This window comes from Sorex fumeus, unplaced genomic scaffold (genome assembly GCF_029834395.1).
Source record: "Sorex fumeus unplaced genomic scaffold, SorFum_2.1 ptg000171l, whole genome shotgun sequence".
NCBI lineage: Eukaryota > Metazoa > Chordata > Mammalia > Eulipotyphla > Soricidae > Sorex > Sorex fumeus.
Genome location: NW_026606228.1, coordinates 1,571,516 through 1,643,604, shown reverse-complemented (window position 1 = coordinate 1,643,604; position 72,089 = coordinate 1,571,516).

Here is a 72,089-nt window from a genome sequence, read left to right as displayed (position 1 = left end):
GTTATTGGGTTCTCTAAGTAGAGTATCATATCGTCTGCGAATAGTGAGAGCTTGATTTCTTCCTTTCCTACCTGAATGCCCTTAATATCTTTTTCCTGCCTAATCGCTATTGCAAGTACTTCCAGTACTATATTGAACAGCAGTGGAGAGAGTGGGCATCCCTGTCTCGTCCCTGATCTTAGAGGGAAGGCTCTCAGTTTTTCCCCATTGAGGATGATGCTTGCTGTAGGCTTGTGGTAGATGGCTTTAATTATGTTGAGGAAGGTCCCCTCTATACCCATTTTGGCTAGGGTTTTCATCATAAAGGGGTGCTGGATCTTATCAAATGCTTTCTCTGCATCTATTGATATGATCATATGCTTTTTATCTTTTCTTTTGTTGATATGGTGGATTATGTTGATTGATTTCCGAATGTTAAACCATCCTTGCATCCCTGGGATGAATCCTACTTGGTCATGGTGTATGATCTTTTTGATGAGTAGTTGGATTCTATTTGCTAGTAGTTTGTTGAGGATCTTTGCATCTGTGTTCATCAGGGATATCGGCCTGTAATTCTCTTTCTTTGTGGTATCTCTGTCTGCTTTTGGTATCCTTGTGATATTTGCTTCGTAGAAACTGTTCGGAAGTGTTTTTGATATTTCAATTTCGTGGAAAAGCTTAAAGAGCATCGGGAGTAAGTCCTCTTTAAAGATTTGGAAGAATTCACTAGTGAATCCATCCGGGCCAGGACTTTTGTGCTTGGGGAGACTTTTTATTACCATTTCAATTTCCTTGATGGTGATAGGTCTGTTCAGGTATTCCAGGTCTTCTTGGTTCAGCCTTGGGAGTCTGTAGGAGTCTAGGAATTTATCCATTTCCTCGAGGTTTTGATGTTCCGTGGCATAAAGCTTCTCAAAGTACTCCCTGAGGATCCTCTGAATTTCTGTGGTTTCTGTTGTAATGACCCCCTTTTCATTTCTGATTCGGTTTATTAGGGTTTTCTCTCTCCCTTTCTTTGTGAGTTTTGCTAGAGGCTTATCGATCTTGTTAATTTTCTCGAAGAACCAGCTCTTGGTTTCATTGATCTTTCGGATTGTTTTTTGGGTTTCCATCTCGTTAATCTCTGCTCTGAGTTTTATTATTTCCTTTCTCCTGTTCGAGTTGTGCTCCTTTTTTTGGTCCTTCTCCAAGCTCTTAAGCTGTGAGGTTAGGTTACTTATGTGTGCTCGCTCCTCCTTCCTGAGGAATGCTTGTAGAGCTATAAACTTTCCTCTTAACACAGCCTTTGCTGTGTCCCATAAGTTTTGGTAACTCGTGTTCTCATTTTCATTCGTTTCTAGGAATCTTTTGATTTCCTCTTTGATTTCCTGTCTAATCCACTCGTTGTTCAATAGTGCACTGTTTAATTTCCAGGTGTTTGATTTAGTTTTCTGTTTTTGTGTGTGATTTACTTCTAATTTCAGCGCATTATGGTCTGAGAAGATTGTTGATACAATCTCTACCTTCTTAATTTTATGGAGGCATGTTTTGTGGCTCAGCATGTGGTCTATCTTGGAGAATGTTCCATGTACGCTTGAGAAGAATGTGTATTCAGCTTTTTGTGGATGAAGTGTCCTGTATATATCTACTAAGTCCCTTTCTTCCATTGCTTCCCTCAGATGAAGTATGTCCTTGCTAAGCTTGAGTCTGGTTGATCTATCAAGAGGGGACAAAGCAGTGTTGAAGTCTCCCACTAGTGTTCTGTTGCTATTGATGTCTTTTTCCAAATCTATGATTAGTTGTTTTAAGTACTTTGCTGGTCTCTCATTAGGTGCATATACATTTATTATTGTAAGTTCTTCCTGTTGTACAGATCCTCTGATCAATAAGAAATGGCCTTCACTGTCTCTTATGACCTTCCTCACTCTGAAATCGATGTGGTCCGATATAAGGATGGCTACCCCAGCTTTTTTATGGGAGCTGTTTGCCTGTAGGATTGTTTTCCAGCCTTTGACTCTGAGTCTGTGTTTGCTTTGACTATTGAGATGCGTTTCTTGCAGGCAGCAGAATGTTGGGTTCAATTTTCTAATCCATCCTGCCACTCTATGTCTTTTAATTGGTGCGTTTAGCCCATTGACATTGAGAGAGATTATTGTTATGGGATTTTGTCCCATTGTTCTGTTAAAATTTGGTGTATTTGAGGGGCCTTTCTTGCCTTAAAGTAGCCCATTTAGTTGTTCTTGTAACCATGGTTTTGAGTCTATGAAGTTCCTGAGCTGTTGTTTGTCTGTGAAACTGTGTGTTGTTCCTTCTATTATGAATGAGAGTCTTGCTGGGAAAAGTATTTTTGGGGAGGCATTTATTTCATTGAGTTTTTTTACTATGTCCCACCACTGTTTTCGGGCCATGAGGGTTTCATCAGAAAAATCAGCTGTGAATTTTAAGGATGCTCCTTTGTAAGAGATTTCTTTCTTCGATCTTGCTGCTTTCAGAATTTTGTCTCTGTCTAAGGTTTTGGTCATTTTGATCAGAATGTGTCTTGGGGTATTTTTATTCGGATTTCTTCAAGCTGGTACCCTTCGGGCCTCCTGAATGTGGTCACAAGTTTTCTTCAGCTCTGGAAATGTTGTAGTAATGATGTCTTTGACAGTTTCTTCTTCATCGAGGTTTTCTTCCTGTCCCTCTGGGACTCCAATAATTCTTATGTTACCCCTCTTGGCTTCATCACGATCTTCTCTTGCCATCTGTTCCCGAATTGTGAGTCTCTTTTCCATTTTCTGCTCTTTTCTGGAGAGTCTCTGAACTTCATCTTCGAGCTCACTGATTCTGTTCTCAGCCGCTCTTACTCTGCTGCTGAGGCCTTCCACTGAGCTTTTCAATTTGCCTACGAGATTTTTCAGGTCTGACATTTCTGATTGCATTTTCCTCATTTCTGTCTTCAGATCCTCTTGTCTTCTATTGGCATTGCTTTCCATTGTTTCTTTTAATTCCCTAAGCATCCTAAGTAGCTCCCTTCTGAATTCCTTGTCAGAGAGGTTGTCTAACACTACAGTACTGTTGGTGTCATCTGGGCTAGACTCTTCAATGTGAATGTTTGGTGGGCTTTTGCGTTGCTTTACCATTGTGAGAGGTGTGGTTTAGTCCTTCACGTTCAGTGTTACTATTCTGCTTGATATGCAGTGTGAGTTAAGATAGGCTTATGAGTTATTGGCAACTGTGTTTCTAGTGGCTGAGCTAAAATAGAGAAGTTTCCATCTAAGAAGTTAGCTTATGGTTCCTATGGCATATGTAGTGGGAAAATATTTCGCGGCCGCATTAGCGGCCGCGGCTCCGGAAAGAGTCCCTGGCACTGGGCAAGGAGTTGGGAATGTCTCCTGTTTGGATTTGGAGCCGTTCAGCTTTGTTGCCCAGAGCTGGGCCTCTGTGCCCGTCCCACGCAGATCAGGGGTTGAAAACCGGCTGTCTAGGGGCTGTTTCTAGCTGCGCGTGCCCAGAGAGGAACCCAGGCCCTTGGGGGCGGGCTGTACCTGTTGGAATTGGAGCCGTTCAGCTTTGTTGCCCAGAGCTGGGCCTCTGTGCCCGTCCCACGCAGATCAGGGGTTGAAAACCGGCTGTCTAGGGGCTGTTTCTAGCTGCGCGTGCCCAGAGAGGAACCCAGGCCCTTGGGGGCGGGCTGTACCTGTTGGAATTGGAGCCGTTCAGCTTTGTTGCCCAGAGCTGGGCCTCTGTGCCCGTCCCACGCAGATCAGGGGTTGAAAACCGGCTGTCTAGGGGCTGTTTCTAGCTGTGCATGCCCAGAGAGGAACCCAGGCCCTTGGGGGCGGGCTGTACCGGATTTTCTCTCTTTCTTTGTGAGTCTTGCTAGTGGTTTGTCAATCTTGTTTATTTTCTCAAATAAGCTCTTGGCTTCTTTGATCCTTCGGATTGTTTTCTGGGTTTCATGTCATTAATTTCTGCTCTAAGTGTTTTTATTTCTGTCCTTCTTCCTGGTTTCAACTCCTTTTATTGGTACTTGTCTAAGTCTTGAGTTGTTAAGTCATGTTATTTATGTAGGCCATCTCTCCATTCCTGAGAAACGTTTGCAGCAGTATAAATTTTCCCCTTGATACGGCTTTAGCTGTGTCCCATAGGTTCTGGTAACTCGAGTCTTCATTCTCATTTGTTTACAGGTATCTTGCAATTACTTCATTGATTTCTTTCCTGACGCTCTCATTGTCCAACACTTCACAAACAAAAAAAATCAAAAATCATCCTGTTAATCGTCGATTGCCTCGAGCAGGCCCCAGTAACGTCTCCTTCATCCTAGCCCTGAGATTATATTCAAGGCTCTTTAGGAGAATGAGACCCATCATTGTTACTGGTATTTGGCATATTGGGTACGCCACAGGGAGCTTGCCAGACTCTGCCGTGTCCAACACTTATTTGTTTAATTTTAAGATGTTTGATTTGGTTCTCTGCATCTGTGTGTGATTGACTTCTATCTTCAGTGCATCAAGGTCTGAAAAGATAGTTTACCAAAGTCAGATCAAAATGGATTAAAGGTTTCAACATCAGACCACAATCCATTAGGCACATCGAAGAAAAGGTCGGCAAAACCCTCTACGACACTGAAGCCAAAGGTATCTTCAAAGATGACACCCACTGACCAAACAAGTAGAAATAGAGATAAACAAATGGGATTATCTTAAGCTAAGAAGCTTCTGCATCTCAAAATATATGGTGACCAGAATACAGAGACAATCGAAGAGTGGGAAAGGATATTCACCCAATACCCATCTGATATCAGGGATAATATCCCCATTTACTAGATGAGAAGACTGAGGCCTAAATAAGTTATTTTCCCAGATAGGTTTCTATCTTAGAGCCTTTGTAGTTAGTTGGTTTCTGTTCCTGACTTGGCTGCTCATTTTATCAGAACATTTTACACACATGATTTGCCTTTTAGTGAAACATTTCTTGGCCATGTCTTGTAGCATATCTTGGCCATGTACTTTACCTCCACGACTCTCCTTACTCTGCTTAATTTCTCTTCATGCTCTTACCACCATCAAACATAGTTTACCCAAGTTACTACTTTCCCTACACTATAATGTATTTTTCTTTGGGGATGGGAAGGGGGCACACCTGGCAATGCTCAGGGCATACTCCCAGTATCATGCTAATGGACCATGTGGTGCCAGGGATCAAAACAAGCTCCCTTGTTCCCTTCAATCTCTGGCTTATAATATTGGTCAGTTTTTTCCCCCTGTGCTAACTACAGAACCTGGAATAGCACACAGTAGGTAGGTTGTTTGTCTTGCATGCAGCTGACCTGGGTTTGATTCCTCCGCTCCTCTCAAAGAGTATCCCAACAAGCTACTGAGAGTATCCTGGTGGCACTGCAAAGCCTGGCAGGCTACCTGTGACATATTCGATATGCCAAAACAGTAACATCAAGTCTCACAATGGAGATGTTATTGGTGCCTGCTTGAGCAAATCGATGAACAACAGGAAGACAGTGCTACAGTGCTACCCATCTAATAAGGGGTTGTTATCAAGTTACTGGTTGAACTCTACAGGAAGAAAACACCCAACCCCATAATAAAATGAGGAGAAGAAATGAACAGAAACTTTCTTAAAGAAGAAATCTGAATGGGCAAAAGGCACATGAGGAACACATCCCCTTGTGATGCAAATACTGGACTATTTTAAAATGGAGAATGATACATATATGAAAATACCACCAAGAGCACAAGGTTTTTACCCTGTTAGTACACCTAGATTAAATTTTGTATATGCAGATAACTTTAGGTCAAGACAGTTCAAAGAAATTATATATAACTGTCTCCCAAATCCATTCTAGTTTTTTTCCACTCTTGAGAAGCCTGTATAATTTTTTGAACACCATGCCCTCATGCACCTCTCTCTCTCTCTCTCTCTCTCTTTCTCTCTCTCTCCCCGTGCATTTCTCTCAGTAAATTTCTTTAAACAAAACTTTTCATTTAAATATTCAATTTTACCACCTTTAAGTTCCATTTCCCACAAAACACTAGAACACAACTTAGCAAGTGCTGTTTTCCCACTTCATAAGAGAAATGAAATTATTCCCACTTTATAGCATGTATTCCTCATTTCTTCTTAAGATCTTACCAGATAAACCTTTATGTAACATTTTAACCAAAATACTGTTCTTCATAGTATGTGTGATACTATATATATATGATTATTAAAGCATTCTCTAAAGCTAGCTTTTCTTTCTGAATCCTCACTAGTGTAGACTTTATTTCATTTTGTTGTTTTTTTGCAGGGGCATCTCCTGAGAAGTGTTCCAGGAGGCCAGGGGCTCATCCTATTGATTCTTGGTTAATTGGGCAAGCAGTTCAATTTTCCTGGCTGCTCATAGAATTTAAGAAAATAAAAATAAATTGTAGAAGAAATTTTCAAGCAGAAAAGTAACCTAAACTTGAAGAATTGAAAATTTTCAGATAAATCATGTCATTGCTAAAGAGAGAAAGTAAGCTATCAAGAGAACAAGAGACTAGCTGGGCAACCATTTACTGAAGTGATAACTTAAGGATCAAATCAACCATCTCAGGAGAAACCAAGACTAAAAACGGTATTTGGGATAGAATTATTACTGACTTGTTCAGAAAGGGACAAATAAATGAAGGAAGGGTATCATATTTCTGGGCTTGTACAGGATCAATTAATAAACCTGTAACACAGATGTGGACATTACTTACGTTTTAGGGAAAAAGGAATATTGACTCCAAAAGTAGATTAGAGGTCAGTACGGTTACTATTGCTACCATTGTGCTCAGAGATCACAAAGCCCAGAGAACGGAACCTTCCTCTCCTTGGTACCAAAAGAGTAAGGCAATTGCATAGGGTCAAGGAAACAGAACCACCGCCTCCCATAGGTAAGAGGATAGAGCTTCCATCCTGGTAGAATAAGAGAGTCAATTTTATGATAAAGAAGATAGCGTTTGAGTCTGAAAATCCAATAGCAATTTCCTGTTGCTTCACAATTGTTTGGGACCAATGATTCATTTCTTATTTTCAATATCTTCCTTTTGAAATGAGACTGCCTATCTTAAACATTTTTCACCATTGTATTTTTGAAATAAATATCTTAATCTGGTTTCACAGATTTACAATTGGAGAGTAAATATTTGGTTTCATTTTGGGGTCTACTCAGTGTTACTCATGGGCCATTCCTGGTTCAGTGTTTGGGAGTTACTCTCAGTGGAGCTCAGGGGACCTTGCAAAGTCAACGAGTACTCCCAGAATCATATATGCAAAGAATGTGTTTCAGTACACTGAGCTCTCTTCCTGGCAGTGGAGAAGAAATTTTATCTTAGAATCAATAGTCAGATCCATACACAACTTAGATGAAATTTAGATGAAACTGAATTTATAATTGATGTCAGGGTAGGTTAAGACTTTTATGGATGTTGCAATGGGATAAACTCACTTTTTTTGTGGCAAGCACATGAACTTGTGGTGACAGAAGGTAAAATATTATGTGCTGGATTATTTTTTCCACAATTTCAGACATTTGAAGTCCTTAATTGTGAATGCTGCCCTATAGTGACTAATTGCTATGTGGATAAGGTGTTTAAAGTGGTGATTATTCAAAAGTGAGATTATAAAGAAAGGCTATAATTCAGTATGATGCATACCCATACACATACATATTCTCAAACACACACACACACACACACACACACATATATATGTGAAAAATGTACTAGGCATTAAGTCAGGTTCATGGGACAAATTGTTGCAGCTATGGCAAACATCTTACTTCCTTTACTTCTTTTCCAAACTGAGTATGGTACAAAAGGGTGCCCTGTGAATTGCACTGTGTTGAAAATTAAACAAAATTTAAAATCTTTCAAAGGATTTGGTAAGCAATACTGTAGAAGTACCTAGCAGCAACCAGAAAACAGCTCTGGGAGATTTTATGCACAAGGAGTTTCCGACAGTGAAGAATTTGAATAGCTGAGTCACAAAATATGAAGAGTGAAAACAATGGACCAAATGAGAGCAGTGGCAGAAATGGCAATCTGTAATTTATCCCTAGCCATATGAATCTCCATGAAAATGAGGCCTGAAAGGAGGCTTGTCCAGGGATTGTGCCAGGGAGGCATTGCTGATTTGAAGTGCAAAGTCCTATGCAACCCAGATGCATCAGCAAATGTCCTGGATAAAATTGGTGAACATGAACCTTAGATTGACTACCCAAGCCTGCACAAAATCAGATTTTTCCCCCAGCCTTCACTGCATACTAGACACGATGAAGAAAAGAAACAGCACACCAAAATTTTGGGTGAAGGCAAATTTTGGGTCAAGGAAAAGTACCCAGGCACCCCACCCACCAGTTATAATCTCTCAGATGACAACTTCAATGTGATTGTAGTAAGAATACACCAAGTTTTTCTATTTTTTATAATTTATTTATTTATTTTTCTTCTTATATTTATTTATTGAATCACTGTGGAAAAAGTTACAAAGTTTTCAGGTTTAAGCCTCGGTCATACAATGATCAAACAACTTTCCCTTCACCAGCACTCATTTTTCAACATCAAGAACCTCAATAGACCCCCTTCCCACCCCTCCCAATGCCTCTGAGGCAGATGATTTCTACTTAACTTTTCTCTGCATTGATTACATTCATTATTTTGAGAAAAGATGCCCCATTATTGTTTAGAATTTCCCCTCCAACAATCAGAATTGCTGAAAAGGCATTGTGAAATACTTTGTTTTCTATAGCTGGTTATGAGAATCATATAATGATTTTGGATTTCTGCAAAGAGTCAGATAATTACAAAATTGGTTTCTTCGTGTCAGGTGTTATGGCTGTGCCGTAGAACCACTTGTGGGGGACAAATTGTGACCTCTGTAGGGCATGAATCACGAGACTGTACTGTCCCCCTTCCTGTGAGACTGCAATTGTCCCTTCACTGCCACCTCATACCTGACTTTCCTACAAGCTCTGAGGCAGCGGCCACCCTGCTGCCACGGGGGGAAAATGCGGAAGGAAACAACACCCTTTCCCTCCCAGGGAGGCATGGCACCATAGTTTAATGCATGGTCCATTCACTTTTCTGCCGCAAGCTGTCAGGCTCTGGATTAAGTCCTTTTGCCTCTGGAGCCATGGTTGTGCTAGAGAGCCGCTTGTGAGGGGCAACTCGTGACCTCGGTAGGGAGTGAAGGATGAGCCGGTACCACCCCCTTCCCATGAGACTGCAGTTGCCCCGTCACCGCCAGCTCATACCTGGCTTTCCTATAAGCTCTGAGGAAGTGGCCACCTTGTATGCGTTCCAGATGCATTTTTGCCAAAAGCTGCTGGGTTTCGAGATTTGTTTCTGAGTCTCTGGGATCATGGCCATTAATCAGCTTGATTAAGAGCCAGAGAAGCTCTTTGTAGGCGGTGACTCAGGGTCTCGTTGGGATGGGGAGGAAGGGCCAGTTACACCATCTGGTGAGTCCCCGCGTGTCTCATCACTGCACCCAAACCTGACTGTCCAGTGACCTCTGGAGGATGGCGGTCACCAGGCCGCCAGGGGTAACAGGCCAAGGCACGAAACCTATTCCCACCTGGAGTGGCCCAGCGCCAGTAACCTGCTGCAGGAACAGGACACATTTCTGCCAAAAGCCTTTGGGTTCTGAGATTTGTTTCTGAGTCTCTGGGATCATGACCATTAACCAGTTTGATCAGGAACCAGAGAGGCCATGCGTCCAATTATATAGCTGAGCTGGAGGTGGTTTGTGGCTATGTCTCCCACATACCTAACTTTTGGCCCTTTACTTTCTTGATAAACTTTGCCCCAAGTTTTTGGGGTCTGGCCAACGGCACAGCAGCAATTTTGGGGTATCTGAAAGTCTGAAGATGCCATCAGGCTGCTGATGCACTTGCCTCACAGGTACAGATTAATCTGCTGGCGGCATCATACCCCTGAAGAGTACACCAAATTTTGGTGTACTCTTTCTTTTCTTCACAGTTCAATGAACTAATGCAATGATGTAGCAAATTTCTAATAAAAAAGTGAAGTATGAGAGAATGTGAGAAATATCATTCAGAGATCACTGAACTTATTAGTAGGTGAAAAAGTGGCATTGGAAAAACACAATGACAGAAGCTGAAGATAAAATTAGTTTGCTGGAAAATAATATAGAGGAAACAACAATAAAATCAGAAGAAAAGTATTGAAGAGAAATAAAGACAGCATGGAGAAATCATATAATCATTTCAAGAAGAACAGCATCTGAATTAAAGAATTTTCTAAGGGAGGGCAGAATGGGAAAGAACTATTGGTAAAAGAAATTATAGCTGAAAACTTTTCAGTTTTGGAATTGAATAATACCCAGTTTCAAGAAGTTTAAAGAGTTCCAAACAAAAAAAATCCCAAGTAGAACAGTGCTAAGATATTTTTAATTTAAACAACAAAAGGAACAAAGAAATCACCACCATGCTGATACCACTCTCCGCACACATGAAGGTACTGGTAGAGGGACAAATCCACACGGGTTCCGGGGCCGAGACCTCCAAGCCTACTCGGATTGGAGTCGAGCATCCTCCACCCAGATCCTCCAAATTCCAGTAGGCGGGGGTCACACCCACCACCTGGCCCCCTGGCGCCGTGTAATCCCATCAACGGCCAAGACTCAGAGACTATAAAATCCAGTTCCTGGAACCGGATGCGGCCGTGCGACATCATGTCAGGACATCTTTTTATGACTTCTTATTATCTCATTCCTACTTTGGACAAACTTGCAGGCTATCGAATGTAGCCTGCCCACAGGGCAGAGTCTGGCAAACTCCCCGTGGCATACCAAATATGCCAAATACCAGTAACAATGATGGGTCTCATTCTCCTAAAGAGCCTTGAATATAATCTCAGGGCTAGGATGAAAGAGACGTTACTGGGGCCTGCTCGAGGCAATCGACGAATAACAGGATGATGAAATGAAAAAAATGAAATGAAACAACAAAAAGCCTAAAATAGAAAAAATCCTGAGGGCAGGCAAAAAGAATTTTATATATAAGTAAATATCTGTAAGACTCAGAGCATAGCTATCAAATGAAACTATACAGACCAGAGAGAGTGATAGGACAGAACAAAAAATTTCTATGAAGCAACACAGCAAAAAGAATTCTCTGGCTAGCTTATCAATTGACTTCAAAGGAATGTCACAAAGCTTTTCAAAAGGCTGAAGAAGTTCATGGCCATTAAGCCAGCTTTGCTAGAAGCGATAAATGATATCTTTTAAAGATCAAGACAAACTTCACAAGCACTCATAATCTATACAAAATAATCACAATGCATTCTTTCATCTCAAATATCACGCTTAATGTCAATGACCCAAACTCACAAATCAAATGGCATCATGAATGAATCAGAAAACTGATCCCAAAATTTTAATGCTTACAAAAGACATACCATAAAACTTATGATAAAGTTTAAAATAAGGAATTGAAAACAACCATACAAACAGTTGCCTATAAAAGGACAGGTCAGTGGTGGAGGGAAGTTGACACTGGTGGTGGGATTGATGCTAGAACATTATATGTTTAATACTCAACTACGAATAACTTTGTAAATTACAGTTCTTTAACACAAAACGTTTAGTGGCTAGATAAGGAGCTCTTATTATCTGTTTGTAGGACTGTCATCTGTTTCAATGTCTACAGAAAACAGTATGGATACATCTCCAAAAACTTAAGAACTGAGCTTTCATATGACCCACTAATTCCACTTCTTAGAATCTATCTCTAGAACCCCCAAGCTATTTTCCTAAAGGATATTTCCACTCCTATGTTCATGGCAGCACTATTAACAATAGCCATATTTTGGAATCCACCTAAGTGCCCAAGAACAGATGAGCGGATCCATTGTGGAATATATTAAAATGGAATTTTTATTCTGCTATAAGATAAAATCATGCAGTTTTCTGCCACATGGATATAACTAAAGGGTATAATGTTAAATGAAGTAAGTCAGATGGAGAGGAAAAATATAGAATGATCTCTCTCACATGTGAACATTAAGAAATATGAGAGGCAGAATTTCCTCACCACACACCAGGCTGTCTTCACCGGGGCACCTAATAGGAGAGTGGGTTGAGTTTCTCTCCCCACCTCAAGCAGAACCCTGGAAGCCTAAAACCTCCAAAGTCCAACCACCACTATGCTCAAGGTCACCATCCACAAGCTCAGATGAGCCTCATCCAAGTGGGATTCGGTAGAAAAAAACAGTTATGCAGGCCCCGTGACGAAGACCTCCAAGTCCACTCAGATCGGAACTGGGCCTCTTCTCCCCAGCTCCCCAGTTTTCCAGTAGCTTGGCAGTCACACCCACAAACTGCTCTAGGCACCATGTAATGTCATTAATGGCCAAGACCCAGTGACTATAAACCAAAGCTCCCGGAATAGAGCGCTGCAGATATTCCTGGAGCATGCAGCTGCATTTGCCGCCATGCAACATTTTATACTCTAGCCCGCTTATGTACCAAAAGTAGCACACATTTGATTGATTTTAACATACTTGCTTGTATTCTCTCAGATATGGGCTTAAATGACTCCAGAATGAAATACAACAACATACAACAACCTTCACACACTTCCTTCTAATTGTAGTGGGAAGATGCTCAGTGGTGGGATTGGTGTGTGAATATTATCTGCAATAAATCATTGTGAATCATTTTATAAAAATAAAATGTTAATAAATTGCAAAAATAAAAGATTCCCCCACTAAATTATTCTAAATACACATATATAACATATAAGTTATTTTTAAAAAGATATATATAAGAAAATAACAAAATGGAACCTGATTTGCAAGCAGCTGAACAATGTTTGGTTTTCCATGCACCATATGGTCCTCTCATCCCAACAAGAGCCCAAAGTTAGCCCTGAGTGCTACTTGGTGTGGCCCAAAAACAAATAAAAAATTCTACATCTAGGTTCAGCAGATATTCTGGAGATGCATCATAATTATATTGTAACCAAATGTAAAGGAGATATATCAAGCATTTCCCTTTGTTTTAACTTACCAGGTCTTCATATATGTAATCCTTATTGATACATTTCTATATTTTAAGTTTGTATTGGAAGGTGCAAGGCTAAAGATACAAAAATGCCATTCAAACTAATTTCTACCTTCCTACTTTATCTATCTGGGCTGGAGTGATAGCACAGCGGTAGGGCATTTGCCTTGCAAGCGACCAGCCTGGCCAAGCCGAGTTTGATTCCTCTGCCCCTCTCGGAGAGCCAGGCAAGCTACCGAGAGTTTCTTGCCCGCACGGCAAAGCCTAGCAAGCTACTAATGATGTATTCGATATATCAAATACAGTAACAACAAGTCTCACAATGGAGACGTTACTGGTTCCGCTCAAGCAAATCGATGAACAACGGGAGGATAGTGACAGTGGACAGTGATACTTTATCTATCTATCTATCTATCTATCTATCTATCTATCTATCTATCTATTTTTGGTGAAGCAAGTTTTATTGAAAACTATTTAGAAAGATGTGAAGGGGGAAAAAGAGAAAACTATGTGTTTGAGAGAGAAGACAGGCTTCTCCAGACTGTAAATAACCAAGTAAAGAAACATGAGACAAAACAGCTAGATACATTTTCAAGGAAGAAAAATGGCTTGAAGAGCAAGCTTAATGCCTAAATTCGTCCTTCATTAATCCAAACAGGCTCATTGAATTCTGATTCACATTTTAAAAATATGTGAAGAGTATAATGAATTTAAAAGAAGAAATGGTGGAGCTGAAGTTATAGCACAGTGGGTAGGGCATTTGCCTTGCATGCGGCCAACCTGGGTTCTATTCCCAGCATCCCATATGGTACTCCGAGTACCGCCAGGAGTAATTCCTGAGTGCATGAGCCAGGAATAACTCCTTTGCACCACTGAGTGTGACCCAAAAAGAAAACAAAAGAAATGGAAAATTTATTTCTTCATGAGACTGAGTATACTCTATATTCATTAAAATATTTATATGCAAAAATGGTCACATATAGTAAAGGCAGCATATTTAAGTTGATATAAGAAACTCCCAAAGTCGATGTTTCTCAAAGTGTGATTTCCTCGATCAGCTATATTAGAGTCATCTGTGGTGTTTGTTTAAAATGCAGGTTGAGGGACTTGAGCGATAGCACAGAGGGTAGAGCGTTTGCCTTGCACGTGGCAGACCTGGGTTCGATTCCCAGCATCCCATATGGTCCCACAAGCACTGCCAGGAATGATTCCTGAGTGAAGAGCCAGGAGTAACCCCTGAGCATAGCTTGTTGTGACCCCCCCCCCCAATAGAATAGAAACAACAAAAAATGCAGGTTGAGGGGTGAGAGACATAGTACAGCTGGTAGGGCTTTTGCCCTGCATATAGCCTACTGGGTTCAATCCCTGGCACCCCATATGATGTCCAAGCACTACCAGGTGTGATCCCAAAGAGCAGAGGTAGAAGTAAGGCCTGAGCACAGTTGCATGTGGTCCTGATACCAAACAAACACAGGTTGAGTTCTGAGCACACCTTTTAAATTAACTCAATGGAAATACCACATTATGCGAATTTTGGACAAGCATTTTAAATTATATCAAGGCACATGAACATTAACAACCAATTCACTGAAGGTAATATTTACTCTCTGACAGTAAGATACAGTTTATATTCCTAACATAGAACCAAAATAAAGGGTGTCACTTGAAGACTCAAATGAAGAACTCAATTATCTCTGTAGAATAAAGGTAAGAAGTCCTCTCGGTATGGCTGAGCTCTGAAAGCACTACCTTGAGTCTGGGACCCTGCGGGCCTCTTCTTCGATGATCCCACCATCACCTAGTTCAAGCAGCCACACCACTTGAAATCCACACTAATTCTTCAAATCCATAACCAAGAGGAATGCTTCTTCTTCTTCTTCTTCTTCTTCTTCTTCTTCTTCTTCTTCTTCTTCTTCTTCTTCTTCTTCTTCTTCTTCTTCTTCTTCTTCTTCTTCTTCTTCTTCCTCTTCCTCTTCCTCTTCCTCTTCTTCTTCTTCTTCTTCTTCTTCTTCTTCTTCTTCTTCTTCTTCTTCTTCTTCTTCTTCTTCTTCTTCTTCTTCTCCTTCTCCTCCTCCTCCCCCTCCCCCTCCTCCTCCTTCTCCTTTTCCTCCTCCTTCTCCTCCTCCTCCTTCTTCTTCCTAAAATAGAATTAAATGGTAAAGGAAATTATCTAAACAACAGAGGTATCAGAACCCCTCTGGTATAAACTGTCAGTTCTTAACTGTAAATCAAAACTTCCACCATTAACCCACATAAAACTCAAAGAATAATGGGGAAACAAAGAAACCCAACTGCTGTGTTAGACAGAACTAGAAAATAAGGCAAATCCTAAAACTCATTTAAACTCTGAAGCCTGGTTGGTCAGAACCTGAAATCAACTCCAGTGAAATTAAGCAATCACTGGATGAAAAATTCAGTTAATTCAAATAAAAACTGAATTAGAGGATGGTATATTCCATATAAAATAAACAGAAGGCCATTCATATTCCTTCTTTGAGGAAGTTTCTGTTCATTTCTTCTCCCCAATTTTTGATGTAATCAGTTTTTTTCTTCTAAAGTTCCACCAGTGTCTTATATATCGTTTATTTTAGCCTCTTACTAGATGGGTATTGAGTAAATAAATTTTCCCATTATATGGAATGTCTTTGTGTCTTTGTTACTATTTCCTTTGAGGAGCAGGAGCGTCTTAGTTTAATGTAGTCCCATGTATTTATTTATTTTATTTTATTTTATTTTTGTTTGGTTTGGTTTGGTTTTTGTGTCACAAGGGACTGGAGTGATATAACAGCGGGTAGGGTGTTCGCCTTGCACGCAGCCGACCCGGGTTTGATTCTTCTATCCCACTCGGAAAGCCCTGCAAGCTACCGAGAGTATCCCGCCCTCACGGCAGAGCCTGGCAAGCTCCCCGTGGTGTATTCAATATGCCAAAAACAGTAACAACAAGTCTCACAATGGAGACGTTACTGATGACTGCTTGAGCAAATCGATGAACAATGAAAAGACAGTGCTATTTTGGGTCACAACCGGCAATGTACAGGGGTTGATCCTGATTTTGCACTCAAGAATTACTCCTGTCAGTGCTCAGGATACCATATGGGATGCTGGGAATCGAACTTGTTTCAGCCGCTTGCAAGGCAAATGCCCTGCCCACTTCAGCCCGCCCATTTATTTATATTTGCTTCCAATGCTTAATATTTCATCTTTGAAGATGCCTTTAGCTTCAATGTCATGGAGTGCTTTGCCTGTGTTTTCTTCCAGGTACTTTATGGATTCAGGTTTGATATTGAGGTATTTAGTCACATTGGTATGACTTTTGTGGCTGGCACTATAAACAAATTTGATAATGACCAAAGAGGTCATCTTGTCCAAAGCAATGGCCAAAATGGTTTTAGATAGAGTCTGAGAAATGGCCAAACGCACATAAAAAGTGTTCTGTAACCATCAGGAAGATGCAAATAACAACAACAATGAGATATCATCTCACACCATAGAGATTGGCCTACATCAAAAAGTACAAGAACAGCCAGTTATATAACAAGAACATCAACAGCCATACCTATATCAGACCAAACAGCATTCAATACAAAGAAAGTAATTAGAAATGGGGATTGATGTTACTTAATGGTTAAGGGAACAAGAAATCAAGAATCACTAACTTTAATTAGCCTATATGACCCAAATATAGGATCAGCAAAGTTTATCAGAAATTTTCTCACAAGGCTAACAAAATTGGATGGAAACACAATAGTATTTGGGGACTTCAACACCACTGTCATTACTAGATAGATAAACAAGATAGAATATCAGTAAATATATCAATGCTCTAAATGAAGAACTGGAAAAACTGGGACTAGTGAAGATATACAGGGACTTACATTCTCAAAAATATGTATGCATATTTTTCTCTAGTGTACGTGGAACGTTCTCCAGGATAGATTATAGCATAAGAGAAACCTACATAAATTCAGAAATGCAAAACTTATGCCAAGAATACTATCACACTACAATGTCACAGAGATATAAATTAATCATTAAAAGAAGATGTGTAGTAACTCTAACAGCTGGAGACTGAACAACATGCTACTAAATAATAGCTAGGTCAAAGAGGGAATCCAGGAAGAATAAAAAGTTTTCTTGAGACTAAAGATAATGAAGAAAACAGTTACCAAAATCCATGAGACACAGCAATAACTATTTAGAGGAAAACAGAATCAAGTAATTATAATGGATGCCAAGGTGTAAATATATCTCAGAATCAATTAAATCCCAAATATTATGAGCATCACACTAATGGTCTTTCTGTGTTTAAGTGAAGAACCTTGTTGTATAGTAAAATATTAAAAGGTTATAGGGGAAGGAGAAAAACAAATATTTCACTCCAGATACAAAGTTCAGAGTCACCATAAGGTTTGACTTTTTAAGCAACCTAGCCCGACTTGGAGAATATAGTAGCTAAGAGCATGAGAAGTAAAGCACACAGGAAAGGTTTAAAATAAACTTGGGGGATTAGGATTGCTCATAAGAGCACTGTAAATTTCTCTGGAGGGAGCAAAAGGGCCAATTCACTGATGAAGAGCCTAAAACACTTAGGCTTAATATCCAACAGATAACTAGACCACCCCTGGCCCCAAAGTATAGGCAGGAGAAGGAAAGACAGTGAGTGGAGGTGGGGAGAGAGAAGAGACAGAGTAGAAGCAACAGGAGGTAAGAGACGAGGTACATTGTTAGCAATAAAGAATGATACGGCTAAAATCCAAACTACAATGTCGACAACACTGAACTCATGAGATCCAAGCTTCAATAAACAAACCAATAATCAAATTTAAAATGGTGCCTGTTAAGATAGCGTATGGGGAGGTGGGGGATACAGGAGAGGAAAACTTGGAACACTGGTGGAAGGAAGATTATACTGGTGATGGAATCAGTGATGGAACATTGTATGTATAAATCCCAATTCTGAATAATTTTGTAAATAAAGATGCTTAAATAAAATAAAATTAGAAAACAGAGAATAAGTCTGAAGAGAAAACTTTCTATAACTTTTATGATATTTAGACTTTTTGCTTAATTCTTAGAATTCCCCAAGGAGATTTTAAATACAAAATATCTATACCAAATTAATTTAATCATAATTTTTGATACAGGATTTAAAAATCTATCTTTTAAATACAATAAAACTTTGAGAGTAATCATGGTCAGAACACACTGGTAAACCTACAGAATCACTGTATCACTGTATCACTGTCATCCTTTTGTTCAACAATTGCCTCGAGCAGGCCCCAGTAACATCTTCGTCCTAGCCCTAAGATTTTAAAAAGTGTCACATTCGAGGCGGTTTCAGGGTCAGGAGAATGAGACCCATCATTGTTACTGTTTTTTGGCATATTGAATACGCTACAGGGAGTTTGCCAGACTCTGCCATGTGGGCAGGATACTTTTGGTAGCCTGCCAGGTTCTCCAGAGTAAGAACTAGATACTAAGATGTCACGCAGCCACAAGTGTGGCCATGCTTCCGGGAGCAGGGTTTTATAGTCTCTGGGTCTTGGCCATTGATGGGATTACACGCTCTGAGAGCAGTTGGTGGGTGTAAACGCCTACATACTGGAAGATGGGGGATCTGGGTGGAGGAGTCCTCAGTCCCTATCTGAGCAGGCTTGGAGATCTATGCTCCTGCACACCTGAGTTCCTCTGCCAGTTCCTTCATGCGTGAGGCTCGTCCAAACATGTGGAGAGTGGTCTTAAGCATGGCTGTGGCTGGAACCGGAGGTCTTCAGCTGCCGGGGCTCTGCTCTGGGTGGGGAGGGAAACTCAACCCATCCTCTTCTAGGGGGCCCCAGTGAGGACAGCCAGGCACGGAGGCAGGAGACTCTGAGCTGTTCTCTTTTGGAAGCAGTTTTTTTTTCAAATTTTTATTAGTGAAACACCATGTGGTACAGTTGTAGACTTACAAATTTTTGTGCTTGGGTTTCAGTTATACAATGATCGAGTACCCATCCCTCCACGAGTGCCCATTCTCCACCACCACTGATGCCAGTATCCCTCCCACCTTCCACCCCACCCCCCATCCCACCCTGCCTCTGTGGCAGAGCATTCCCTGTTGTTCTTTCTCTCCTTTTGAATGCTGTGGTTTGCAAAAGAGATATTGAGTGACAATCATGTTCGGTCTACAGTCTACTCTCATCACACATCTCCCATCCTGGGAGGAACCTCCCAATACTGTTTATTTGGTGCTCCCTTCTCCATCTGAGCTGCCTTTTTCCCTAGCTTGTGCGGCTAGCCTCAAAGCCATGGAGTAATCCTCCTGGTACTTACCTCGGCTATTCTTGAGTGTTAGTCACCTATTTTGTTACGTTATGTTCCCCAAATGAATGCAATCTTTCTATGTCTTTCCCTCTCTTTCTAACTCATTTCACGTAGCATGATACTTTTCATGTAGTACCACTTGTATGTAAATTTCATGACTTAATCTTTTCTAACAGCTGCATAGTACTCCATTGTGTAGATGTACCATAGTTTCTTTAACCAGTCATGTGTTCTCAGATACTCAGTTTTTTTCCAGATTCTAGCTATTGTAAAGAGTGCTGCAATGAACAAACAAGTGCAGATGTCACTTCGACTATACTTTTTTGCCTCTCTGGGATGTATTTCCAGGAGTGGTATTGCTGGGTCAAATGGGAGCTAAATTTCTAATTTTTTGAGAATCGTTCATACTGTTTACCAAAAAGGGCTGAACCAGTCAGCATTCCCACCGGAAGTGAAGGAAAGTCCCTTTCTCGCCACATGTGCACCAACACCGATTGCTGTTGGTCTTTTGTACGTGGGCCAGTCTCTGTGGTGTGAAATGATATCTCATTGTTGTTTTGATCTGCATCTCCCTGATAATTAATGATGTAGAGCATTTTCTGATGTGCCCAACGCTGCTCTGCCGGTCTTCTCCGGAAACAGGGTTTTATAGTCTCTGGGTCTTGGCCATTGATTGGATTACACGGCGTCGGGAGCAGTTGGTACAGAATAGGCCAAGATTTTAGTTCTGAGTAAAACTTCTTCTTTTTCTAGAAATTCAGCTTTATATGCCCCTGAGTTGATCCTAGAATAAACTGCATATTTGGTGTTTTTCATTATTTGTGTTTTTAAAAAGAAATTTATCAAAATACAAGTCACTATGAAATTTTGTAGAAACTCTATCATCAGTGAGAAATATATCATTAACTTTACTGACGCTGAATTTTGCTTACTACATTGTAAAAACTGTAACACATTGGTTTTACAAAATTTTATCTGCTAATATGAGTGAACTGCTGTGAGTAGATTTTATTTGCTTAAAGGCCAACGGAATGAAAAATTAAAGCTAATTTGACTAAAATTATTTTCACTGAAGTGAAATGTTTGGAATAGAGGCTCATAAATGCAATTAAAATGTGTGATTATTTTTTTACTGAGTAATGAAATTATATAAAACCTGCTATTTTCCTCAAATTCAGGAAAATTACAAACGACTATACATGTAACCTTTTAATAAACAGGCCTAATCACTATCTTGTTCTTTATAAGTTATAAAATGTTACAAAAGTGTTTCACATGCATTGCTTTAATTTGTTTAACTCTCAGAGGAATCATATGAGACATGACTGTTTAATATTAGCTTTCCCACTTATAAATGTGCAAGTTAAAACCTAAATATTAAGTAATTTATTTGCAAAGTGAACTTCAGCTGGTATAGTCATAGACCAGACTAGAAACAAAGTCAACTACACAGTAATTTTTTCGTTTTGTTTTCTCTAATGCATGATGCTAGTGCTTCATTAAAACCCATTCATGGTGGAAAAAACTGCAGAGATTGATTTTCCTCTGGGGGAAAGAAAAAGTAAAGGAAAAATTACTTTAATTGGAGATTTCTTCCCCACCCAAATTCAACCCTCACTAAATGCAGCCTTATTAGAGCAACTCAGTTTTAGAACAGTTTAGAACAGTTTAGATCAGTCCAACCACATTTTACATAAATAAATCATCTAAATGACAAAAATGTGCAGTAGTTCTACACTACTGCATAATATTAAAATATCTTTATTGATAAACAGAATCTCACACCACTGGTACATTATAGAAATAAACAAAAAGAGAATGCTTTGAAAAACTTCACATATTCCCATTAATAGGAGGATAATGAAAAGAAATTAAGCATACAAATGTAAGAAGAAGAAAATGAGTCATCATATTGAATAAAAAATATTATAAAGGTGTAATTGAACAGGAAATTGAAAAGTTAGATCATGCTAGATTTATCGTTATAATAAGTTTCCTGACATCGTGAAAACAAAAATAAAACCCAAACAAATGAAAGCATTTTGAAAAATATTCTATGTCAAAACAGTAATCTGTAATTAAAATTATCATTTTTACCCTAGAGTAAGATAAAATTTTGTCTTTAGACTCTGTCCAATATGTGGCATTTTTCAGTGACAGTAATATATATATATATATATATATATATATATATATATATATATACACACACACACAGAGGGGGGAATATGTGAACTACTTCATTGGTAGGAATTAGAAGACTTTATTACATTCAAATCAAAGACATATACTAGACCTTAATACTAGACCTTTAAAAAGCCATTTTAGTAACTGAAGAACAAGCCCTTTATCTCATTCTGTAGCTGTCATCCCTTAGCTCATGATTGTACAGTGGAGATTTTCAAATAGAGGAGCCATTTTTTAAGAAAGAAGAGTAAGCATTTTAAACCTTATCCACACACTTTTTCTTGATCGAAATTGATTTTATCCAAACCAGATTTCTGTACAGTATTTATGCGTGACTAGGGGGTAATAAGAACTTTAAATCTGATGAATAAAATAAAATATATTCTTCCATTTTCTCTCCTGTGCCTATGCCTCTCCCTGGAAAGTGAATGTGGTGGTTAAGGAGGTGGGTAGATATGTTTAGGTTACTTATTGCTTAACTACTGAAGAGATTAGTACCTGAGTGGATTCCCTAAGCCTCTAATTTACTTCTACTAAGAGATTTACTGGGAATGTTAACCTCCAAATTATATGAAAAGGCTGATCAAGAGCTAAAAGTACAAGAAAGTATTATTCTAAATATGAAAGATAGTGAATTTTTCCAAATAGTTAAAGAGGACCTGCTGCCAGTCCTTCTCAAGCTCTTTCAGGAAATTGAAAAAACGGAAACTCTCCCAAACAGTTTCTATGAAGCCCATATCTCTCTAATACCAAAAGGAAACAAAGATACCACGAGAAAAGAAAACTACAGGCCGATATCCCTGATGAACACGGATGCGAAGATTCTCAACAAAATACTAGCAAATAGAATTCAACTACTCATCAAAAAGATCATACACCATGACCAAGTAGGATTCATCCCAGGGATGCAAGGCTTGTTTAACACTAGGAAATCAATCAACATAATCCACCACATCAACAAAAGAAAAGATAAAAATCATATGATCATATCAATAGATGCAGAGAAAGCATTTGACAAGATCCAGCACCCATTTATGATGAAAACCCTAGCCAAAATGGGGATAGAGGGGACTTTTCTCAATATAGTTAAAGCCATCTACCACAAGCCTACAGCAAGCATCATCCTCAATGGCGAAAAATTGAGAGCCTTCCCTCTAAGATCAGGGACGAGACAAGGATGCCCACTCTCTCCACTGCTGTTCAATATAGTATTGGAAGTACTTGCAATAGCAATCAGGCAAGAAAAGGATATTAGGGGCATCCAGGTAGGAAAGGAAGAAATCAAGCTCTCACTATTCGCAGATGATATGATACTATACTTAGAAAACCCTAAAACCTCTATCAAGAAACTTCTAGAAACAATAGGCTTGTATAGTAAAGTGGCAGGTTATAAAATCAATGCCCAAAAGTCCATGGCTTTCCTATATGCAAATAGTGAAAGAGAAGAAAAAGACATGAAGAAAACAATCCCATTCACAATTGTGCCCCAGAAAATCAAGTACCTAGGAATCACCTTAACTAAGGAAGTAAAGGACCTGTACAAAGAAAACTACAAAACTCTACTTCAGGAAATAAAAGAGGATACGAGGAAATGGAAAAATATCCCCTGTTCATGGATCGGGAGAATTAACATTGTCAAAATGGCAATACTTCCCAAAGCACTGTATAAATTCAACGCAATCCCTATTAGGATACCCATGACATTCTTCAAAGAATTTGAGCAAACACTCCTGAAATTCATATGGAATAAGCCCCCACGAATAGCTAAAGCAATTCTTGGGAAAAAGAAAATGGGAGGAATCAACCTCCCTAACTTCAAACTCTACTAAAAGGCAGTAATAATTAAAACAGCATGGTACTGGAACAAAGGCAGAGCTGTAGACCAATGGAACAGGGTTGAATATACTGACGTCCCCTCCCCCCCCCCAAATATACGAGCATCTAATATTCGATAAGGGGGCAAGAAAAGTGAAGTGGAGCAGGGAAAGCCTCTTTAACAAATTATGCTGGCAAAACTGGACGGCTATATGCAAAAAAAATGGGCCCAGATCTCTGCCAAACTCCATGTACAAAAGTAAGATCTAAGTGGATTAAAGACCTCAACATCAGACCGGAATCTATAAGATACATTGAGGAAAATGTTGGCAAAACCCTTCATGACATAGAAGCTAATAGTGTCTTCAAAGATGTCACACCGCTGGCCAAGCAAGTGAAAACAGAGATAGATAAATGGCTTCTGCACCTCAAAAGAAACAGTGACCAAAATACAAAGACAGTCAACTGAATGGAAAAGGATATTCGCCAACTACACATCTGATAAGGGGTTAATTTCAAGGATATACAAAATACTGGTTCAACTCCACAAAAAGAAAACATTCAACCCCATCAAAAAATGGGGAGATGAAATGAATAGAAACTTTGACAAAGAAGAAATTCGAATGGCTAAAAGACACATGAGAAAATGTTCCACATCATTAATCATCAGGGAGATGCAGATCAAAACCACAATGAGGTATCACCTCACACCACAGAGACTGGCCCATATCCACAAGAACAAAAGCAACTGGTGCTGGTGCGGATGTGGTGAGAAAGGGACACTCCTTCACTGTTGGTGGGAATGCCAACTGGTTCAGCCCTTCTGGAAAACAGTATGGATGATTCTCAAAAAACTAGAAATTGAGCTCCCATTTGACCCAGCAATACCACTCCTGGGAATATATCCCAGAGAGGCAAAAAAGTATAACCAAAGTGACATCTGCAATTGTCTGTTTATTGCAGCACTCTTTACAATAGCCAGAATCTGGAAAAAACCTGAGTGCCCGAGAACAGATGACTGGTTGAAGAAACTCTGGCACATTTACACAATGGAGTACTATGTAGCTCTTAGAAAAGACGAAGTCATGAAATTTACATACAAGTGGTACTACATGGAAAGTATCATGTTAAGCGAAATGACTCAGAAAGAAAAGGATAGACATAGAAAGATTGCATTCATCTGGGGAACATAAAGTAACAAAATAGGAAACTAACACCCAAGTATGGCAGAGATTAGTACCAGGAATTTTACTCAATGACCCTGAGGACAACCACACATTTTAGGGGAAGGGGGAGCTCAGAAAGAGAAGGGAACACCAAATAAAGGGTGTTGGGAGGATCCTCCCATGATGGGAGAGCATGCGGAGGGTAGAATGTCGACCAAGCATGATTGCCACTCAATGCCTCTTTTGCCGACCATGGCACTCAAAAGGAGAGAGAGGGAAATGCCCTGCCACAGAGGCTGGGTGGGATAGGGGCTGGGGGTCAGGGGATGCTGGGATCCGTGGTGGTGGGAAATGCGCACTGGTGGAGGGATGGGTGTTTGATCATTGTATAATCGAAACCCAAGCACAAAACTGTGTATGTCTACAACTATACCTCATGGTGCCTCACTATTAAAAAATAAATAAATATAAATAAATAAATAAATAAATATGAAAGATATTCGGTCAGCTTGATGTTTAGTCTACCTCGGAAAAAGTGTTCATGAAACTACAATGGATTGTTTACCACAGGGAAAAAAGGAACAAAATTTCCTAGAATAAGTGAATTTTTTTTTTATTTTTTACATGATAAGAATTTCCCAGGTAGAGGGAGTTCTCCAGGACATATAATATAATTATATAAGAATCACTGTCACTGTCACTGTCCTCCCGTTGTTCATCGATTTGCTTGAGCTAGCCTAGTAACGTTGTGAGACTTGTTACTGTGTTTGGCATATCGAATACGTCATGGGTAGCTTGCCAGGCCTCGCCGTTTGCCGTGTGGGTGAGATACTCTCGGTAGCTTGCTGGGCTCTCCGAGAGGGGCGGAGTAATCGAAGGTGGAGGATTTGAACTTGGGTCAGCCGGCTTGGCCATCTGCAAGGCAAACACCCTACTTGCTGTGCTAAATCAAATATAATAAAATGCTAAACACTGAAATAGAATTGTTTTAAGTAGAGTGATGAAGTTATATTTTAAGTGACTTTTGTTGTTTTTTCTTATTTTTTCCATACTAAGTGTTTCACCGTCACTGTCACCATCACTGTCCTCCCGTTGTTCATCGATTTGCTCCAGCGGGCCCAGTAACATCTCCATTGGAGACTTTTGTTGTTACTGTGTTTGGCATATCGAATACATCACGGGTAGCTTGCCAGGCTCTGCCATGCAGGCAAGATACTCTCGGTATCTTGCCGGGCTCTCCGAGAGGGGCGAAGGAATCGAACTTGGGTCGGCCATGTTGGCTGCGTGCAAGGCAAACGCCCTACCGCTGTGCTATCACTCCAGCCCACTGAGTTTCATGCATGTTATTTAGAAAAACCAAGAGAAAGAAAAATAATAACTCTTCAAATCCTACCTAGAAATAACTAATTTTCAAATTTAGTGCCCTTACATTAGTTTTCAGTAAAAATAAAAATATTTTATGCTAAAATGCATGTTTTAATAATTAGTAATTCACGACTAAATCACATCATCTGCCTCAGTAAATCAAAGAATTTTACATTTTATCCCTTAACTACATACAATGTTCTTTTGATATGTATGAAATCTATTTATACATGTGTTCAAATAGATATTAAATTATCTTTGCCTCCTTGTCATTCCACATCTGGATTTTGTATTTTATCTAGCACTCAATGATTTCAAATTATGGGAATCAAGGTATGAAAGATTTCTGAGAAATATCATAGCAATAATGTATGCTATAATGTATACAATAGCAATAATGAAATGCAATAATGTATGCAATGAAATTTTCACAAGAGTAAGTTCCATATTTATCCTAAATTAGAGTTTAGTCTTAATTTAGAATATCCAAGGAGATGACTAAAAGGAATGGAAGGCATCCAGAAGTTTTGTGGTCAAGAGGCCCCTATGCACCACTGGGTGTGATCATTCACTCAAAGCAGAGAATTAAAATTTTTGTTAATGACATTTCTGCTGGTAGTATTCTTATTTCTGCTCTCATATTTTCCTGTGTTTTATTGGATGTTCGTTCTACTGTTTCTTTGAGCTCATTAAACATCCTCACCATCTGATCTCTGAATTCATCAGAGGTTATGTAGGTGGACATTCCTTGTTGGGGCTTCAGGACTCCTATCTTCATTCACTCTCTGTGGTGGGGTTCTTCACTGCCTCCCCATGGGGCCTGTGGTAGTCTCAAGGTGATTCTTTCCAATACACAATCAGTGTGCTCCCACTGACTACTAAGGAACATTCTAGTGGAACTTCATCAGTGGTGATCTCTTCTTTCCCAATCAAGAATATTCCCTTCCAGTTTACTGTCCCTGTGCAATTGTGTGGAGCCTCTTGCACTGATTGAAGAAATGCAAACTTATTGTTACTTCTTGACTAGGGTTGTATTTTTATCTGTGAATTTATTGTTACTTCTTGATTAGGATTGTGTTTTTATTTATACCCATGGATACTTTTGTGATTTTTGGAGGGATGTTGATTGGATTATTGGCAAATGGTTTATTGCCCTAATGTGGTTCAGGGTAGCCAGGTTGCCCTGGTGAGATTTCAGTATAAGAAGCCAAGTTTTGGATCTCATGGGATATAGTACGGGTGATTAACTGGTGGCCACCTGCGTGGAAACCACACCCATTGCTGATCTGACCTGTGGGAGGACCCAAGTTTAATGGCTTTCAGTGATGGTCACAGAGTGTCTGTTTGAAATCTGTCACTGGCTTGCTCCCCAGCAGGAAAGCAGTTCCTGCAAAGTCAGGTCTTTCTCATGGAGAGCACATTCCTGCTCTTAGCTTCTGAGAAAACCACATGTAGGGCTGATCTGATCTTCATGTGATTGACATTAGTTAATCTTCTCTGCACAGCTTATTTTCTTCCGAGTACCACCGGGAGTGATCCCCTGAGCTTAGAGTCAGGAATGAGCTGTGACCACAGTCAGTTGTGGACTTCTGACCCTGCAATCTGCTGATGAGCAGGTCCAGTGAGGGCGTCCGTGAGAGAGCCAGAAAACCTTCTTTTTATATGATAAAGTTCCCATGTGCAGACACTATAAAGCTTAACAACTGCTACATTCAATGAATCCCAAACGTCTGTATTCACAAATAGCTGTATACTTATACAAGGTCAGGTAACTGTTGTAAGGTTACCTTACAAACATCAGTTACCTCATTCTGTGATTAAGTGGCATTTTTAAGGCCCACACACAATTCTCAGAAACCTGATATTTGAATGTCTGCACTTACCAAGTTGCAGATACTGGATGCCAAAGGGAGAAAACAGCAAGACCTAAAACTGGTTAGCACCGTAGCACTGTCCTCCCATTGGTCATCGATTTGCTCGAGTGGACACCAGTAACATCTCCAATGTGAGACTTGTTACTGTTTTTAGCATATCGAATATGCCCTAGGGAGATTGCCAGGCTCTGCTGTGCAGGCGGGATGCTCTTGGTAGCTTGCCGGGCTCTCCAAGAAGGAGGGAGGAATCGAACCTGGGTTGGCCGCATGCAGGGCAAACGCCCTTCCCGCTGTGTTGTCCCTCCAACCCAAAACTGGGTAAAAGTATATAAATTCAAGAGAGACCCAAGTGATCCATAGATAACACCATTCAATTATGCACTAATTATAATCCATTTACATGAATTACAAAACTCAAAATTTATTCCCACCTACATAGTGATAATTAATTATCATGGAAAACCCTGAAAGCAACCAAATATGGATAGAATGTGAGTGGCATTTTGAGAAATCACCACCCACCCCACCAACTTTCCTTTTCTATAAAATTCGCGTACATCTTGCTCCTTATTAAGTTATCCTGTGTACATAATTATATAGCTTAGAAATTTTTGAACAATGCTACTTTCAACTGTTTCACTTTTAATTCTTTCTTTTATTATAAACTTTAAAAGCTTTTTATTTACAAGAGTGTAAATGTTTATGTTTTAAGGTTGAAATGTTAATCACCAAGCCCTGCACCAAAGTTCAATAATCTTGAAAAATTGACATATCTTCTTTACATTTCCGCAATGCTTAGATAACCTTGGTTCTCTTGTCAAAAAGTATAGTTTTGCTTTCACTGGACATTGCCTATACCCTTGCCTTGATTCTTTGGGTCTACTAATGAGTGGGTTCATCCTATGATATTCTTCCTCTGACTTAATTCACTTAAAATGACACCCTCCAGTTCAATATATATTGTTGCAGAAGACAAAATTTAATATTTTTATGGGGCTGAAAAGATAGTATAGGGGGTAAGGTACTTATTTTGCACAGGGCTGATCATAGTTAAATCTCTGCAGTACATATGTTTCTCCAAAACCCACCAGCAATAATACCTGAACATAGAGAAAAGAGTAAGCAGTGAGCACCACAGTGTGAGCCCCCCAAAAAGTACTATTTTTTACTTACAGTTGAATAATATAAATATATACTACATGTTCTTTGTTCACTCATTTGTTTTGAGACATTTGAGTTGTTTCTGATCGTGGCTATTACAAAATGTGATGCAATGAAATAAGTCACACACTAGTTCTTGAGTGTGTACTTTTGCTTTATTAAACTGTGGTATTTTATTTCCCTGACTTACTCTTGAATTTTTTCCCATGGCAAAGTTAAGAAACTGGCTCCTGGGGCAGGGCTAACAATTTTGGCCCTGCTTATTTTTCCTGCAACAGTAGTCTCTGCTCTAATCAACTGATAAACACCAGTCAATAAAACAAAGATCTCTGCCCTTGAAGATTATTGCAGTGTGTATTCAACAAATGTAAAACATGAGAAGATTTTAAAAGCAACATATACTCTTGGGCAACATAGGAAGCTAAGTGATTATAAGCTGCAGAGTAAAGAACTTCCATTTAAAGCCTCGCCCCTACAAAGATTATTATCTTATATAACCAAAAATATTTTCTTGTATACTGTTTCATACTTTCAAATAAGGAATACAGTTTGAAACTTATTTTGTCCTAAATCCTAGACCAGATATAATAGACTTAAATTGTGCTTATTTTGCGCTACTAATTTATTATAACTAATGTAATATGATGTTGACATTTATGGTTTTAGTGTACATGGTTACTTCATCTCACCACCATCAATGTGTCCAAGACCCCCACAACTATATTCATGCGACACATTCTGTCCACTTACCCCCTCTGCTAATGAAAAGTTCAGAGTTTGTATTCCAGTACCAAAAGTTTGTTATCAATTGATATTATTCTCTTTTTTTGTTTCCCTATGCACCACAGATGAGTGAGGTCTAACTTTTTTTTGACTAATCATATTACTTATACTGAATGTCTAAAGAGATCAACTATTTCAACATAAAAACCTAGTGGTAAAACTTCCCAAAATGAATTATTTTCTTACCCCTTTACTAGAATAATGCATTATTCCATAATGATACAAACTTAGAACACATAAAGTAGAGTCTTTCTCTTCTTATTTGGGTTTTATGCCCTACTGGCACTCTGCCTAGAACAAGTGGTAAACAAAGCAATATCGTTTTTTCTTTCCAATTAATAAGAAGGTAGCAATTTAATTTTAGGAGCACAGAAAATAGAATGCACATATTTATTTAAGTTGTGAATAATATCAAGGGAAAAAGCATTAGCTGGAAATGTCTAAGACATTTAGATGGTGATATATATTAAGCCATGCAGATGAAATTTCAGTCATGTATATTAGCTATTCAACATGTATTTTCTGTGTTCCTAAAAGAAATTCTTGTCTGAGAAGAGGATTTGATAAAATACTATTATAATTTTAATTATAATATTATATAACTTAATAACCTTACTTTCTATAGCTTAGTCTGTTGTAGCTGGTTTGCCTAATGTAGAGTACAGAATTCCCAATTGTTCCTTTTCATAGGTTTTTGGTAATTGGAGAGTTAATCTCTTTTCCCTTACCACAGTCTATACCCCTTGTCACCCATTGAGTAAATGTGTATTTATAGTGAAATATAGAGGGCTCAAAACACTTATATTTGAGAGAAACAGTACTTTATCTTGCTGTAGTTTTATTTTGTTTGGGGGGAATCACATCAGGCAATGCCCAGGGCACACTCTTGGCTCTGCACTTAGGAATCACTCATGGAGATGCTCAGGGGACTATATGTGATGCATGGATTCAAACTCGGGTCAGCAGTCCTCAAGGCAAGAGCCCTACTTGCTGTACTATCTCACCAACCCCAGAGAACACTTCTAACAAATAAATATTTATTCATTAGAAAAACAAATAAGTAAGAATAAAATTAAAATGGATAAAATTAAATATATAAATATGTACCTATTAATTTAAAACACTTCTAATAAATACAGTTCATCTATCCTCTTCATATGCAAAATATAGCATGGATCACCTTTGAACTATGCTCATGATTTTGAGATTATCATGAAACTTTACTCTTTCTGTTCTTCCCATCTAGCCCTATTCTACATACAATATAGATTCATTTAGATCTATGTTCCCAATTCCTGATATCAGAGGAGGTGTTAATCTTTTCTCTAAGGATCAGATGTGTTCTGGTAAATCATAAAACTGTTGTTCTGGGAAAAATTGCTGTAATTGCTGCTCTAACACAGTTATTTGTGTCTGTGTCCATGGAGGGAAGGAAATTTTCCCCTTTACTAATTGTCTTTCCTTTTCCTTAGAGTGCCAGTTTATTTAGTATGACTATTTTAAAATGATTCTTTACAAAATGATTTTTGTCATTCCTTATAATATCTAGTTCTTATGGGACTCATTATACATGTTCTGCAGTGCTACTTCCTACCCGTGTGACACACAAAAATATTTTTTCTCTTCTCCGTTTTCACATCCCTAATATGCCCCTGCTCTTTACTACAAAATGTATCTACTTTTGCTTTAACCTCTGGCCCTTTATCTGTAGTTACCTTTAGGTATATTAAAGAATAACTTAAAAAATAAAAACTTACTTTCTAAAGTTCTCAGAGGTAGAAAAATGTTATTGAGCTTCAATTTTATTGGGCTTCAATGTGATCTTGAGGCATCTAAGGAGAGACAGCGGTGAGCACCTCCAAGTCAGTGCTTCAGATGAACCCACCAGTAAGATCAAATATCTTTGTGATGTCTCTCCAGCTGCTCATGCTAATGGAGCTATTTTCTCTGCCTGCCATAACAAAATAACTGCATGATAACATGATATTGAACACACACATACTATATATATATATAAATGTTCAATATGAGATTGAATATCTATATCTATCTATCTATCTATCTATCTATCTATCTATCTATCTATTTAGCTATCTATATCTATGTATCTATCCTGAAAGCTGCAAGTTCAGGATTAAAATACAAGTAGTGTATATTCCTACTGAGCTCTCTTTTCCTATTGAAAAGGGGTCTTTGTGTCTTTCAGATGGCACCTTATCACTATATTCTCATATGGCCTTTCCTCTACACATTGAAAAAGCTCTTTTCCTCCTCCTCCTCCTCATCTACCTCATTTTTTTCCTCATTCTCTTCTCCTCCTCCCCTCTCCTCCTCTTCTTATCCTCCTGCTTCCCCTTCCCCTTCTTGTTCTCCTTCTCCTCCTTCTTGTTCTCCTTCTCCTTCTTCTCCTCCTCCCCCTTTTCCTAATCCTCCTCCTCCTCCTCATTTGCCTCATACCTACAAGACAGGTACTTTGTGTGTGATTCTCATTCACAGTCTTATTTCTCTTCTTAAAAGGTTTTGCAATTTAAAATCAAAGCCACATCACCTAATTTATTTTTAATTACCCCCTGTAAAAGTATATCTCCAACTATTACCCATATGCTTAGGACTTCAACATATAAATTGGGGAGAAGTAAAATTCAGTCCATAACATTAAAATTCTACTCATCTTTTAATTTCTATTATGAGGATGCAGTTATCATCCCTTCCTCTCTCTCTAGTATAACTTATGCCTGAAAGTCTCTGAAGTGACTAATTTCAGTTGACTTTTCACTCTATTGTTTCTGTATTCACAGATTTTGATTCCTTTGCTTCTACGTTTCAGATGTCACTTCTGAGAATACAATATGTAATAAGACTATAAAATTAATTGTCTCTTCAGAATTTTCCTAAGTAACAGGAGTCCTATATGATAAAATAAATTTTGTTTGATAACAAACTCTAGTTGTATTCTCTGGAGATCTGTGGACCATACCAACCACCTGTCTTCTGTACACCCATATACTCCCACACAGACACATGATTAGCTTCTCCCTGTCTGAGCTACAATCAAGTGCTGTGATGCTAAAATTTATTCTGTTGGCCTTTCCTGTTCTCATTTTAACTTCAAAACTTTCATCTAAGCAACAAACTAAACACACACTCTATAGCTTTGTTCATTTGCTTAAAAATAAAAACCAAAGTACCGCTGTCATTCAGTGGTAACCCACAAAAATTTGAATTTCATGTTTTGCAAAGATAAAATTCTTTTTAAAATTAAACCTGAACCTGAAAATCTGGAGTCAATTAATGGGAGAACTATCAGAGATGTGTCTTAATTATTTTCATGTCTTGTATTAAATATTAATCTCCCATTTTACTACCCCCAATTTGTATTTAAGTGGATATGTATAGGTATAATATATGTAAATATGGTATGCATGTCTACACGCTCAGATTCGTGTAACTCTCAAAATGTTCCTCTCAGATTAAGTGGGTTTATAATATAGATTTTTGCATATCTGTTTTTGAGCACTTTGTTTTTATGAAAATTCCCGATACATGGCTTAGAGTTTTGTTTGTTTGGTTCTGGTCCATAGCAAGTCTTGATCAGGGCTTAGTCCTGTCTCTGTACTTAAGGATCACTTCTGGTGAGGCTTGGTTGATTATTTGTGGTGCTGGGATCTCACCAGGTCCACTGCATGCAATCTAAGCACTTTAACCTCTGTACTATCTCTCCAGCACCCAAAGATTAGATTTTTAAGATCCACCAGGTGGGATTGATAATTAAGAAAAGTAAAGTAAAGGCCCTCCTGTTGATCATCGATTTGCTCTAGCAGGCCCAGTAACGTCTCCATTAGAGACTTGGTTGTTACTGTGTCTGGCATATCGAGTATGTCACGGGGAGCTTGCCAGGCTCTGCCGTGCGGGCGAGATACTCTCTGTAGCTTGCCAGGCTCTCCGAGAGGGGCGGAGGAATCGAACTAAGGTCGGCCATGTTGGCTGCGTGCAAGGCAAACGCCCTACCGCTGTGCTATCGCTCCAGAAAAAGTATTTCTAAAAAGAAAAAGAATTTTCCAAAGAACTTTGTGCACCAATGAATCCCAAAGCTAGAATTCAAATTGATGTCTCTGGGGCAACAGCGCTTATATAGCCATAGGCAAAATTCTACCAACATATCTGAACACATTTAGCTGATGAGAGACTATGTTTCTGGAGATTCTCTATATTCCCAAATGTGCTTAACTTTGATTTCTATATCCTTTGTGCTTTCAGTGGAAATGTTCCAGGATGAATTGCAGTAATATAAAAATAGATGCCACACTTTTCGTTACATATTTTGTTGGCAACTGGGTGCAAATTGTTTGAAAAGTACAAACTGCTAAATATTCTAAAATTGCTTTTAAAACAAAAAGTGTATGAGTTTTGTATGTCTCTTGTTAGTGTACATATCTGAAGATTCAATATTTATGTCTCTGGTATAAAATGACAAAAAAATAAGTGTTTAATGCTTTAGTTTCTGAATGATTACTGAATGCAAAAGTATGAAATATAATTTGTTCAATTTAAAGCACTCCAAATAAATCTTGATTATAAGAAAGTTGTTTTGGAAAGAGTGGTCAGTTTTTAAACTTTTTTTTTTGCTAATTTTCAGTTTGGAGTTGTTCCCTATGATGCTCAGGGATTATTTCTGTCTCAGAGATCATAACTCACTCCTGACAGACTGAGAGGACCATATAAGGTGGTGGGGACTGAAATGGGGTTTGCAACATTGAAAGTAAGTGACCTATCCTCTGTATTATCTCTGAGGCCCTAAAATTCTTTTATTATAGTTTAGGTTAATAGAATTACAATAGTATTCAACTGTTTGGCTATTGATATACAATGTTACTGCACACTCGAGTACTACAGTGCCCATGACCTTCCCCGCATCCCAATGGCACCAACATTCCACCCATGTCTTCATTACTTCATAATTGACAGTTATCCTTTCAGTGCTTATTGTCACTTACATTGGGACAACCCATATGCTTGGGACCTTCCTGTGTTACTTTTAGGCAATCTATTTGTTCCCTTCACATCTCTCTAACCTGACAGTCTCACGTCTGTATTCTAGTTTCCAAGGTTTATTCTCAATTAATACTTTCCATACCCTTTGTTTGTTTCTCTATATATTATAGCTGAGTTCATCTTGTATTTGACCTTTCATCTGTGTCTTATTTTGCTCAGCATGATACCCTCCAATTCCAACCAAGTTGCTGCAAACTGCATAACTATGTTTTGCAGAGGGTGCATAATATTCTAACGTGTGTACATATACCACAACTTCTACATCCATCCATATGTTACTAGACATCTGTGTTGCTTCCATATCCTACATATTGCTCTAATAATTACAATAAACGTAGGTGTTCGTGCACTTTTTTGAATTAATATTAGAGTGTTTTGGAGTTGGACAGAAGTAGGATAGGGTTAAATGGGAGCACCATTCTTACTCTTCTGAGAAATCTTCATATTGTTTTTCATACAGACAGTACCAGGTGACATTATCAGTAGTGAATGAAGACTTTCTTTTTTTATCCAAATCTCAGCTTGTGTTTTTTGTTTACATATTTTTAAATATATACCATTATCACTAGTCCTAGGGGATTCCTTATCGTTAGTATTTCCCTAATACTATTATAATCAGCACTTCCCAAATGATTTATTGACCATCCCTATATCTTTTATTCATATTTATATAATAAACGTTTATATTCATCTCTCTTCCACATTTGGGAGGATGGGATTATTTTGCTGTTGCTGCTCATCTTTGTGAGTGTAAATCTTTACAAATTTTGTACATTAGTTTTTATCTAAATTTTGAGAATATCCTCTCCAAGTCAGATAGCCACCTTTTTATTTTAGCCCAAGTTTCCTTTGCAATGCACACAAAGCTCAATTTCATAACGTTCTGCTTGCATATCTTTACTTTCATTATCTTTGCCTGCGGAATAATGTCATTGAAGATGACAGATCCTTGCAAGCTCTGTCTGTTTTTCTCAGTGCATGTTATGGTTTCTGGTCTAAGCTCTAGGCCTTTAATTCACTTTCAATTAATTTCTTTGTAGTGTGATATATGGACACAGTTTCATTTTTTTAAATAATGTATTATCCAGTTTTCTCAACAGCATTTATTAAGAGGATTTCTTTGCTCTGTTCACATATCCAGCTACATTGTCAGAGATCACCTGTCCATATATCTGAGGATTTATCATCAAGGCCTCAATTCTATTTTATGGGTCTATAAGCGTATTCTTATTCCAGTACAGTGCTGTTTTGATTACTCTAGCTCTATAGTATAGTTTAAAGTCAGGAAATGTTATACCTCCCCAATTCTTTTTTCAGGATGTATTTGGCTATTGAAGTTTTATGCATCCAAACAAATTTTAGTTGTGTTTATTCTAATTTCTTAAATTTGTCATCAGGATTTTTATCAGAATTTTATTAAACCAATCCAGTGCTTTTTTCTCTAAATCTCAGCTTTTCTCAGAATAGACAACTTAGCAATATTAATTCTTTCAACCCATGGACATGGAACATTTTTCTATTTCCTGGTGATCTCTTTTGTTTATTTCATTAGTAATTTATAGTTTTCATGATATGGGTCTCTAATATCTCTTAAGTTGATTCCTGGGTACATAGAAATGCAAGTGATTTTTCATGGGCCCAGAGAAATAGTATAAATTTTAAGGCATTGCCTTGCATATGGACAACCTGGGTTCGATCACTGGCACTCCATATGTTCCCTCTAGCCCACCAGGAATTATTCCTGAAGCAGAGCCAGGAGTAAACCCTGAGCATTGCTGAGTAGATCCAAAAACCAAAAGGAAAATTTTTTTTAAAAAAAGAAAAAAATCAAAAAATTTTTCTTTATTTTGGAGCTAAACATATTACTTTTTATAATAATTTTATGTAGTCTTTAGGTGTTACTATATATATTTATACACACATACACACAAATGCATACAGTCATATCAGCTACAAATAGAAGTAGATTATATTCTTCTCTGATTTGGATTCCTTTAATTTATTTTAGTTGTCTTAGTACTGTAGCTAAGATTTTCTGTTCTTTGTTAAATAATACTGATTAAAGTACATATAATTCCCTTATACCTGATCTTAGAGGAAAAATTTTCTATTTTTTCTATTGACTATGATACTAGTTGGGTTTCTAGTATTTGGCCCTTACTATCAAGATATGTTTCTTATAATGGATGTTCAGTCTTATCAAAAACTTTCTGTACATATATTGACATAGTCATATGATTTAATATTTCCTCTGTTGATGTGTGGTATATTTCATTAATTGGTTTGTGTATGGTTTTGGTTTTGAGGCCACAGCTTGGCTGTGTTCAGGGCTTAGTTCTTGCTCTGTGTTTAGTGCCGATAGGACCATATGCAGCCTAGGAATTGAACTGGGATTGTCTGCAAAGCAAGTGCCTTGACTCATGTACTATTTCTGTAGACCCCTGAATTCATGTCAATCCCATCCTTCCATCAATGGTATAAATCACACTTGACCTTGATATATGATCCTTTTCCTGTGTTGTTTCATTTGGTTACTGAAACTTTCTTAAAGTACTTTGCTTGTATGTTCACCAGAGATTCTGGTGTGTGATATTCATTGTTGTTTTTGCTACTAGGATAATACTGGCCTTAGAAAAAAATTGGATGAATTTGTATTTCTTCAATATTGGACAGAAATGCAAAATGGATAGGTAAAAAATTGGTCATCTTAGAAGATTTGGTAAAATTCATTAGTAAAGCAATGAGAACTTAGGCTTATCTTTGCATCTCCTTGCACATAATTGATCTATGTTGAAAGTTCCTCAGAAATTAGGATCACTTGATCGCTCGATCACATGATATCCCGTTATTCATTCATTTGCTCGAGCGGGCACCAGTAACATCTCCATTCATTCTTGTTGCATGCTAGTGTAGCCCAGTGGCATCTGCTTGCTCCAGGAACACGAAGAACATCAGACCGATCGTTCAGCGTCTTTATGAAGAAGTTTGACCATCTCATAGGTGGGCAGCCACGGGATTTTTTGACATCCTGTGGAATCCAGTCGGTAATGGCTCTAGTCCAGTGGTCGTCTCCAAATCTCATTATGTGTCCAGCCCATCTGATTGTCGACACCTTGGCAAACGAGACAGCATCCCTGATTCTTGATTGTTGACAAAGGTCGAAACTCCAGATTCTTTCTCTCACCAGAGTGAAGCGTTATACTCCAAACATAGCTATTTTGATTCCTCTTTGGGAGACCTGAATAGTGTTCTCATTCTGTTTTCATAGGGCCTAAGTCTCTGAGGAGTATGTTAATGCAGGAAGAATGGTGGAATGGAAGAGATGTGCCTGAAGCTGGAGTTTCTTCATCCTCTTAGCTATTTCTTCGACACTCTTGAAGGCATTCCAAGCCACTCTCTTCCTCCTGTTCAATTCAGTTGCCAGGTCATTGGTCATGTTAACTTCTTTACCTAGGTACACATAACTGTTGCATTCAGAGATGTTCATTCCATTGAGAGCGAATGGAACGTCAGGAACGAGACTGTTTCTCATAAACATTGTCTTCATGAGATTAGGTTATAGTCCTACCTTTCCACACTCACAGTTGAAGTTGGCCAGCATTTGTGCCGCTCGGCTAATGTTTGTTGTTATTAAAATGATGTCATCAGCAAATCAGAGGTGGTGTAGTTGCCAACCATCTATCTTCACTCCCATTTCTTCGCATTCCATTCATCACATGACGTTCTGGAGGGTGGCACTGAAGAGTTTTGGTGAAATGGTATCAGCCTACTGAACCCCTCTCATGACATGAATGATCACTTCCTTCTAGAATGGTGAGATCCTGGTAGTGAATCCGTAATACAGCTCAGGGAGAATCCTGATGTATTTATTTTGAATACCCTGTTTAGCTAGGCTTCAATGACTGCTTCAGCCTCAACAGAATCAAAGGCCTTCTTTAAATCAATGAACATTAGACAGAGGGGCATCTTGAACTCCAGAGAAACCTCAATGAGCTTGTTTAACGTGTGGATATGGTCGATCGTGCTGAATACTTTTCGGAACTTGGCTTGCTCACATGGTTGTCCGTTATCTAGTGTTCTGCTAATCCTATTCAGGATGACTTGAGTAACAGCTTGTAGATGAGAGACAACAGGCAGATTGGGCAATAGTTGCCAATGTTGTGGATGTCTCCCTGTACAGTAGTACAGTCCTGTTGGTTTTCCATGAGACAAAACCTTGCTTTCATATAGGTAGCATGTGAAGAGGCTAGCCAGTGTGTTGATGAGCACTGACAGCAGGTTCTTTAGGTGTTCCAGTCTGACCTAGTCTAGACCGGGTGCTGTTTGCTTCTTTAATGACGAAACGGCATGTCAATTTGGCAAGGGAGAACATTGGGAATGACATATCCATCCTGCTAAATTTGATATGTGAGCAGTTCGATGTGGCTAAAGAAGAGATCCGAGTAGAAGTCATGGGAACAAGTAGAAGATGCGATAGATCCATCATGATGTCAGAGGGCAGTCATCTTGGTTTTGCAGTTGGCAAAGGACAGGCAGGCGTTGCAAATGCTTTTCCTGGCTTCGGCTGCATCTGCCAGCACTGCTGCTCTTCTCTCTTTGATGTCTTCCTTGATTGCTTCTCTGCTTTGCTTTGAGAGCTCGGACATTCACTTGTGGTTGCCTGGGGCTCAAGCCATGACATGTTGGCAAATGAGCTCTAGAGTTTTCAAAGACAGGCGTCTTTTTGTGGCTATCACTCTCTAGGCATTCCTCACACAATCATGGAGGTGCTGAACCAGTTGATCATATTCTTCGTCAATGTTGACAATGACAGCATCTTTCCATGTTACCACAATAGTGCCAAAGAGCTCCCAGTTGGTGGTCGTTCTGGGAGTTCTCTTCTTAAATTTTGCAGCCCTTTCTCCCCACTCCGTGAAGTAGAATTTTGCATGACAGAGATGGTGGTCTGATATCATTTGGAATTTTGGGACAACAGCGACATCAGTCAGGCAAAAGTGCCGATTGAATATGATGTAGTCAATTTTGTTGTGGAACCGTCCACCAGGAGACTCCCATGCCCATTGTATAGATTTGGCCTTCTGGAACTGTGAGTTACCATGGATGGTCTTGGTGGACATGATGAACTCAGAAGTCTCTCTCCCCATCCGTTCTATTCTAGGCCATGGGTCCTGATGTAGAGTTCTTTAGCTGATGGCATTAAACTCACTGACAATGATTTTGTAGAAGGTTTGTCTTCTTTATAGAACTTCTCCATCTCCATGTAAAACTTCTCAATTTCTTCTTCACCATAATTGGATGTTGGTGCATAGACAACAAAGATAGAAACTCTCAGCAGTGAGCCACATCTATTCAAGTGCAATCGTCTGATTCGAGTTGTTAGGTATTCGAATGAATCAATGCTCATGGCCAAATTCATGTTGTCAAGAAAACTGACACCTCATTTGTTGCATGTTGCGAGAAACAGCTCTTCTCCAGTGTCGAAAATGACGTGATGTGTTTGGTGCCTTCTTATCTCAGTCAGACAAATGATGTCATTCTTGGTCTTCGTGCTTGCACTGTCAGGTCTTCGATGAATGCACCCAATGCCAGTGTACGTGCATTGAAAGTACAGACAGTCATTTTTGTCCTTCTTCATTTTGGCATCCTAGTTCGGCCTTGAGCTTTTATCAGCCTCTCCTTCCTCATCCTTCTTAATGCTGCCATATTGGTGGCTCTTTCAGGGTCAGGGGAATGAGACCAATTGTGTTTACTGGTTTTGGCATATCGAATATGCCCGGATAGCTTGCTAGGCTCTGCCATGCAGGCAGGATACTCTCGGTAGCTTGCCAGGCTCTCCAAGAGGAATAGAGGCTTTTAGGGCGGGCTCTAATTGCCCTTACAGATGTTCCCATGGTTCAAACCATATTTGAAACCCATCAAATATGGTGCGGTAATCTTGGAAGATGGGTATTAAGTGTCTTATGATGTGTCCAGAAAGTGGCCTGGAGCCTTGCGGTGGCTGGGTAGTGGAGGTAGTTGAGGTCTGCCAATGAGGTATTTATCTGGTACCAGTAGGGTGGGGCTTCTGGGTTTAAACCTGGGTTGCTGGAGATTGGTGGGAGCAGGCACAGGATCTCTGATCCTGTTCAGCTAGAGTCCAAGGTCACAGAGTTCCGCTTACCTGGTTCTATGGGCCTTCACTAGTGCATGAGTCTCGGCCTGAGTGTCTAGAATGCGTCCTGGAGCCTTGCGGCAGCTGGGTAATGGAGGTAGTGGAGAAAATTAGGATATTCAAACCTAATTGGAATCTCTATGATTCTAAAAGTTCATCCATTTCTTCTAGGTTTTCTAAGTTAATGGCAAAAAGATGTTAAAATAATCCCTTACAATAATATTTATATGGTGTCTGTTGCAATTTCTTCTCTTTTCTTTCTGATTTTAGTAATAATATTTTTTAGTGGACCTATCTAAATGGTTGACCATTTTCTTTATTTTTACAAATTAGCTGTTTTTGGTCTCATTGATATTTTTTGTCTTTTAAGACCTATTTTGATTTGTTCTCATAGTTTCTATGGTATCCTTCATTCTATGAATTTGAAATTAATTTCCTATTACTCCATTTCCTTGAGAAATAAGGTTATATTGTGTATTAAGGCTTTTACTTTTTTCTGATATAAGCTTGTGTTGTTGTTCTCTTTGTAATGTTTTCACTGGGTCCCACATGTTAAGTCATACCTTCATTTTCATTTTTCCCATTATGTAAAAAAATGTACTCTTTGATTTCCTCACTGACCCAATAATTATTCAAAATATTAGTGCTCAGGCTCAAAATGTTGTGCTTCTTCCAGTTTTCTTTGAAATATTTATTTATATCTTTGTAAATCACTGTACCTAAATGCAACAGAATACAATAAATATTGATATCTAGTATTATTACATCTTGTTCTGAAAAGATTCTCGATTTCATTTCAATATTCATAATTTATTGACTTTTTGTGTCACATCATGTTGCCAATTCTAGAGAATAACTCACATGAACTATAGAAGAATACATATTCCAGATTTTATGGGGTAGAATGCCATGTATATGGCTATGAAGCCCAGCGCTTCCAGTTCCTCATGATTGAGGTTGTTTCCCTGTTGATTTTATATTTGGTTGTTATATCCAATCATGATACCAGGTTATTAAAGACTTCTGTTTCTATTGTATCTCTGCTGATGCTTGTCTTTAAGCCTGTTAGGGATACTCTGTATACATTTAATGCATTTTCATTTAGTGCAGATATAATAATGAATATTAAGTCTTATGCATTGATTATTTAATTATTATATAATGTCCAACCTTATTTTGTTATTACTTTTACTTTGAGATATATTTTATCTGGTATTAATCTTGCTCTCACTGCCATTCTTTCCTTTTTTTTGAATTGTCATTTGCCTGTGTGGTTATTGTTCAGCCTTTAACTCTGAGCCTCTCTTTTCAAGTGAATCCTCTGTAAGCAGCAGAACATTGAGCTTTGTTTTGTATCAAGGCCTGGCAGTTAGTGCATTTTGATTGGTATATTTAAGCCACTACTTTTCAATAAAGCTATTGATGTAAAAGAATGTATTGTTATTTTTCTATTTGGATTCCAGGTGTTTCTGCAGTTTGTCTTTGCTTCTCTATTATCTTATTTTATCTCTTTGTATTTTCATATTTACATTTTACGGGCTAATTAGGTTCTGTTTCCCTCATGTCTTTTATTTCTTTTAAGCATTTTTGAGGTTGGCATGAAATTTTCATCCAGAGTCCTAAGGTTTTATCCCATTTCATGTTTAAAAGAAGAAAAACTAGAGTTCATTTTAAAAGACTCCAGTATTACTATTTCTGAGTGGGGTTCTATTCCTTTTATTGAAAATACTTTAGTATTTCTTGCAGAGCCAACTTAGTCAAAAAACCCTTTAATTGTTTTTCATCTAAAAGTTTGTGGTTTGGGTTTGAGGGGCGTAGCATACCCAGCTGTGCTCCTGGCTATGTATTTAGAATTTATACCTGGCTGTGTTTGGGGGACCATATGTGGTGCAGGGGATTTAACCCAAGTCAGGTACATGCAAGGCAAATGCTATACCCACTGCACTGTCTCTATGGACCCTACAATTTTTAATCACTTCTTAAATTCTGGGTTATAACCTAGCTTGATAGAGTATTCTTGGTTGTGGGTATTTCTCATTCATCACTTGTGAACCACATATAGATAGATATTTGGAGCAAATAGGTGTTTTAGCTTGCAAATTCTGTTGTCCACCCATGTTTTATTTATTTTTTATGGTTTTTTTAGCCACACCCAGCAATGTTTGGGGTTTTCTCCTCGCCCTGTGTTTGGAGATCACTCCTGGCAGTGCTCCTAGGACGTCTAAGAAAATAACACAATGTTTTGTAAATAACATTGAATTTGGAATCAGTTATACAATATTCAAATCCGATCTTTTCACAGACAAATTACTGACCTCTTCAAATCATTTCTTTTATGTTATCCCTTTTACTCATTTGCAAAATGAAGCAGTTAAGGTATTTCTTGGTTCTTACTCAGAAAGACAATCAAAATTTCTAGGTGGAGCTATTACAAAATACCTAACAAGCCTGGGACACAGATTCTAATTCATAAGATCTATCACATATTCTGATTCAATGCATTTATCATGATGTCAAAATGAGGAACATCTGATTTAGTATGAAGATATCTAAAGATGGGAACAGTAATATCCTGGAGAGGGGGACATGAGAAAAACTTCCTCTTGGAGTGGGAAAAGAGTGGAACCCTAAATCCTACATATTTCATACAACAGACACTGCTGTAAAAACAAACTACAAATAATTTGGGCAATATGGAAAGTTAATACAATCAGTGTTCTTGTGGGAATAAAATTCACTATATAGGGATGGAAAGCTAAGAATGTAACCCAGTAGTATACCTCTTTCCTTACATGCTTGAATTACTGGGTTTGATCTGAGCACCAAATGAAAACTTTTATACTTGTAAAAACCCAAATAGCCAGAGTAATTATGGAATAAGAGATGAAAATAATTACATTATGCTCCCTGATTTCAAGGTATATTACTAAACAATTGAAATTAAAACAGTGTGGTATTATGGGGAGATAGTATAGTAGGTAATACACTTACCTTTCATATGACCTGGGTTCAATCCCCAGCTTTACATATGGTCATCACCAGAGGTAATTTCTGAGCACAGAAGAGTGTGGCCTCAAAACAAACAAAACAAAACAAAAATCCAGTGTGGTGACAAGAACCATATAGTAAAGAAGGTAGAGAGAGTGCTTGCCTTTCTGGAAGCTGAGCCAGGTTTGATCCCCTGCATCCAATATGGTCCCTTAGCATTTCCAGGAATGGTCCCTGAGTGCAGATACAGGAGTAAGCACTGAGGACTGCTTAGTTTGTCCAAAAATCAAAAAAGTTAGTTGTTTGAACAAAAACAACAACAATCAATGAAACATAACTAAAGAGTCCAGAAATAAATCTGCACTTATCTAGCCTTCCAATGTACAACAAAGGATCCAAGGCAACATGCTGGAGAAGGAAACTTTAAATAAATGGCATTGGGAAAACTGGGAACTCACTTACAAAATTAAAATTAACTTTATCTATTAACTATCTAATATCACACAAAAATTAACTCAAAATAAATTGAAGACATGGATGGTAGATATAAATCTATAAAATAAATTGAAGAAAATTATATACTGATATAATCCAGAGCCCAAATATCAGAGTTGTAGTGTAGACCCAATTCCATTGGCAATGAAAACAAAAGGAAGAATAAACAAATAGGGCTATAGAATTAAAAATCTGTACATGACAATTGGAAGAAGATAGTCGCTTGTATCTATATACAGTTGACCCCTAAATACATAAAAATGTTCAATATCCATTCTAAGGAAATGAAAATAAAATCTTCAATAACTATAAACACACCCCAAAGACAATGGCTTTTGTCTAAAGAAATAAAAAAAGAATGTTATTAAGGATGTGGAAGAACAGGAACTCTGATACACTCTTGATGGCAATGCAAATTGATGCAGCCTCTATGGAAAACAGTAGACATTCATAGAAAATATAAAGGTGATCTATTACTATGTGATATACCATATGATCTAGCACTAGGACTCCTAGGAATTTATTCGAAAAAATATGAAAACACAAATTTTAGAGAATATTTGTACCCTAATTATCATATCAGCATTATTCACAATCATCAAAATGCAGAAGCAACTTAAAAATTCCTCAGTGGATGACTGAATAAAGACATCTTAGATGTGTATATAAAGATGTGTGTGTATATATATATATATACATATATATGTATCCTAATCTGCTATCATGCATTTTGGAAAAATAAATATATATTAATTAAATCGTTATGTTAACTAAAATAAATGAGGAGACAATTATTATATGATTACCTGAAGCAAGCAAACTGACAAAAAAAAACAAAACTATTCTAAACTATGTGAAAACTATAGTGATTAGTGGTGGGAAAGGTGAGGATAAGGGAAGAATATGTAGCTTTCTGACAGTAGGATGGAACGGGGATTTTGGTGACAGTAGCACTATATAGGATTTACACACATATAAAAGAACCATAGAACTAAAGTCTAAAATCTTGGAATGCATGCAAGATTAGTAATTTATTCACTGATTGATGTAATTCAGGCACTTTACTTCCTTAGCCCTTAATTTTCACACATAAAAGAAACAGTGACCAAAATACAAAGACAGTCTACAGAATGGAAAAGGATATTCGCCTAATACACATCTGACAAGGGGTTGATATCAAGGATATACAAAGTACAGGTTGAACTCCACAAGAAAACATCCAACCCCACCAAAAAATGGGGAGATGAAATGAATAGAAACTTTCTCAAAGAAGAAATCCGAATGGCTAAGAGGCACATGAGAAAATGCTCCACATCATTAATCATCAGGGAGATGCAGATCAAAGCCACGGTGAAATATCATTTCATACCACAGAGACTGGCCCACATCCAAAAGAACAAAAGCAACCGGTGCTGGCATGGATGTGGCAAGAAAGGGACCCTCCTTCACTGCTGATGGGAATACCGACTGGTTCAGCCCTTTTGGAGAACAGTATGGACGATTCTCAAAAAATTAGAAATTGAGCTCCCATTTGACCCAGCAATACCACTCCTGGAAATATATGCCAGAGAGGCAAAAAAGTACAGTTGAAGTGACATCTGCACTTGTTTGTTCATTGCAGCACTCTTTACAATAGTCAGAATCTGGAAAAAACCTGAGTGCCTGAGAACAGATGACTGGTTAAAGAAACTTTGGTACATTTACACAATGGAGTACTATGTAGCTGTTAGAAAAGATGAAGTCATGAAATTTACATACAAGTGGTACTACATGGAAAGTATGTTAAGCAAAATGAGTCAGAAAGAAAGGGATAGACATAGAAAGATTGCATTCATCTGGGGAACATAAAGTAACAAAATAGGAGACTAACGCCCAAGAATGGCCGAGATTAGTACCAGGAATTTTGCTCCATGGCTTGGTGGCCAGCCACACATGCTAGGGGAAAAGGGAGCTCGGATAGAGAAGAGAGCACCAAATAAAGGGTACTGGGAGGATCCTCCCAGGATGGGAGAAGCATGCTGAAAGTAGACTATAGACCAAACATTATTGCCACCCGTTGCCTCTTTTGCAAACCACAATACCCAATAGGAGAGAGAGAACAAAAGGGAATGCTCTGCCACAGAGGCAGGGTGGGGTGGGGGGATGGGGGGTGGGAGGGATACTGGGATTCTTGGTGGTGGAAAATGGGCACTGGTGGAGGGATGGGTATTTGATCATTGTATAATTGAAACCCAAGCACAAAAATTTGTAAGTCTACAACTGTACCTCATGGTGTCTCATTAATAAAAAATTTTAAAAATTCTTATAATCTGACTTGACCCAACACCTTGGAATTATCTATGAAATATATTGTATAATTTTTGTTACATTGCAAAATTTTAAGTGTCATTAGAACTACAAAATAAATAATTGATCATTTAATTTTGTCTTTGAGCGTATCTGGCTATTCTCAGGGCTTACTTCTAGCTATATCTATGATCAGGGATCACTCCTGGCAGTATTCAGGCACAAGATACTGTGCCAGGAATCCAACCCAGGTGATATGCATGCAAGACAAACTCCCTACCCAACGCACTATATATTTTACAGCCCCAAAATTCATTGAGAATTTTTATTTCTCCTTTTCATATGTTTTGGGCTAGAGCGATAGCACAGATGGTAGGGCGTTTGCCTTGCACGCAGCCGACCAGGGTTCGATTCCTCCATCCTGCTCAAAAACAGTAACAAATCTCATAATGGAGATATTACTGGTTCCCGCTGGAGCAAACCTATGAACAATGGGAGGACAGTGCTTCAGTGCCACAATGCTTCTCATATGTATGTAATCTTATGTAGTGTGTTCAGAAAAGCAATGCAGTATAGGATTAATGTATCTACTAAAATCTGAAATCATTTATGACAATATCTGAGTACAGAGTTCAGAGTTTTGAGTTATAAGGTCTTCGGTGAGTAGCTGTGCAAGAAGTTTCAGGTCCCAGCATTTCACAGAGTATAAATTTACACACACACAAACACACACACAAGTCAAAATATGGTCTGGGATCCTGAACAACAGTAATGAGATTAAGGCACTTGATTTGCATGCAGCTGTAGCTGTGATAATGGTTCCAAAGCCAGGACTATACATGGTGTGGTCCCTGATCAGAGAGCCAGGAGTCGTCCCTGAGTATCAGCAGGTATGCCTTTCTTCACAAGAACCACGAGTGTATGAATAAAACACAAATAAATTACTTGGACGCAACTACCTAAAATATTTACCTACTAACTGCTTTGTTCCCATTGTATTCAGATCACTATAGTGTAAAGCTGTGACTGCTTCAAAGATCCAAGACTGCATAAACATTTTTCTTCCTCCTGTTATCAAAGACATTTCTGCCACAGATTAATCAAAGAACAGAATTTAGAAAATCACCAATGAGACAGAAGCTTAGTATGTGTGACCAAGACTAACTGAAAATTACTACAAGAGAGACAGGGGAAAAATAAATTAATCTATACCCCCTGCAAAGAATAAAAAGAAATGAGCAAAATGCTTGATTAAAAAAATCTCTAAGTCAAAAAAGACTATTTGAACAAAAGTAGTACTTTAGCAAGATGAAACAAAATACCCCAGGCAGAACAGAAACGGTATCCAATGGAAAGCTGATGTTCCCTAAAGAAGTAAACTCCCCAGAAATTCAGACCAAAGATAAAGGCATAAAGAATCAAAGTGCACATTAAGAATATTAAATTCTTCTAAGTGAACAAAGTGTTTGATTCATAAACAAGCACAGTAAGGAAGCTCTCTACCAAGTACTGTTTTCCGCCTAAAAATGCAGGCAAAGAGTATAATCAAATGCACATATGCGGTCATGTAGAGACCAGCATCTTGCCAGGATGTTGTCTTTAGGGTTCATACTGAATGAAATAATAGATGCCTACACGCACAATAAGGTGTCTACAGACCGAGTGCTTATGTGCCTTCCCTGAAAATTCATATATTCAATTACTAATTCCCATTGTGATGCGCTCTCTCTGTCTCTGTCTGTCTCTCTCACACCTCTCTCTCACACACACACAACCAGCACACCAGCCCCTCTGTTAGTGAGAGAATTTTCACAGCTTTTGCTGTGATACCCCAAAAATATGAGATAGAGCTGGGTTGACAAAAGTTGATTTATTTTCTCCAAGCCAGAGGAAACACAAATAGTCAAGTGGGAGAAACTAGGACCATCTTTGAAGGCAGTATGGCAGATTTGTCAAAAATGGTACTTTTGCAGAATATTTTATCATTTCCTTTCTGGGGCAGGTCCAAGACAGCGTAACACAGAGCACCTTAGTTTGCAGTCTTGATCTTTCTAGGTCAGCTGGAGAGAAGGAACCATTAGAATTTACTTTGGTTGATTTCCCTATATGGAGATGTTACTGGTGCCCGTTCGAGTAAATGGATGAACAAGGGAGGACAGTAGCACAGTAGCAGTAGGTTTCCCCATTCTATGAGAGAAGCAGAGAGTTACCAAAGTTTGTAAGGCCTTTTGTTTGACTTCCAGTCCTACAGCTTCCTACAATTAGATACAACGCATAAGCTGCAGGCAGTTGAAGTTCTGCTCCATTCTGAAACAACAAAAAAATTTGTCCTGACTTGAGAAATAACAAGGAGTAACTTTTATTCCTGACAAAATACTTATCAATGGACAAGATTGAGTTTAGGTAAGATTTTGAAACCTGATAGATTCCTTTTGGCTTCTTTTTGCTGTTCTTTTAAAATTCCACCTTTCCAGACTCTCAGTGCCAATTTGTGACTTTATGGCCCCAAAATCCCTACCTGTGAGTTATCTTTAATTGCTCATGGTGCTTCATTTCAAACTAACAATTTGTTAGGGATTGTTATTAAACAGAGATCATGGTTTATTGAGAATTTGTTAAGCATTACTTCTATACTTAACAGACACAATATAATATCTCATTTAAATTTCACACTCCTGGGGAAATGTCTTCTTCCTTATTGCACAGATTAGGTACTGGTAAGAATGATTTTGATATGTGAAAATATTCTAATGATTGTATAATGAGCTAGAGTTCACTCAGCAGTCACCTGGCATTATTTTTTTCCCTGGCTCTCCATGGTCATCTCAGAGGGAGAGACCTGATAGGGAGATATAAAACTGGGTGAAATTTTCTTCTCTCCATAAAATTTTCCCTGATATCACTCTGTTGGACACTTGATTTAAAATGTGTAACTTTGCTTTGCTTCTCTCTGTCTTTTCTCATATACCAATGACCTCACACATACCATTTGCTGACTACCTATCTAACATTCATTTATACATTCAAGAAATGTGAGGTGACATACACTACGTTAGGCAGTGGAAATGCAATAGTAAACAAGACTAGTATTTTCTTTGCCCTCGGTGATAAAGAATAAGTAGCACTGTAGCACTGTCCTCCGTTGTTCATCCATTTGCTCGAGCGGGCAGCAGTAATGTCTACATTGTGAGACTTGTTACTGTTTTGGACATATTGAATATGCCACGGGGTGCTTGCCAGGCTCTGCCATGTGGGCCGGGTACTCTTGGTAGCTTGCCGTGCTCTCCAAGAGGGACGAAGGAATCGAACCCGGGTTAGCCATGTGCAAGGCAAACGCCCTACCCACTGTGCTATTGCTCCAGCCATTAAAAATATAAATAAGCAGATATGAAAAAATAGAATAAGCAGATATGATAAATTTCTTTGCTAATACTTAGAACATGTCACAATCACCAACTCTGTCCATGTATACGTCAAAGCGAAGGTATTCTTCTAGTCTAATTGTAAAATATTTAAAGCTGCATTAGAGACATAATTTGCTTATTTATTTATTTATTTTTTATTTTTTATTAGTGAATCCGAGCAAATCAATGAACAATGTGAAGACAGTGACAGTGATTAGTGAATCACTGTGAGGTACAGTTACAAACTTATGAACTCTCGTGTTTGCATTAGAGTCATACAATGATCAAGACATATTTTGCTTTCCTGTGAAGAAGAAATTAATGAAAAGACTATGAGTAAATATTGTGAATTAGAAAGCATTCATCTGTATTGAATGCCATTTTTGAATGAGTAACCTTGGGAAATATTCACATCAACATGGATTACTGTGTTCTTTGGATTTAGAAAGGAAGCAGATTAATCACTTAATCACTTAACTTCCCGTTAGACGTCGATTTGCTCGAGCGGGTGCCAGTAACGTCTCCATTTGTCCCTGTCGCGTGCTAGTGTAGCCCAATGGCATCTCTTCGCTCCGGGAACATGGAGGGCCTCAAACCGATCGTTCATGACCTTGACAAAGAAGTCTGACCATCTGGTAGGTGGGCGGCCACGCGGTCTCTTGACATCCCGTGGAATCCAATCAGTAACAGCTCTAGTCCAACGGTCGTCTTTAAATCTCATTACGTGACCAGCCCATCTGATTTTCGACACCTTGGCAAATGAGACAGCGTCCCTGATCCTTGATCGTCGACGGATGTCAGAACTCCGGATTCGTTCTCTCATTTGAGTGAAACGTGATATTCCAAGCATAGCTCTTTCTATTCTTCTTTGGGAGACCTGAATGGCGTTCTCATCTTGTTTGCGTAGGGCCCAGGTCTCTGAGGCATATGTTAATGCAGGAAGAACAGTGGAATCAAAGAGATGTGCCCGGAGCCGGAGGTTCTTCGTCCTCTTAGCTATTTCTTCTACGTTCTTGAAGGCGTTCCAAGCCGCTCTCTTCCTCCTGCGCAGCTCGGGTGTCAGGTCATTTGTCATGTTGACCTCTCGACCTAGGTACACATAGCTGTTGCATTCGGAGATGGTCGTTCCATTGAGAGCGAATGGGGCGTCAGAAACAAGGCTGTTTCTCATAAACATTGTCTTCGTAAGATTCAGCTGTAGTCCTACCTTTCCACACTCACGGTCAAAGTCGGCCAGCATTTGTGCCGCTTGGCTGATGTTTGGTGTTATTAAAACAATGTCATCAGCAAAGCGGAGGTGGTGTAGTTGCCGACCATCTATCTTCACTCCCATTCCTTCCCATTCCAGTCGTCGCATGATGTTCTCGAGGGTGGCACTGAAGAGTTTTGGTGAAATGGTATCACCCTGCCACACCCCTCTCTTGACATCAACGATCACTTCTTTGTAGAATGGTGAGATCCTGGTAGTGAATCCGCAATACAGCTCACGGAGGATCCTGATGTATTGGGCTTGAATGCCCTGATTGGCTAGGGCTTCAATGACCGCTTCCGTCTCAACAGAATCAAAGGCCTTCTTTAAATCAATGAACGTTAAGCAGAGCGGCATCTTGAACTCCCGAGAAACCTCAATGAGTTTGGTTATCGTGTGGATATGGTCGATGGTGCTGAATCCTTTGCGGAACCCTGCTTGCTCACATGGTTGTCCTTCATCTAGTGTTCTGCCAATCCTATTCAGGATGACTCGAGTGAACAACTTGTAGATGACAGACAATAGGCAGATCGGGCGATAGTTGCCAATGTCATGGATGTCTCCCTTCTTGAACAGTAGTACGGTCCTGCTGGTTTTCCATTGAGATGGAACCTTGCATTCAGACAGGTAGCGAGTGAAGAGCCGAGCCAGTGTATTGATGAGTACTGACGGCAGGTTCTTCAGGTGTTCAGGTCTGACCTTGTCTGGGCCGGGTGCTGTTTGCTTCTTTACTGACGAAATGGCGTGTCGGATTTCGGAAGGGAGAACGTTGGGAACGACATACCCATCCTGTGGAATTTGGTATGTCGGCAAGTGGACATGGCTATCGAAGAGATTTGAGTAGAAGTCATGGATAATCTTCTCCATTGCCGTTCTGGAGGATGTGATGGATCCATCAGGACGTCGGAGGGCAGTCATCTTGGTCTTATAGTTGGCGAAGGACAGGCGGGCCTTACGAATACTTTTCCCGGCTTCTGCCGCATCTACCAGTACTTCTGCTCTTCTCTCTTTGAGGTCTTCCTTGATCGCATCTCTGCACTGCTTTGCAAGCTCGGACGTTAGCTTGCGGTTGCCTGAGGCATGCGCCAAACCACGCTGGCGAATTAGCTCAAGAGTTTTCGAAGATAGGCGACTTTTTGTGGCTATCTCTCTCTTGGCGTTCCTCGCACATTCATGGAGGTGCTGAACCAGTCGATCGTATTCCTCGTCAATGTTGTCAACAATGGCATCTTCCCATGTTGCCGCAATAGTACCAAAGAGTTCCCAGTTGGTGGTCGTTCTGGGAGTTCTCTTTTTGAACTTTGCAGCCCTTTCTCCCCGCTCTGTGAAGTAGAATTTTGCACGAAGGAGACGGTGGTCCGATCCCGTTCGAAATTTTGGGACAACAGCGACATCAGTCAGGCAAAACCGTCGATTGAATATGATGTGGTCTATTTCGTTGTGGAATCGTCCACCGGGAGACTCCCATGTCCATCGTTTAGATTCTGCCTTCTGGAACTGTGAGTTACCATGAATGGTCTTGGTCGACATGATGAACTCAGACAGTCTCTCACCCTGTTCGTTCCATTCTAGGCCATGGGTTCCGATGGCAGAAAGGAAGCAGATTATATTTTTAAAAAGGGTATCCCAACTTTTTTGATAAACTTGAAATACACATTGCTTTGCTTAAATATGAGAAAGTACATAGGTATTTTCTAATTTATTCAGCATGTAAATCAATTAACAACCTGAAAATTGATATACAAAGATATTGTGGCTAGAGAGAGAGATACTACAGTGGGTGGGGTGCTTGCCTTGCATGAATCCCATCTGGGTTTGATCCCTGGCATCACACATGGTTCCCCAGCACTCTTAGGATTACTTCCTGAGTGTATATCTAGAAGTAACCCCTGAACATCACTAAGTGTGGCCCCCAAATCACATCAAATAAATATATTAAATGTTAAAGCAAAACGTTTCTTATATGAAGAGTTTACAGTAACATATCTACAGCAACACATTAAGACAATATTTTTTGACATATCACTTTTAGTAATGCTCTTTTCAGGAGAACAATTAACTCTGTCCATTTAACAATCCATTCCTTGCCTTTTGCTTTGAAAGAGTGTTGACATTTGCCCTTCTTATTTCTGCAAGCAGTATCATAAACCTTAATTTCAATCACAAGCTTCAGCAGCTCAGAAAATTTGTACTGTTCCATTCCTCTTGTGATGAAATGAAATATATATTTTTTCCAGCTGGGAAAGGGGTAATGAGGTAAAGATTTAGTGTTTATTGTTATGAGTGTTTTCTGTGGTTAATCAACTTAAGTCTTTTATAGAGGTTTTTCAGCTGTAAGTTTCAAGTACAATTAATGTTGACATATAGCATATACTCGGTTTTGTTAATTTTAGATGCAATTTTATCATTAGTTAATTAGCATGTATAAAGTATAAGTGATAGTCATTCAGCCATAATTTATCTTAATTTAAAGCATGGTGACATTTTGCTTCATTTGATTATTATAAATAGATCATTCTTTGATCAATGTTCATTCTATTTCATACCAATTAGTTTTCTTTTTCAGTGCAGGATGAAAATTGTATTTAATAAACAAATTCAAACTAAATGTGAACATCTTTATATGTGTTTCTTAGGGTTACCATAATAAATTACTAGAAGCTTCATGACTTAAAGTTTCTTTTAGAGTTATACTTTTAAAATTCTAGAGGCTAGGATTGTGAAAATAGTTTTTCTGGTCCCGAATGATGGCATTGTTAGAGCCCCTTTTCCTCCAGAGACTCGAGGGAGACTATATTCCTCAACTCTTTTATTTTCTATTGGCTGCTACATTCTTTGGTTAGTGGCCCATCTTTCCATTCTGACTCCTTTTTTTCTGTATGCCAATTCTTTTTGCTTCCAATTTAATATATATGCTTTCATTTTGTGTCTAGCTAGATAATCCAGAATAATATCATATCAATATTTTTATTTAAGCAAATTTACAAAGTTATTTGGTGGTATTTAAGATCACACTGTTGAAGACCTCCATCATCCTTTATCTGTATAGGCCCATACACAGACGGAAATATATATCGACACCAGGAAGATTAGCATGAGAAAAAGACAAACTTTAATTACATACCCATGAAGACTAGGAATCTTCCTGGTCATTCAGTGAAAATGTGTAGTCTGAAGAAACAGGGCAAGGAATGTAGAAAAAGACTAAGAGAACTAGCCGAGAAGAGAAGCATCTCATAGAAAACAGCTTTCCCTTATACCAGAATCCCCCCTCCTTCAAAAAGAAGTAAAGGTTATTTCAGGAGGAAATATTCAGCTTTGTCTGAATACCATGAATTATATAGAGATGCAAATAGCTGGCATTGGGTATTAAAATTATGCCAAAGATCAATATTAGACAAGAACAACTATCTGTCTAAATACAAGAGTGGTGAAGTTACTGTATAGTAACTGTTTACAGAAAAACTGTGCATGCTATTAATCATGTTACCTAAACTACAATAACATATTTTTGAAAAACTAAAAATGAATATATAACGGAAAACTAGAACTCAAAAAAAGTTTTAAAAAACTTTAAAATTTAAAGAAAAGGGAAAATTTCAAGCTTTGTCTATGCATCTAAAACAGAACATGCTAATCATAGCTTGAGCTTTTAGGCTGTAAGATTATTTCCCACTTCTGGGACCACCAGACAGTTCCTGATTTCAGGGAAATAGCCAATTAAGCTAAATATCATTTTCGAATCCTCAGTCTCTAACTCCTCTTATATACAAGTTGTGGGAAACCTTCCCCTTAACATTAACCCCAGCTTGGGATAGTCCCCTGGACAAGATAGTTTAGGACTTTTAGGGGCAAGCCAAATTGTGGCCAGGAAAGAACAGAATAAAACTGTTAAGTGTCTTTTAAATGTGAAGGTAACATAAGCAAAAATAATGTAGGACAAAAATAATGTCAGACTTGGCCTTTTAATAGTGTCTGTTGACTGGCTATGTGAAATAACCCAGCCTCTGCTTTTCATATACCTACTGAATATCTTTATGCCTACTAACTTTTCTTAATGTCTTTCTCAACTTAAACAATGGCTAACATGTTGGGAGGCAATATTGATGAAAAAATGGCTGACCTGTGATCTCACTGGTGACTTGTCCAGCAACTCTAAAGTTTGAACAGTCTTTGTGTGTTTGTCTCCTTATGTATTTGTCTCATTTTCTGTGACTGATCTCTGCAGGGCAGAGGTCAAAGATGCCAATTCGACTGCATTTAGACACAATATAATAGGAATAACATTTAAGCACATCCTGGAGCCTATCTTGTGTTCCAACAATAGCACTCATTGTTCAAGGAATTAAGGCACAGATATTTGGGGGAAACCATTATTCAGCCTACAACACATTCCTGAAATACATAAAATACATATTAATCACTTTCGTCAACCACAGACACCATCGTCTTTGTGGTAGCACAATCCTACCATTGTTCACTGATTTTCTCGAGCAGGCCCAGTAATGTCTCCATTGTGAGACTTGTTGTTACTGTGTTTGTCATATCGAATATGTCACGGGTAGCTTTCCAGGCTTTGCCTTGTGGGCAAGATACTCTCAGTAGCTTGCCGGGCTCTCCGAGAGGAGTGGAAGAATTGAACCTGGGTTGGCCAAGTCAACCGCATGCAAGGCAAATGCCCTACCTCTGTATTTGTGGTATTTCTCTACAAAAAGAAACTAAAAATTATACCTTGACTGCAGTTGTATAAAAATAAATATTTATATGTTTATTGAATATTCATTGAGTATTAATAGATTCAATACTACTATATTAATTTTTCTTCTAATGTCAAAGTAAATTAAAGCAAAACCATTTTTATGGGATCCTAAAAGTGTTACAGGCTTTAGGCATCATGCCTAATGGAAAAACAACCCTGCATATAGAAAACAAAAGTTTTTTGGATTTAAAAAGCTGATAAAAATTTTTAGAGTATACAAACTTAGGAAAGAATTATAATATAAACATAAGTTTCTAGATTATGCTTGGAGTTTTAAATTTCACAGTGTTTCCACTCCAATTAATATATGTTTTGTTTCCTGAGCTTTGACATTTTTCTGTTATGTAATCTGTGAAAAGGGAAAGCCAAAATACGTTTAAAGTGGTTTTTCTTCTATACTTCATTGATATGAAAATAATGTGCAAGGTCTTTTAAGCTGTGATGTAAAATGATTTCATTATGTGCCATCACACAGATTCTGCATGAAACAATACACAGCCTATTATGTACATTTTCTTAATTTGCAATGGTTGGGTATAAGAGAATAACACTAATAACATTGTACTATATCACACAGCTTCAGTGTGACCTGGTTGGATGTCTCCCAATATGTGCCTTGTCCAAATTAGGTTTCAACAATAATGCTGTCCTACTGTCAAATGGTTCATAATTGTCAGCACAGTTCATTTGTGGTTTGCAGAAATACATTTCTTTTGGCAATATAAGGAGAGTGAGAAATCATACAAATTTATATTTTCAGAGTGTTATGAAAGATTATGTTAATCAAAGAAATCACAGCTTGGGTATCTAACAACAAATCAAAGTTTGTTTTTCCTCCATTAGCAGAAAACTGCTATTATTATTGTACACTGTCTTTCAACTAGGAATCCAACAACCATATATTTTCTAATATCCAAACTCTGTTCCACAAATTCAGCTTATTAGTTTTAATAAATTCTTCTAATTTAAATGATGCAATGGATGTTTTTATATTACATTTTATTACCTCCAGGATAATTTTAGATGCACCTAAACTAAAAATGTTTCTTGGAGGGAATAAAATAAGTAATTATATTTGAAAAGAGTAGATTATTATATTATAAAATAATTTCACTAAAAATTATTCCTATGTTCATTTTAAAATTTAATCAAATGCTTTATTCTATTATATAGTATACAACATTTCAGTCACATACAATTATGAAACCAATAAAAATAATTGTATTTAAATTTTGGGGTCTATATGTATTATCACATTAATTTTTTTTTAAAAATTGAGATAGGCACATTTATTATTCCATTTTTCAGGTGAGCACATCGAGAAAGAAACAGTAAACCAATTTGTCCAAGATTACAGATGTACTCTGCAGTGAAGTTGAGATTTAAACCAAAATTAGATCTGTTTACAGAGCTTATTCATTCAAGACCCGCATTATACTGTGTCCTCATAAACTACCTCCCCATGTGAAGTAGGCAGGAAGGTAAGTGAAGAATCTGCTTGGCAATGCATTTGGGGAAGCCATAAAACCAAGGTATGACCTGAAAAGAAATTATTATGCTGCCAACTCAAGGATATGAAATCTGGGCCACCTATGGAGATGATTCCACAGGAAAAAAGGCCTGATAAGATTCTGAATGACTCAATATCTTGGTTATTGTACTAAGCCCTATGATGACCAGAGGTGTGCATATAGCATCAGTAACAGTATTTTCAATTACAGTATCTCAATCAATAAAAAAATCTTTTTAAAAGAAGACTGAATGATGCCAGTCCAAACATCACAGATATCTGGACCCCCTTAGAAAAGAAAATGATGCAGCAGGAATAAAAGAGCCCGATAAGACTGAATAAAGACCCCCCTGAACTCAGAGTTCTCTTTATGACAAATAAAGAACCCCTAGTAAAGGACTCTTCACACAGAAAGTTACACAGACAATAGCATAGAAAACCCTAGGCTGGGGCAGTTTGGAAAAGATCTATAAAATCCACTTTGTACAAGCAAACAAGATGCTTTGGATGCTGAAGTTTCACTCATACCTCTTTCGTCTGATTGTGCAGCTTTCCCCATTATTTCTAGGATCACCCACGTTCCAAATTTGGATTGTGTAATTCTTTTCTTTTACTTAAAAACATTTTCTCTCCCCCCTTCTCTCTCTCTCACTCTCATTTACTAAATAACACTGTCTTATTTCACTGTTTACCCTGAAATTCCTTTCAATGAAAATATTTGATGAACTAATGAACTTGGATGAAGTAAAAGACTTTAAGTCCACATCACATAAAAGCTTCTTCCTACTTATAGGAGTCCTGACCTTCTTGGGGACTTCACAAGCAAGATCATGGTAGCACTCTCTATTGAAGCTATGCCTCCCTGCTCTGTGACTTCCTACTCACTTCACCAGCAACACATATTTGCACATTCTTTTAATATCCTAGTTTTTCTAGGAAATGCTAATATTTATAAAAAGGTTTTGATGACTATAAAGTTACAACCAGATTCGATTTATACGACATATGTGTGCATATGTTATAAATTCAACATAGAATAGTTTTGGAAAGTTAAATAGAATTTGTGTTGGATTCTAGGACTAGAAAAAAGTGAACTGGAAAATGAAATTAAAATGTCAAGATTGGGGCTAAAGAGAAAGTATAATGGGCAAGGTGCTTGCCTTGAAAGCTTCTTATCCTAGTTCTATTCCCAGCACCCCATATGATTCCCTGAGCATCATCAAAAGTGATCCCAGAGCAGAATTCCAGAAATAAGCCCTGAAGACTGTTGGGTGTTACAAAAAAACAGACAAAATATTAAAATGTTACCTTTTGGGGTCACAGAGAAAGTAAAGGGCTTAAGGATTTTTCCTTGCATGCAGCCAATGACAGCTCAGTTCTTGGAACTGCATGTGGTCCCGTGAGCACTGCCAGGAATGATCCCTCTGCATAGAACCAGGATTAAGCTCTGAGCACATACAGTTGTGACTCATAATCATAAAAAACTTAAGTTCTTCAAAGATTATGTTCCACATAAAAAAATAACAGTAGTACCACAATATAGTAAAAAGACAACACTGAAATATATAAGAATTACTATGGGCTTAACTGGAAATTACTTTGTGCTGTGTATGGTTATTTTAAAGATTAAAGTTATCTTTAGACCTGAAGTAAAAAATAATTACTACCACAAACAATAATAGCACATGCATGGATATTTGCAAAATGCCAAAGCACCTGAGCTCGCATTTCATGCTGTCCACTACACAGATAATTTTGATTCCACAGAATCTCAAAGTTGGGATGGATTGTACCGGTTCTGGAACATAGTTTCTGTGCCATTCAGTTTCTTTCAATTCTAATGATGTACATCATTTCTACTTAACCCTGCCAGTGATGAACACATGAAAACTAATCCATTCTATTGTTTTGCAGTAATATTGTCCTGGATTTTGTTTTCTTACCGAACTGTCTGCATTAATTAGATATAGCTGACTTTTGGGAAAGGATAGCCTTTGGTTTAGTTTGTTTTACAAAGTATTTCAAGATAGCTAGTAAATGCTTCTCTTCCTTTTACTAATCAATGATGTTTTTTCTTTGTTTTGTTTGGAGGACACACTGAGGGTTTAGTTCTAACTCTGTGCTCAGGAATACACTTGGAATTTCTGGGGGACCAATGCAGTTCAGCAATTGAACCATGGTAGATCATATGAAAGGTTAAGTGCCTTAACCCTATACCTCTCAGCCCTTAGTACTGCACAGAGAATATTTTCATAAAAAGAACATACAGCTCTTTATTTACTACCTAATTTGTTATGGAGCAAAGAGCACAAGATGAGCTTTGTAATTTGTAAGTGAGAAAGGAGTAGCCTGTTGCATCACTACAGCTTTACTTTAATTCTGAAGTTAATATCTATTATTTTCCTGAAGCAAATCTATGAGAAAAACATCTTTGATATGTCACTGTGTCTTTCTTAAGCAAACTGAAAAGAGAATGTATTTGCTGAAATTGTTGTTTGATTCAGAAGCATTTCAATGTGCTGTATCTAATCATGCATCCATGCAGCTAAAAGGTTTTCCGCCTCATGTATCAGCCCAGCAAGCTTTCTTTTGACTGTTGATTATATTGGCCTTGTGCCTACCCTATCAGTTTTATCCACATACTGGCATCAGTTGCAATCCTTAAGATGTCAAAAGTGTGAGTTTTTCTTTTTATTATGTGACCCTTCATCAAGGAGGATGGGTAGAAGATTTGAAATTTAAAGATAGCTTATATTATTCCAAATTAAGGATTCTGAGGTCATTTAATTTTAATTTGCAAATGCTTTGTCTTAAACGTCCTCCTATTATCCCAAAGAGGATAGGGCTTCCCTCCTCATACTTACCCTTATTTTTCTGCTTTAAAATTCTTCCCATCCATTAACTAATATAGTCGTGATAAACCATCTACTTCTTCATTTTTTTACTGATCATGCAGAATTTAATGAATGTGAAATTTATGGAGGAAGGTTTGACAAATTAATAGATACGTTCTTTCTCTGTGTAAAGTGTGTCTTTGCTTAAATTATCTTCATACTGCCAAGAAGTGCCAGTCTTGAACATTGGCAAAAGACAATCTTAAATCTTCCTGAGATTTGGGAATATTCATCATGTATTTTGTGGTACTAGGGATAGTCATATGGAGAAACTGTTTTCCTGGGCATGGATGGCTTTCGTAAGAATGTGGAGGTGTAGGAACCTGAGTCATTTTGTGTCAATACTGAGCCTTAATTTCAAACAACAGAGATGCCTATGTGTTTGTAACAAGAGTTAATTTTATGTGTTTATAATATGCAGTGCCTTGTGTAGTATGAACATTCAGACCACGGTTCCACTTCTTCACTTCTTATTTTTTAGTTTTCTTTTCTTTTTAAATTTTATTTTAATGAATCACTGTGAGATACCGTTAGAGACTTACAAACTTTTATAATTTCGTTTCAGTCAAACAATGTTTGAGCACCCATCCCTCCACTAGTGCCCGTTCTCCACCCCCAATGTTCCCAGTATCCCTCCCCACAACCCTCACCCTTCCCACCCCCTGCCTCTGTGGCAGGGACATTCCCTCTTTCTCTCTCCTTTTAGGTATTATGGTTTGCAATACAGGTACCAAGCAGCCATCTTCACTTCTTGAGAACAACTTCCATTCTCTTCCAAAGATTCTTCCAGAGTAACTTCTTCCAAGTTCCCTGGGGCTAAAGCTACTCATCACTATGCTCTGGGTATGGGAAAGATAAAAGATGTTCCAGGACACAAGTGTTTTCTAGTTTTCTTTGAACATTCTCAAAAGTTTACTTTCCTGCCCTCCTGTTAAAATGGCTTGGTTTGAAGATACTACACCTTTAGCTAACCCACTCCCTTTTGATAATCTCTGTACTTACTGCTTAGTTCACCACTACTTCATTTTTATAAGTTTAGTCTATAGCTACTTTTTCTGGGAGAGAAAAAAGTTATATCTTAAATCTAAAATGAAATAAAAATTTATTAAACCGAGGGTAGAGTGGGCTGGAACGATAGCACAGTGGTAGGGCGTTTGCCTTGCATGCAGCCAATATGGCCTACCCAAGCTCGATTCCTCCGCCCCTCTCGGAGAGCCCGACAAGCTACCGAGAGTATCTCTCCCGCACGGCAGAGCCTGGCAAGCCGCCCGTGATGTATTCAATATGCCAAACACAGTAACAACAAAATCTCCAATGGAGACGTTACTGGGCCCGCTCAAGCAAATCGATGAACAACGGGAGGACCGTGACCGTGACCGAGGGTAGAGTCTATTGCTTCCTGTTACTGCCTCTCTTGATATCTAAAATATATTCTCCTCTTGTCTTCTTTTCCACTTCCTTGTACTACCTCAAACTGCAACCAGGATTTTTCCCTGTCACTAAAAGGTTTTTACCAAAGTCCTGAAGTATCTGCTGGGTGACAAAAATAAGTGTACACATTTTTTTCATACCATTCAAAAATTATGAGTCACTCATATTTATATATATACATATGTAAGTATATAATGCATTTTAAAGTTTTCACAATTAACTTTAATTGAGCAGTAAGTTTTAAAAGAGCAATTGCATAGTACAGGAGTAAAGATAATTTACAAACTATTTTTCTCCCTTTACTCACATTCTTTAAAACCTTTTATTGAAGTAATATCAGTTTATAATATTAAATATGTTTCCTTTGTATAGCATTACAGCTCAACATATGTAGAAGTTACGTCATGATCACCACCAAAAGTTTAATTTCCCATCAACCATATAGTGAAACTCCTTTACTTATTTCATACGCTCCCAAACTCCTGTCCCTCTGGTAATCCCAAATTTCTCCTCAGTATCTTCAAAGTTTGTTGTTGGAGTTCCCATCAAGATGGAAGTGGCGCAACAGCAAGTGCCAGAGCTGGTGGAGGGACAGCAGCTCTCAGCAGTTCCGAGTGATAAGAGTGCCCTTGGATATTCTCTCTCGGGGACAGTTCCATTAAACAAAATTGGCCAATCTCCTGCCGCCAATCCAGAGTGGAACTTGTGAGGATGATAGCAATGGGTCTGCCAGTGAACAGAGTCACTTCAGCTCTCAGCACTGTGGGTGGTGGCAGAGTTTTATCACGTCTGAGTCCAACACAGCACCACTGTGGAGCACAGGTCCTAGAGTTGAGGGGATGCCCCGGATTCCCACCATGGAACATGGGCATTAGCTACCGCGGGGCAGCCCCACCACCATATCTTCCCCAGAACAGTCTGAGCTGCCCACAGCATATTACGAAGGGAAACCTCCCTGAGCACCAACTGTCTGGAGACCGAGGATAGAGGCATTTACTCCCAGGTCAGGATCTAGTGGACTGGTGGCTGCAGCCCAGCCCAACTGTAAACAGTAGCAGCCCTGGTCCAGTCCTGGTCCCTGCCAGGGCTTCTGTTGCCATCACCACCAGGGCCCAGGGGGCACCGTGCCACCAACAGTTCAACCTGGACCCATCATGTTAGTGCATCAGCAGCCTGTTGGTGATGCCTTTAGACTTTCTGATACCTCCAAGTCCTCAATGTACTTCTGACTGAATTCCAACAACTCACGACCAAGTTTCCTGAGAAATTAAACTTCTGAAAGTTAGGTATGTGGGAGCGACATCTGCAAGCCACTTCCAGTTCGGCCATGTAAACTCATTTAAGGCATTGCCTCAGAGACCTATAACTAAATATCAAAAGAGATTAAAAGCCACAGTTAATCTTAGAACTGTGGAAGGCTGAAAGGATTGGGGTAGATGGGGGCGGGGGATGCAGGTTAGCCTGGTGTTCCCCCAAACAGAGCAACCAGCAGCTGCTTACTTCCATAATCAAAAATCGCCAGCATGACCCCAGCCAAACTTCACCATCTCTGACGGACCTCACTGAGAAATTAATCTGCTGAAAATCCAGATCCAGAAATGCGGGTTTTGTGAATGAAATATCCAGACTTTCTTGGGTTTGGGATGGGCTACCTCCACCCACCTTCCTGCATTTCAGAAAGCCCTGACAATCACATCCTCACCCCAAAGCTACCACCCCTCTAGCTATGCCTCTTCAATAAAAATACTGAACACCCTGAACAAACACAATGACCTCTTCATATCTGTATTGCAAACCATAATGCACAAAAGGAGAGAAAGAAGAAAAGTGTCTGCCATAGAGGAAGGCATGGGGGGGTAATAGTGGGGGGAATAGGAGGGAAACTGGAACATTGGTGGTCGAAAATTACACTGGTGGAGGGATAGCTGTTGAAACACTGTATGACTGAAATCCAATCATAGATATTTTTGTGGTGGTCTATTTCACAGTGATTCAATTTGTTTTTTTAATTTTTATTAGTGAAACACCATGAGGTACAGTTGTAAACTTACACATTTTTGTGCTTGGGTTTCAGTTATACAATGATCCAGTGCCCATCCCTCCACCAGTGCCCATTCTCCATCATTTACATTTTTTTTTAAATTTTTGTTAGTGAAACACCATGAGGTACAGTTATAGATTTACAAATTTTTGTGCTTGGGTTTTAATTGTACAATGATCAAACACCCATCCCTCCACCAGTGCCCATTTCCCACCACTAAGGATCCCAGTATCCCTCCCACCCCCCATCCCCCCATCCCACCCTGCCTCTGTGGCAGGGTATTCCCTTTTGTTCTCTCTCTCCTTTTGGGTGTTGTGGTTTGCAAAAGAGGCACTGAGTGGCAATCATGTTTGGTCTGTAGTCTACTTTCAGCATGCTTCTCCCATCCTGGGAGGATCCTCCCAACACGCTTTATTTGGTGCTCCTTTCTCTATCTGAGCTCCCTTTCCCCCTAGAGTGTGTGGCTGGCCTCCAAGCCATGGAGCAATACTCCTGGTACTAATCTCGGCCACTTTTGGGTGATTCAATTTTTTAAAAAGTTTTCTTGTTTGTTTTGTTTCTTTATATATTTCATAGTGAAATTCTACTCATGGATTTTGTGTATTTTGGCTTAGTTGCACTTATTTCATTTTGTTATTCTCTTAAGATTAATATAATTTGTTTCAAATGGCAGGGCTTCAACTTTTTGTAAATGAAAATTATTTTATTTTGTGAATTCATGTGTGTATGTATGTGTTTAGATTACATCTCCATTTCCATTTCCATTGCGCACTTGTTTATCTTGGTTATTGTAATAATATGTTAATAAATATATGAGTGTATACATATTTCAAATGAATATTTTTGAATATTTTATGGTAAATATGAAAAAAGAGAATTATTTAGATGAATCAATATTACTATCAACATTTTGGAGAATCTTTTTTTTTAATTTATTTTTTATTAGTGAAACACCATGAGGTACAGTTGTAGATTTACAAATTTTTGTGCTTGGATTTCGGTCATACCATGATCAAATACCCATCCCTCCACCAGTACCCGTTTTCCACCACCATGGATAATATCCCTCCCCCACCCCATTCCCCCATATCCCCCTGCCACTGTGGCAGGGCATTCCCTTTTGTTCTCTCTCTCCTTTTGGGTGTTGTGATCAGCAAAAGAGGCATTGAGTGGCAAACATGTTCAGTCCAGTCTACTTTCAACTTGCATCTCCCCTCCTGGGAAGATCCTCATTTTGGAGAATCTTAATACTATTTTCCCTTATGGCTGGGCTGTACAGGTTTATACTCCCACCAAAGGTTATTCCATATACTCACCAATAATTGTTTCTTGTATTTTTGGCGTAGACCATTGTAATGGGTGTAAGATTACTTTTCAGTGTGGTTTTGACTTGAATTTTCTTAACAAGAAAATGTTCATTTGATGAACAGATTTTTATGTGCTGTATGTATGTATGTCTTCTTTGGGTAAATGTTTATTTAGACCTTTGGTCCAAATTTTAATCTGGTTCTTTGTACAATTGTTGTTGATTTGTATGTATTTACTAGATTATTTCAGATATGAACCCCTTCTGTGACATATCACTTAAAAATATCTTTCATTCAGTAGGTTGGCTTTCTGTTTTGACGATAATCTCTTTCCACTGTGCAGAAGTGAAATTTGATGGATTTGATATAGCTCTAGTTGTATAGTTTTGTTTCTGCTTCCTTTGTCATTGGAGTTTAATACTTAAGATCAATGCCAGTAGCTTACCACCTATGTTTTCTTCTACCTCATGGTTTCAGTCATACATCCAAGTCTTAAACCCATTTTAAATTATTTTCTGTGTTTAGTGTAAAATAGTTATCTAATTTTCTTCCATCATATGTGGCTGTTGAAGGCCATATTTAAGTGAGTTTTTACTTTGTTCCCATGATGCCACTTTCCTGCATATTTTTCTCTGTCCACCTCTTGATGTTTCTCTAAATTATGTCCTAGGATCTCTTCTGATTTACCTTTATATTCTTTCCCTTGGTAACGTCTTTCTTCTCATCCCACTCAACTTACAAACGTCATCCTTGGTTCTGGATTTCTGTCTGGTCCTTCAAAATTTAACCCAGAGTTTCCTCTGGGTTATCAGAACTCTTCTGATAAATCTTTACACTTTTACATTTAATATGGTTCTAACTTTTTATTGAGGTATAATTGACATATAACTTTATACTGGTTCCAGGTATACAACATAGTGACAATATTTGTAAATAGTGCTAAATGACATTCAGTCTAGTGAACATTTATTATGGTATGCAGTTACAATTTCTTCATCCTTATTCACCATTTTTAATAGAATTATTGGGTTTCCAGCATATTGTATGGAAATGTTGGGTTAAACCAGTGTTTTACAACCTTCGACTGACCATGGCCCCCTTTCAAACTTACTTCCTTTCCATGGTCTTCCTGTTTCACCAGTCAGCCACCTAGTCTCTTGTCATTAGTTCCCTTTTACACAACATTCATCTGTGACCCCTTAGAACAGCCTGGGGTCCATAGGTTGCCATTTGGCTCCAAGTTGAGAAATGATAGTTTATACAATGATCCAGGGCTGGAGCGATAGCACAGTGGTAGGGTGTTTGCCTTGCACGCAGCCAACATGGCCGACCCGAGTTCGATTCCTCCGCCCCTCTCGGAGAGCCCGGCAAGCTACCGAGAGTATCTCACCCACACGGCAGAGCCTGGCAAGCTCCCCGTGATGTATTCGATCTGCCAGACACAGTAACAACAAAGTCTCCAATGGAGACGTTACTGGGCCCACTCAAGCAAATCGATGATCAACGGGAGGGCCTTTTTATTACAATGATCCAGAAAGATAGCTCATCTTTTTGAACATCAGGTGTGTAATGACTTGATAAATCACTGTCTTTTCAATGGTTCCAAAACAAAGTTTCCAAAATAATAAAAATTCTTCTAGTCCTAATACCATTTTATTTTCTATGCAGAATTGAAAAATTACTCTGTATTTTTAAATTTTTTTCTGATTAATTAATATACATACCTTTCTACTGCATCTCTGTTTGGGAGCTCTCAGCTTCATCCCATTGGTTCAGATAGAATTTCCATTCTGTGGATGTTATGAGTATGACTCTACACCCTGGTGGTGCTCAGGGCTTACTCTTAGCTCTGTATCAGGTCTCACTACTGGCGATGCTCATGGAACCATAAGAGGTCTCCAGAATCAAACTATGATCAACCACATGCAGGGCAATCACCTTCACCAAGTAAAATCTCTTTGACCAAGTAGAGATGATACTGACAGCAGTCTATGAATCATATATACTCACAGTTTTGGGATGGAGATAATGTACTAAACAGAATCACACAGAATGGGCATGGCGATTGATTTTCACAGGAGTCAAATAAAGGAGATTTGGGGGGGAAATCCTGTACATTCCTAATATGGTGGAGAGATCCCCAATTTCCTAGGTTGATTTGACTGGACTGTTTTAATACTTGCAAGCGTTGTCAGAGAACTAACACTCGATTATCATAACCAAGCAGAAACTACACCCGGTCTCCTTAATAAAGATGGTCATTAGATTGTGGAACCTTAATCATAGAAGTAAATTGAGTAGAAAACCTTGTGCTAATTCTATCTGAGGCACTTTTGAGCTTCACCAAATGTTACAGCAGCACACAATTTTAGATCTTCACCACACTGGTAGTATTTTTGCTGTTGTCAATTTTTTTATCTCTTGTTTTTTATGGAGAATTTGTGCAGGGATCCTTTTGTGATGGGGGCATGGCATCTGCCGCTACAGCACGTGGATTGCGTTAGTCAGCATTAGTCAGGTGGAGCCCGGAAGGTATTTAGCCAAAAGCAGGATTTTCTGATTCTGGTCATTTCCTTTCATATCCTCAGGCATGAAAGCAAACAAGACATTTACATCTTAACAATCTCTTCCAAATTTACTTTTGGAGGACAAGGTACAAAGCTGAAACCCCCACATCACGTCTTAGACCCAACCCAAGACTAGAAAACTATAAAATCCTACTAATGAATTGATTTAGAGAATCTTCCTTGCTGCCTAAGTGACAGTTCCTGGATTCTCCCACTCAAGTGTTTTTGTTATAACTTTGAGAAATAAGCTAGCTTTTCATGAGATACAGCTCTTATATCTAATTATTTCTGCTTACAGAACAAGAGTCCACCAGCCATAAGAATTTTCTTGCCAATACTGCCACCAGCTATAATCAGCAAACCCTTACGGTTTGGGGTTATAATCTCAGAGGACAGTCTCAAATGTCATGATGCTAAATATTGGTCCCCAAGTCACAATCTAAAGAGATCAAAATCATAAAAATATAGTTATGGATTTTTTAATGATGTAACTTTGTTTTAGAACATTCTATGTTTCAGTATGTGTTGATAAAAATCAACAGAGGGGTTGGATCAATAGTTCAGTGCATAGGGCACTTCCCTTGCATGCAACACAACTAGGTTCTTTCCCCGACACCCCATATGGTTCCTCTAGTCCATGAGTGCAGAACCAAGAGTAAGCCCTGAGCACCACTGGATGTGGCCACAAATGTCACTTCCCCAAAATAAATGAACAGATTTATATACTACATAAGCTACCACTGAGGTCAATTCTATCATTCACCGCACAGCGTTAGAAGACACTTATGTACATCTTGAAGAAGAAAAATTCCACTCTGGAATAATTGGTATCACCCTTATTCCATCATGGGGTACAAGTCCTTTCTTTTACTTCTTTTATTTAATGGGGGCTCAACCCTTCTTTTGGATATTTCTCTATCCTCTTTTAATAAAATTTCTTCAGACATACACACAAAGAGCGTTTTATTTGTGAAACACAAAAACATGATAGAGTACTTCAGAGGTAATTATGAACAATAAAATTAGTATTAGAAGAAATATTATAATGCAAATGTACTTTATGTACTGAGAAACCTTTTATAGTTTTGTGCAGCCACAATGCATACATATAAAAGTAATGTGATAATACACATTACTGTGTCAAAAGTATGAAGAAATAAGCATAAAATTGACTACTACTTCAAAGAGTCCAGACCTTTTATACTTCTAGTATTAGAAATAATATGAAATAAATGTGAACTTCAAAAATTTGGTGACAATTATAAACAGGTATGAAACAAGTGTGAAACAAAAGGGAGAAAAAATTAACCCCTTGCCCCTCAAAATAAAAAGAGAATGTATCACATCAAAAAGTACATTCCAGACTGCCGAGATAATACAGTGGATAAAGAGGGTGCTTGCCTTAATGTGACTTACCTGGTTTGATTCCTGACAATCCAGATAGTCCTCCAAGTCCCAGTAGGATTTTGATCCCTTAGCACAGAACCAGGCATAAGTTCTGAAAACTTCTAGGTGTGCCCACCCTTAAAAAAGTGGGGGGTATTACAGAAATAGATGTACAAAAGTATTGCATAGGAGCTAACTTACTTTTCATCATCATTAACTATATTTGATGTCTGACACTGTGAAAAATGCTGTTTTTTTAAAGGTATGGTTCTCTTCATAGAATGTATTCATATTTATTTTTCTAAGTAGTGATGCTCTTTTCTGGAAAATTGTTTTATGTTTAATTTGTATATGCAGAAAAGAGCATTCCCTATTAAATTTCTGCATCTTTTATGCTATGCTTGTTCACATTCCACATGCATTCATATACAGACCACATATTTGGTGAAAACAATATTAGTGATCAAGTAACAACACCATTGTATAAATGTGTTCTAATCCTATCATGCACATAATTATTTTCAAACCAGTCAATAATTTCATTGGCTTCTTCGGGCAAATTCAGCTTTTATTCATTAAAAGCTCCTGGAATTTCATCAGCTGGAAGGAATGTTAATGCAAACAAATGAAGCATTTTCAAAGTTTTCATTGTTGCCATATTGTGTGGCCAATCCATTTATCTGAATTTTCCACCAAATGCACTGGGCATTTCCTAGGGAAAAAACAGACTTTATTGGTCATACCTTGAAATTCACTTTTAAAAGCTTGGATCACAGCTAATTCCAAATCTTTCATTATGATTTGGGAATTCAATTAAAATTCATTTCTGTCTGCAAAGTCTACAGAATCTTCAAAAAGACATTTATGTAATGCATCATTTCCCCTAGTCATTAATAGATAAACAAGTGAATACATTTTCTAATTTTCAGTTCCACCAGGGCCCAAATTTTATACAGTTGATAAAATCTAAAAAGTAGGGAGTTTGAAAGTGTCAACCAATATCCAGAATGCAGCATACACTAGTTTTTCTATTTAGATTTAGTGGTGAATATTAGAAGTCTGTCTTCTTAGCGGTGAAGTTTCTAAGCAAGAAGAGTTCACCATTTAATGTCCTCTGTAATACTGGAACAACCGCTATATCAAGTGTCTTTCTCAAAGGTTGCTGAACTCATCAAAGTCTTTTTATTCTCTGACAAAGACGGTTTCATGAAGACACATAAACCAAACCTGCTTTAGGGGATTTGGACTTTCAGGTTTCTGACTTTGGAGATTTAACTGTGTTTTCAAAGCAATTCATTTGGATTTGACTTTAAAATCTTACAGAACGGAACTGGAGTGATAGCACAGCGGATAGGGCGTTTGCCTTGCACGCGGCCAATCTGGGTTCGATTCCCAGGATCCCATATGGTCCCCGAGCACCGTCAGGAGTAATTCCTGAGTGCAGAGCCAGGAGTAACCCCTGTGCATTGCCGGGTGTGACCCAAAAAGCAAAAAAAAAAATCTTACAGAATGTCAACACTGAGATCATAATGCTCTAAATTAGGGAAGGTTGTGATGTGGCTCCTTGTTATTTATGGGAAGTTCTTAAAATATATCTTTATCTAAATAAATTTACCCTTGGCTCCAACTTCAGAAATGAAGAGCAGAAAGCAATTAGAGCTGCAATTAAAATTTTTTAATAAAAAGAGTGTAGACCATTCTTTCTACTGAAACAATTTATTTATAAAACTCATTTTAATTTATGCATCATTTGGAAGGCTTTTGAACCCCCCCATATGTCCTCTTTTTTTTCTCTTTCCTTTTCTTTTTTCTTTTTGCTTTCTTCTTTTTTGTATTTCCCCAAAAATACAAAATTACTGTTTGATATTACCCCAAAGGGGAAGATTTTCACTTGGTGGAGAATTATTCTCCTGTGTAGCCATGAGAGTGACTGGAAGAAGGAAGCTGAATAACCAGTGTCTAATAGTAAATTGTTTCCCTCCTTTTCCTTCTTCCTCCATTTTCTGTCTTCTTTACTGCTTCCCTTTTTAACCTTATTACTGTTTCAAGTTAATTGAAGCTTTTAAATGGGGCCTCAGCTGCATGATATGGAAGAGGACATTAAGATAAATGAGTCTGTAAGCCAAAGTTCTAATATCTTAGAGCCATAAGAAGCTAACAGTCTGAGTTCTTAGAGTTATATTGTTAGGGTGGATAGTATTTAAAGATATAATTAAGGGTTACCTAGTGAGTAGTCAAATAAAAATATAAATCAAAATGAGGATTAAACACAGAGTTAAAGTGTTATTTCTGTCCATGATTTCCGAGATGTCTAGGATTAAATTCCTAAAAAATTACTTTTTAGAAAAAGTTTAATTATACTGATATCTTCATATATCTTATAATAAGGAAAGTATAGTAGCATCTAAGACTCAGGGAAGCATATCACTAATTAAACCATTAATATCTATTAATAATACCTTTGCCAACTAGGAATAGTAATCACATTTGGAATAAAATAGCACAGCGGGTAGGGCGTTTGCCTTGCATGCAACCAACCCAAGTTCGATTCCTCCGTCCCTCTCAGAGAGCCTGGCAAGCTACCAAGAGTATCCCGCCCACATGGCAAAGCCTGGCAAGCTACCCGTGGTGTATTTGATATGCTAAAAACAGTAACAACAAGTCTCACAATGGAGATGTTACTGGTGCCCGCATGAGCAAATTGATGAACAACGGGAGGACAGTGCTACAGTGCTAAATGAAAAAAATCCTAACTCTAGTGAGCCAAAATTACAAATCTCAAATTACACATCATACATTACAATACACACATACATTACAATAAAAAAAATCAATGCACGTCAATGCAATAGTTGCAAATGTGAACTATTACATTTAAATAACAGTTTAAATATAATCAGAGATAGCAATGGTTCAGAAATGTGA